This window comes from Sycon ciliatum, chromosome 8, assembly GCF_964019385.1.
Source record: "Sycon ciliatum chromosome 8, ocSycCili1.1, whole genome shotgun sequence".
Classification (NCBI taxonomy): domain Eukaryota; kingdom Metazoa; phylum Porifera; class Calcarea; order Leucosolenida; family Sycettidae; genus Sycon; species Sycon ciliatum.
The window spans coordinates 14011151-14083239 of NC_088650.1; the positions used below are offsets into that span (position 1 = coordinate 14011151).

At 47.7% G+C, this 72089-nt stretch overlaps 2 protein-coding genes across 4 annotated transcripts; one reads left to right on the forward strand and one right to left on the reverse strand.

Moving 5' to 3' along the window:
* The first annotated feature begins 547 nt into the window (after positions 1–547).
* LOC135823763 (splicing factor 3B subunit 6-like) lies at positions 548–2604 on the forward strand. Its single transcript, XM_065336605.1, has 4 exons — positions 548–723; positions 1237–1277; positions 1446–1523; positions 1976–2604. The coding sequence occupies exons 1-4, from the start codon at positions 694–696 to the stop codon at positions 2202–2204; spliced, it is 378 nt and encodes a 125-aa protein (XP_065192677.1). The 5' UTR covers positions 548–693; the 3' UTR covers positions 2205–2604.
* A 613-nt stretch (positions 2605–3217) lies between these two features.
* Positions 3218–42774, reverse strand: LOC135823764 (mucin-5AC-like). Of its 3 annotated transcripts, none has more exons than XM_065336607.1 (35): positions 42399–42774; positions 39917–40028; positions 37026–37076; positions 35827–36276; positions 35082–35185; positions 33990–34194; positions 32708–32831; positions 32073–32162; positions 31447–31540; positions 30432–30635; positions 28033–28161; positions 27187–27282; positions 26013–26148; positions 24582–24628; positions 24038–24190; positions 23103–23161; positions 22441–22569; positions 21748–21793; positions 21299–21320; positions 17537–17598; positions 16654–16794; positions 16336–16404; positions 15237–15287; positions 14561–14632; positions 12759–12828; positions 12364–12423; positions 11187–11293; positions 10762–10896; positions 10273–10298; positions 9673–9740; positions 7120–9113; positions 6145–6226; positions 5191–5448; positions 4559–4788; positions 3218–4011 (listed from the first exon to the last, which is right to left on the reverse strand). In XM_065336607.1, exons 1-35 carry the CDS (start codon positions 42492–42494, stop codon positions 3979–3981), a joined length of 5805 nt encoding a protein of 1934 aa, XP_065192679.1. In that variant the 5' UTR covers positions 42495–42774; the 3' UTR covers positions 3218–3978. The 3 variants fall into 3 exon arrangements, with proteins under 3 accessions (XP_065192679.1, XP_065192678.1, XP_065192680.1); XM_065336606.1 differs by having other exon boundaries at positions 21299–21323; XM_065336608.1 differs by lacking the exon at positions 30432–30635 and having other exon boundaries at positions 21299–21323.
* Between the last annotated feature and the right edge of the window lie 29315 nt (positions 42775–72089).

Consider the following 72089-nt stretch of genomic DNA (forward strand, 5'->3'; position numbering starts at 1 on the left):
TGCGTTTCTTTGCCATGTAATACGTCTCCCACTGGTGACAACAGACAATGCATTGATTTTGTTTTGTTCCAAACCGTGGAGGCCACCACGACCCTATCAAGAACCGGACACCGATGAACGCTTCTGGAAGTGTTTCCACATCGGTGGAGAGTCAAAGGAAAGCATCGATGTCTACATACTATCTTGCCCAAAAATTTGGCGAATTTTTCTTTGCCACTTGCCTGATTTTTACGAATATTCGACAGCTCCCACAAGAACACTCCCAGCGACGTCGAGACAATGAGTAACGACCACTACAACTGACATCCATAAGGTCAAAGGCCCGATCAAGGTGTCCGGAAAGCAAAACTTCCGCAAACGAGCACTGATGGAGAGAAAATTGCAAACGACTCGAGACATCTAACATTTTCTTGACAATTTTTCAACGAAGATTTGAATATATTCAGCTCGGAAAAGTGGCTAATCTGCATAAAAAAGTACAACTTTTAGACGACTTTTTCGGTCTTGGCGTATGGACTGACATGGTGTTGCCTCGCAGTTTTTTTGTTGTTGTGAGTCGGACATCATCAAGAGTTGGCGAAACTTTGTTTCTTTGGCTCATCTATATTTGAGGCTTGAGGTGTTTTGAGACGTGTGTCTTACTGAGTTTCGAAATCTCTTGGACTGGTGTTGCTGAGGGAATCCCTTGTCAACATGGCCATGCAAGCAGCGAGACGGACGAATGTAAGAAAACGATGATGCTCCTTGAATTTATTTTTATGTTGTAGCATTCGAATTTTCAGGGAACTGTTCCATCTCTTGCTAACCGAGTTACATGTCTTTGGTATCTTGGGTACACTAAGAAGTACATGTAATAGTTGACGAAGTCTACCGTGGTGCTTGATTCGGAGAAAGACTGCTTTGTCGACTGACAACGCTCTATCCAGGTGTTAGCGATTCTCACACTTATACCGGTGGTAAAAATTGCGCTGAACTTTTTTACATTTCTGGACACGATTCCCTTCCTCTGGATAATGCGAATAGCTTTGGATAACTACTTAGTTCAGAGCTCAGTCATGAATCCTTGCCCTAGCAGCCTGGTTGCTGTGTCTCCTCTAAGAATTTTGTCCCGTCTAACTGGCACTTTGTAGCAAAAAAACAACAGAAAAAACAACAGAAAAGTGAGAAAACTTCTGATTTTTGACGCATTTACTAATAGTATCCGATGTGTGTGTGTGTGTGTTATTTTATTTACAGGTGAGGCTACCGCCAGAAGTCAATCGGATCCTCTACGTCCGGTAAGTTTTTGCTCTGAAAATGTCTCTACACAGTACACACACACACACTCTCTCTCTCTCTCCCTCTCTCTCTCTTTCTCTTTCTAGTGTAGCCGTTCCAAAAACTATCCACCCGTATACTTACATTTATCTTCCTGCTCTTCCCTTGATCACTTTTTGTTTGCTCAGCAACCTGCCATATAAGATCACAACGGAAGAGTTGTACGACATCTTTGGCAAGTATGGTGCCATTCGTCAGATCCGCATGTAAGTTAACATGGTTGCAGTACATCTCTGTGCGTGTCAGTCTTGGTGTGCCTATGGTTGTGTGTGTGTAGGAGTTAGGATCAACCTTGTGTTCACGCAGCTGTGTTCAATAATTTCCTCTAGCAGTTGTCTCCAGAGGTGTACACGGGAAGTACATGTGCTGCAGAGTACGGGAATCGGTTGAGATTTTGTTCAGCTCGTACTGCGACGACTTGAATACTACAGTGCAAGCTCAATGAAATCCAGTCGCGTACGTGCCGGGCGTTGCGCAGCCCTAGACCTGCGAACACTGGGTTGCGAAATGGTGCAAGGCGCCAACTTGACTCTCGCAACTGGATTTCAATAAGCAGGACTGTAGTAACCTTTAGTACACACTCTGGATGTGGACAGTGCTATCTATGTACAGGGTCTCAACCGGGGGTTTCTCGCACGTGCTTCTTGTCTTTGTGCAGTGGCACCGGTGCGGAAACGAAGGGCACAGCGTTTGTCATCTACGAGGACATCTTCGACGCTAAGAACGCCTGCGAGCATCTGTCTGGCTTCAACGTTTGCAACCGCTACCTGGTAGTGCTGTACTACCAGCCAACCAAGATGAACAAGGCTCAGGACCGGGAGAAGAAGAAGCAACAGCTGGACGACGTCAAGAAGAAGTATGGCGTGGAGACGCCCGACCGCAAGTGAGCCGTAGCTCACTTGCTCCCCCCGGAGGTAGCTCTCCATTCTCCCCTGTACATAGCGCCATGTACATATATACCCCCCCCCCCCTCCCATGCACGCGCATGCACGCTTGCATACCACGCGCACACATTGCATGCACACAGAACATGTATATAATTTTGATCCTCTTTTGTACATACATGTACATTGATGGTATTGGACTTTCGGCATGATTGCTCCAGTAAGCTCATGTATTGCTACTGCTTTGCTCAGCATGGCTGAATAACCAGCAGACATATCTGCTCATGGAACGCTCATGATATAATTATATGCATTGATAGAACTTGCTGGTTTTGTGTTGTCTTGACCAACTTTTTGCATGCTTGATGCCTCATGTACATGTTAATAATATTTTGACGTATTACTCTCCTGCTTGAGTGTGTTTCTGGGTCGACGAGTGTGAGTGCTTGAGTGTGTTTCTGGGTCGACGGACGGTTGCCGGCCGCTCTTATCGAGCAAGAGCAACGGGTTATGCCAGAAGTACTGGTTAGGGGTTATGTTTAGGGTGTGTACAACTCTCTGGTGAACTCATATCTCTCTGATCTGGACCTCGAAGTTACAGGTACCCTGTGGGTGAGCTTTAGTGGAAATAGTAGATCTACTACTCCTTCGCCAATGTTTAGTGGAAGCAGTGATGTCGTATTCCAGATCTCTGACCCTTTCCTAAGCCCATCGCGCAACGACGTGATTTGTACTTGAAGTACCGTGAACACCCCACACAGCCACCCGGGCATGGCTGTCTGGGGTGTTGAACAGTGCATTGCTGATCCCAGTGTACTCACATAACACCCCACACAGCCACCTGGGCATGGCCGTCTGGAGTGTTGAACAGTGCATTGCTGATCCCAGTGTACTCACATGCATTACTCATGTTATCCATATTTGGCAATACGCAATGGGCCTATTGCATGTATGACTGCGATTCAGAGTCACATGCACGAACATTCCAATTTATGGGCAGTGCCCGGAGAGATATGTATCGGTACTGTACAGCAAGAGCACTATCTTCAAGTTACTTGTAAAATATCTTGTACACCTGTGGTAGAATACATGTTTGCAGCATCAAAACCGCATCAAAAGCATCAAAACGGAGTAAGAAACAAAATAGAAGAAGCTTGCGCACAGCGAAGCCCGGTGACATGGTGACATGGTGAGGAAGTATGGGGTTAGCACAGGAGGTTACTAGTAGTAAGCATTGTTCAAAACTAACGCCGCTTGAGCAGGCTAGCGCTGAATACAAGAAGAAAGGAGTTACGCGGCTGGTGCGGATGCGCGGCCAGTAACCTTGTCAAGAGTACCAGCACGCATGCGTCAGGCTGCATAACGTTACTATGATAGCCACAACAAATACGGCATAATGAAAATGATCAATGCCCAGCACCGAATCACATAAAAAGCTACACAAGAACAATGGATCCAACGGATTCCCACGAGAAAAAAAAAGAAACACACAGACCTCACATCATCCACTTGTTCAGTCGGACACCGCAGATTTGAGTTGCCGCGACACCTGGAAGCCTCAAGTCAAGATACGCGTCGCTCAGAGCCGACTCACAACTGACTACGCACGGTGTGCCGCGAGATCCGCTCTAAGTACAGTAGATCTACACAGCTCGAGTCAATACGCGATCGCAAGGCATCTGATGTGTTACGCTGCAGCAGAGCTCGCACGCACATCTGAAACTGCTAGCATAGAGTACTAGAAGCGATGGTGAGAACAGAGATTGGAGTTAGCCATTCATGAAGTGCAACACGATGAAAGCAGCCACAGCTGAAACAGAATTCAAAAAGTGCACAGAAGAAATATCAGCAATAGCCCAAATAAACTTAGCAGTGGAAGAGAAAAATGAACGCTACACAAAAAGACCGAGAGCAGGAGGAAGAAATACATACCGTACCAGTATACTGTAAGACATGTATATATAACGAGGAAGCTAATCTAACGTTTTAACGGATGACATTTCTTCGTTGTAATAAGATCCGTTGAAGCCGTACTGCTTCATATATGCTGTGTGTGGATATGGCAGAATACTGCAAGATCGTTAACATATCTTCTCGTTAACCTATGAATTTTGGACAATCGTTAAATTTGCGACTCGTTATAATAACATGTCTTACAGTATACCAACGCACCAACTTCACGCTACAACGCACAGAAGACTCCGTCTGCCAAGGTGACAAACTGAGTCGACACAAGTTAGTTGCCCTGAACAACTCTTCAGGGCCGAAACGGCACCCTGGCTTCAAAGACTACACAATGACATCCACTGTCATAGTGCACACAGCGAGCCTCTTCAATGCAAGAACAGAAGTCTTACCTCTTGTGTAGAGAGTGCCTTAGAGCTGCCACCCGTACTGCTACTACCCTGCAGAGGCAAACACCTGAAGCCCACCGCCAGTGGTGCCTGCTGCGTGCCAGCAGAGGATTTAGCAGCAGCCGCTGCTCGTCGAGTCCGGAGACTGGAGCTAGCAGTCGATTGTGCAGCAGCACATGCACTGCACATGAGCGGCTGAAGAGTGACCTGCATGTCTTTAGCCAGGATGCAGTCTGTAAACACAGCAGCAGCATGATGAGGATACACACGCGTGCACGCATCACACGCATCACCCACCCACACACACACACACACACACACACACACACACACACACACACACACACACACACACACACACCACACACACACACACACCACACACACACACACCACACACACACACACACACACACACACACACACACACACACACACACACACACACACACACACACACACACACACACACACACACACACAAATATAGGGAGTAAGCGTCTGTTTTCCAGACCAGTGGAGATGCAGTGGGGATCACAACGGACCTGCAATTACAGAGAAAGACTCCCCTCCATGCCAACTTTAACAGATCAAATAAACAGCTATGGTATTTGTAGTTCTAGTTATTTGCCTACCTGACGACTGATCAGCATGTGTCCAAGGACGCAGTGCACCGTTAACTCCACCACCGGCAGCAGCGGTGGATAATGGCCGTGCACGAATGGCATCAGAAGCCGAGCCGCACTTCCCACCGCCTGCTTTACTGCCACGCGTCCTTGTGCCACCAGGCTTGGTTGCACTGGGCGAACGGCTTGCTGGCGATTTCGACTGGAGCCAGTCATTGAACACGGGCGGAATCTGCTTCAGATTCTCCTTGTGCATTTGCTCCTCATCTGTACGGAATAGGGTAACAGTGTTAGAGAGAATAGGAATGTGCTGTCTACAGTCAACTTCGCTAATAACGACTGAGGATATAACGACAATTCGCGAATAACGACAGAATGTCCATGCCCAGAGCAAAGCCCCATCTAACTGTAACACATATAATGAGACTTCGGGTATAACGACACTTCACGAATATGGACACTTTTCTGATGCCCCGCCGAGTGTCGTTATACGCAAAGTTGACTGTACAACAGTGCTGGTATTGGTCAGAATAATCCCTGGTTGGTTGCTTATCATTGACAAGGGCCGGGTCATTGCCCCTCACAGAGTTGTACTAATCAATCCTCCTGCTGCTGCTGCTGCCTACACAAGCCATGGACTGCAGTGAGTGCAACTGCGGTGCAGCCCAGTGAAACACGATCTCACGAATGAGTGAGCACCCAGTACTCCGGTGGTACCCTAGACCAGAGTGCACCGCCCAGTGTTTGCAAATCTGGGGTTGCACATCACCCGGCATTGGATGCCTCATGGAATCGGATTTCACCGAGCAGCACTGTGTTACACTCTGTACATCATACACAAACACGACGAAAAAGGCACTAAAAGGGGGGGGGGAGGGGGAGGGAAGGTCATACACAAAAATTTTAATCATATGACTAGCTTACAACAGAAATGGGGATTAGCCTAGTCGAGCATTAACATACCTTGTCGCCAAGTCAGCGCAATGTGTGTGCTACACCTGCGGCACAACACAGGTACCATTGCCGATGGAACATCCATCATGGCCTGAGGCAGAAATCAGAAACAGCACATAACTAGATCACTTGTCACATGACCATGATGAGTCACATGATCAAACCCTCCCAGCCTAAGAGTAAGACTTGGCTCAAGTGAACACATTGAAAACCTATGGCAGAGAGCTGAAAAAGGAGGTGCAGCGTACACATGCACAGAAGTTGGATGCGACTAATTTCCACTTCAAGTAGTTTCTACTAAACATGTAGAAATCAAGGTTTGTACCGGCTGATGGCCAAGTACTGATATTGAACCACTGTTAGTGCTGCGCTGGTGAGTCCGCAAAGGACGAAACAGTTCTGTACGCGGATAGAACCACTGTTATAGAGGTTATTCATGGTAGTACAAAAAGGCCATGGGACCTGTTCACCATGCACTACATACATGTACAGTGCGTTTCAAAATATAGACGCATGATTTCAAAAAAACATTAGACTATTGCACATAAAATCTGTGATCACTTTGTGCATAAAAATTTCGAAATTGGGCGTTAGCTATCCGATTAATGAAAAAATTGTATGAGAATAATTGGGGGAAGGGCCTGAGCAATATTCCAAAAAATTCTCAAAATGCTCCAGCCAAAATTGAAATATTTCAAAGATACCATATTTTTGAAATGGACCTTAGTTTAGTTTTCTGTGATCTCTATGATCTAAAGGTACAATCACCTGTTCACCTGTAATCACTTCCTGTACCCATGAAAAACGTCTCCAGGTATCACGAAGCTGGCTAGGATTTGCAGTGTATTTCGAAGTGTGTGTGTGTGTGTGTGTGTGTGTGTGTGTGTGTGTGTGTGTGTGTGTGTGTGTGTGTGTGTGTGTGTGTGTGTCCAACTGACCTGTCTTCAGGCCATTTCAAACCAAGAAGTATGGAACCATTCTTACCTCATGTCTGCTAGAAGTAGCAGTGACACAGCTACCAATCTCAGTGGCAGTGCCACGTGTAGAGATCCCAGCGCTTGCTGCAGTCAGTGCCGCAGTCGGTGGCAGGGAGGCAGCACTCGAAGCGGCCAGGCCCTGCGTAGTGGTGGCAACGCCTTTGCTCGGGCAGATGCGCGTGTTGCGGCGCTTAGTGCACAGACCACCGTACACACTGCCGCCTGCAATGGCGGTGGGCTTCGGTGACGGTGGTAGCGACAGGATGGCACTGCTGTCGCTCATACTCAAGCTGGCTTCTGCTTCCTGGGTCAGCTGAACAAGAAGGTCATCTTCTTCTTGCTGCAGCCGCTCCTGTTCGGACATCGTCCTTTGCCGACTCCCAGGAGCAAGCACCCCACTTTCTGGAGGAAGGTCAGAATCGGAATCACTATTGTTTCCGAGAAGTGGCGGTGATTCGGGAATGACGGCGGTCCCGGGCGAAAGCTGCGCTTTCTGGCTGCTCTCGATGATGTCCGAGTCAGAGTCGGAATCGCTGATCTCGATCTCGTCGGTACGAGCAGGAGCGGGCAGAACGTTCCTGGATCCGAGGCGGTTGGCCCCAGGGGTTGATTGAGCCTGAAAGAGACCGGCATGAACGGTGTGGGTGTTGGATGAACAAGTAGCTGCACCACGGCTAGCCGGTGGACTGCAGCTGCTTGTCGCCAGTACAGCAGCAGAGTGCAATGATGCAAGTGATGGGTATATGCTAGAGGCACTAGTCGTGGTGCTCGATGTCTCAGCGACAGCCTGCTGTGCAACGGTGGAGGCATGCCCGCACATTCCACCGCTCACTGACGCAGCAGCATAGCTTGGCGTGGCAGTAGTGCGACCAGCCTGTTGCTGCTGCTGGTGGTCCTGACCCGTGAGTACCGGATAGATAGATTGCACGGCAGATGGCTCAGTTCGACGCGGAGACTGTGCAGAAGCCGCTTCAGCACGTAGAGGTGACTTGACCGGCGACTGGAAGTGTGCTGCAAGCTTCACGGCCCGGGTGCCCGTACCGAGTCTTCGCTTCACAGGGGACTGCCGCGGGGCATCCGGCGATCCACTGGCTTCTGCCACGCCGGTCGCTGTGGCCGGTGCGTCCGAAGAGGAGTGCGACGGAATGGCCGAAACCGTGCTGTCAGCGTCCGCCACTGGTGCCGTCGTGTGCTGATGGTTAACAGGACTACGGCAAGGCGAGGGCACATAGTCTGGCGTAAGCGTGTCATCATCCATCAACGTCGAGTCGGCTTCATTGGCGACAGCTGGCGCACAATCCATCTCGTTGCCGGCATTGCTCGTTAGCATACCACCAAACACGGTAGGGCCGGTCGAAGTCGACTGCGCAGCTCCCGGCCTACTGTGGGTGTCGACCACCTGAGGCAATGTGGAAAAGTAGGCGTGATCAGCTAGAAGCGGTGTACACTTGGCTGGGTCCAAGGGCTGCACGGGCTTGCAGGGTGCAGGCTCAGACGCGTACGCCTGCTTCAGGCGGATGTTCGCGTCGCGCACAAAACAGTACGGAGTCAACATCGTCGACGGGGTAGGAACTGCACCGGGCTCTGTCTTCACGGAAACACTGGCTGGCGGGTTAAAAGCTGCCATCGGTCCTTGCGGTGCTTGCACTGCATCGCACTCTTTCTTCACGGAAACACTGGCCGGTGGGTTAAACGCCGCCATGGGTCCCCGTGGAGTGCTGTGAGCGAACGCAGAGACATGCTTTAAAGTGGCCGCCGATGTTTCAGCAGCAGTAGCTGCGCCCGGAGTTAGAGTAGAGGCAAAGCTGGCACCGGTGTCACTGGCCATCGGTGTGGCTGGCGTGACAGCGAATAGACCCTCGCTTTTCTCAGCGGCAGCTGTCTCAGCCGCCTCCACGGCGGCGCACTGCAGCCGGTGCTGGACGAAGTCCTTCAACGAGCCGATGGCACTCTGACAGGACTCGGCATGGTGTACGGAGCCGCGGACCCACTTGGACAAACCTGCAGAGCAGTGTCACACACACACACACACACACACACACACACACACACACACACACACACACACACACACACACACACACACACACACACACACACACACACACACCAGTCAGCACGCGGGCATAGGCACACAGGAATAAGGACACAAGCATAGGCCCAAAGGCCAGCACATGCAAACAGGCAAGTGAGGCACACAAAAACACATACACAAAGGCATAATTACATGCATACACCATGCCAAGTTCGAAAGTCCAATAAGCAGAATTACTTGTGGCTGAGAAATACACGAATACTCCATTAGCTATCAGCCTAAAGTGATATCCACGCTGCACGTTTGCTCCACACAGTCGTCTCTCTTTCGTCCAGCACTTTATAAACCAGCACGCTCAATAAGCCAGCATAACTTTCAGTAACCAAAATGTCCTCTTCATATCCGTTGCACCAATAAATCAGATTTGGTAATCCAGCACCCTCCCTAAATCTGTAGCACAATAATATTGGTGCTGGATTTTGACGAGACCGCAGTAACGTGCTCTGTTAATGCCACGATATTTACCATTCACGTAGCGGCCCTGTCGCATTCGGAAGCGCTCATCGATCAGAAACAACGCACCCCAGTCACCTCTGTTGTCCAGCACATACACAGACACAGACACAAACACGGAGCATTGGTGAGGGCCTATGGCAGCGTTCGGAGGCACAGGGAGACAGCATTCGCGTGTACCCTATACGTTCACTGACAGTTACAGCAGTTCGTCAACCTCATCATCTTCTCGATGCACAGATATAGCAATGACGGTGACACGGTCTGTCGCCCAAGCTTGGCTGTTTCTGCTGTAACCTTTTCTAGTTTCAGGCACTAAATCACCCCATTGGGCCCTGATCGTGTAACACAAATGATAGCGTTGGCCAAAGGAGGGACACAGTGAGAACATGCACATGAAGAAAGCAAAGGATGGTGAATGCACTAAAGTATGAGCCAAACCCCATACAAGCGTTGCCTTCACATAGCCGCATGGGAATACACCAAACTTAAGAACAGCAAGCTAAAGTCAATAGATGCAAGTGGAAAACATATCGCCCTGTCTTTCGGCTGTATTCCGGTGCGAATATGCATGTGAACAATCGGCAGCCAACCAGTACAATAGGTGCTTACTTGTGTCGAATACATCTGCCAAGCGCCTGAAGACAGGGAGAAACAGTCAAACATTAAGAAAATCATGAAGTCATGGAATAAACAGCAAGGCAACGTTTGGGACATCAAATGCACACAATGAAAACCTTGGCAAATTCCGTTGTGACTCAGAGTTTCATGGCTGAACCAATCATCAGACAACGATAATGGAATAGGAGGCACCGCTGGTATAATAATTATCTAAGTGGAGAGAGGTGTGATAATAGATAAACCGGACTACAGTTGTGGTAAGAAATCTCCGACCTCAAGAATACAACAACGGCGAGATCACTGATGCAGAGCCTGGCCTTCTTGTGCTGGGACAGTCAGGCCCGGAGAGTCTCTCACGAGGTTAGATTTTGACGCAGCTGGTACGCTTGACGAGAGATAAGACTAGCTGCTGCAATTGGCTACAACATGGCTAATTCAGACAGCAACACACAGCATGAATCAAGGTGGGAAGATGCATACCTGATTCAACGCTCTGAACGCCTGAATCTCATACCACTCTGATCCATTCAGCAAACCGCGGTTGACCTGTTCGTTGTTGTACGCGCGCTTCAACTCCACCAGCTTGTCCTTGAAGTTGGGGAATGGAATGCCGATCTGTAACGGGGTCGCACGAGAGCAGAGTGAACACACACACACACACACACACACACACACACACACACACGTGCATGCTTAGCCGTTGGCATTCATTGCTGGAGGTACCAATAGCAAAAATGATAAGAGGTTTATTTACATGTGCTGGAGTCACCCGATTCAACGGCATACAACATGAACACACACACACACACACACAAACACACACACACACAAACACACACACACAAACACACGCACACACAAACACACACACACACACACACACGCCTGCTTGACGCCAGACCTACCGTGATCACAGCTCGTGCATTGTTATCGCTAAAGTCGAGACCTTCGCTGACTTTGCCACGGCACACGGCAAACAAGAGGGCCCCTGTTTGCAAGCCACCATGGTGCACTGCAACACACGATACACAAGATGGTATGTCATCTTTATTTTAGGCCATGCAAAATATATTGATTGTTTATCGTCCGATTTTCCTGAGAAATCGGGGCAGACGGGAGGTATTTTATTTTATTATTTATTTTACATGTATGGCTGTATGGTAGGTGTTCGCAACCTCTAGACATGCCTCTTTCTTCAATTATCTTTTTTTGGAGCCGTTTTGCACAGAGTGAGATAACTCCATGTGATGCAGATGAATTGTCAGCCACGAATAACATCTTGCAAGATACTTTTGAGGATGCAAATAGGGAAAAGTGAAGCAACCAACGTAGGACAACAAAGAGAATCAGGCAGCTGATAATATCTTTCCCTTTTCAAACCGATATCACCTACATGTATGATTCAATCTGCAGACTTCGCCTTCCAAGATCTACAGCCACGTTCATTAGAGGCCGTATAGGCATAGATCGCAGTACATACAGTACATTTACTGGAATAAAAAAATAAAATAATTCGGCCGGGAGGGCGAAAAATCGGGGCGGGCGCGGACGATAAACAATCAAATTGTTTTACTTGGCCTTACTTCACCCTAGGTACAGGCATTGCTGCCTTCTTGCATATGACGATGTCAAGATCATGCATTTGTTGCATCTAGGCTTCTAATGAAGCTGACGTGTTGTACAGAACCACCGATGGCTAGAGAGGCATGGCAATGCTAAGGTCATGCTTTTGTTCCATCTAGGCTTCTAGTGAAGCTGAAGTTTTGCGCAAAATCACCGATACCGGGTAGAGGCATGACAATACGTGTAGCCAAGGGTACTGTATATCCAAGGCCAACAAATGACGGGGGAAAAGAGGCTGGGTCCTGAAAACAGTGATTTATATCCGCTGCAAAGAGAAACATAATGATGCTATACCCAAAGTACTTTATACTTCGGTTTTACAGAGCACTCACAGCACACAGCCTGCATTCTCCGGAATTTCATTTCACTATAATTATGTTCATGCGTATAGTAGCGTTTTTACAGGAGTCATGCTTCTGTGTGAGTCGTGTTGTTATAAGCAACTTCACGGCAACTTACGCCCACGAGCAACAGCTGCATTCACAGAGTCGTAAAACTCCTGGAGCATCGCATCAAACTCTGCAGCAACAGGGAAAGCGAAGGAAGGGAGCTGGTTGATTAGCTTACTAGTAGCTTGAAGTACTCACCGCACTGGGTGGATAAATCATAATGCAGAGAACTAGCAATGAATGGGCTGAAACGATTCCGCTTACTATGCAAAGAGAGATTTGCACTTTCCAGCACAAAGAGCAACTGCAAAACGTTAATAAGAGCAGGATGGCACGGAATTCGGCCCAATGAAGACCGCACCCCCCCCCCCCCCCACACACACACACACACGCGCACACACACACATGTGTGCACGGCCCCGCACGTCAACTCAACCCACCCCTCCCCGTGTGCGGAATACTCACCATCTCTGCCATGACGGGGTTCCAGGAGGACATGCTTAGTGCGTCTGATATGATCCACCAAGCCAGTCATCTGCATAATGATGAAAGAACACCAGAAAACACGGACAAAAATTCACGGTTTGCGTTACACTCAGCTATACTGAGTTTTCCACATCCATAGGAACGCCACCACTCCCATAGGATTAAAGGCGCAGATACAACTCCTAAAACGGTGCGAGGCGAGTGGACCGAAAATCCCATGGAAAAATCCTAAGCATAATCGGACGTGTCCGATCAAAGATCCACCAATGGATGTGCGTTGACTTGCAGGAGAACAAAAGAGTGAGCAAATAAATCTGAGGTTCGCACAATGAATACAGGTGGAATCCTGATAATTCGAACCTCAAAATGCCAGGAAAAAACTTCTAATTATCCGGACATCCAAACATGGACCCACAACTAGGGATCTCAGGGCGTGAACTGCGCAGCCAGTCTGCGCAGGTGAGATTTTCGATCCCAAACGCGTCCAGTGCAGAAACCGTGGAAAAGAACATTTTTTCGAAATAAATCCAGTAGAAGAAGACAGTAGAAATGGCTGAATGTTGCGTCCAGGAAAGCACGTTCTACGGCCATCTCCAAGCTACCTATCTCCCAGACACTCTCTCAGAGGAACTATGAAGGGTCAAAGAGCACAATATTTCACTCTTGGACGCAGCGTGAACACCTCTTCTACTGAGCGCGATGTCTTCTCACTGAGTGATAATGGCGGCGATCTTCACGATGGCTGATGCACTGAAAATCGAAGTTAGGACAATCTAACCGGAGAAAAATTCTGAAGTTTTGGCTGAATCTTCTCTGAAGTGGGTTCTTGCCACATGGCAAATTATAGGAAAATCGACTGGGGCGATATCGCCTTGGCCACGCTGTCGTTCGGCGGGAATCACAAAGTATGTTCGAACGACGATGAAGATGACGATTCCGCTAGTGGCCACCGCGTCCGCTAGTGTCGAAAATCGACCGTCGCCATTTTCTGCTGTGTCCGCGAGCTGCACTCAAAACTCGATGACGCAATGTATGCGCAAACACCCTGCGCACTGCACGTGCTGAGATCCCTACCACAACACAACATGCATGTCAAAATGCTCTCATGATCACGCAGAGTTGCGCTATGGACCTTAGACACAGGTTTCACGGATACTGAACTGACTGGCACAGCCTGTTCATGCAAACTGAACTGACCAGTACAGTGTAGAGTGAGCTTCGAATTACACTTTGCTAACTTCGAATTATCAGCACAAATCCCACACATTTTCTGTGTAAGTGGAATTCGTGGGACTTCTAATTAACCGAACATATCCAGTTCGAGGTTCGAATTATCAGAAAATTTTGTGTGGGAATCGTATTTATAGAAATCGGTCCTGGAAAAACTTCTAATTAAGCGGCATGTTCGAATTAAGCCATATTCGAATCATCAGGATTCCACCTGTATAACTTTACCATCTGTACCAGTGGACACCCTTTCTCTTCTTTTTCTTGCTGTCGGGTAACACAATTTCGAGAAATTTGTATAAAGCGTACCCAACCTACGGACAGAACTGTTTCGTCCTTTGTGGACTCATCAGCGCAGCACAGAGAAAATGAGGACGAACCTGGTAGCAATGAAAAATAAAACTTCCAAAGCCAGATTTAAACCAGGGCCGAACGTACCTCGCCAAAGCGTACTCGTACTGCTCTGCTCATAGGCACTATTAATCAATTTGCGAAACCACTCATAGAATTTGAGCACTACCTGAATGTGCTGAGTGCACGAATTCAAGACTTACAGACCAGCGCCGCATCAACTTATCCATCATGCTGTACGATGGCAGAAAGCATAGCACTCCGAAAGGCACCGTCTGATGGGCATAGAACACAGCAATCAAGGATAGAAACGAGACTGTAATCGCATATGCACTGCTATGGATCCATAACTACTGTTGCTGCACGCCCAAGCAAGTACTTCAAGTCCAGGATATTGTGTGAAATGCAAACATGGCACAGGTGGTTGGGAATCATCAAACCATAGTTGATGCATTGGTCGTCAGCAGATAATACCCTAGTGCCTTGTATTAAAGTGCCTTGTATTAAAGCCTGTCTCATATACAAGCCTGTCTTAAATACAAGCCTGATTTTCAAGATAACTATACTGACAGTCTGCACAAAAGCCTGGTTATAGTGTTGACATACATAGAAATACCTGTCTCGTAAAGAAGCCTGCAAAATTTCCCCAAAATAGTCATATAAACCGCGGCTTTTATACACGACTTTACGGTATATGAGATAGAGAGAAACCCCACCCCACACGCCACACACATGTGGATGTGCCTACACGCAAGTGGACGTGCGCATACACGAACACACACACACACACACACACACACACACACACACACACACACACACACACACACACACACACACACACACACACACACACACACACACACACACTGACCATACCTGACAGATTTGCATGATGACCATACCAAGCTCATCCTGAAACTCGAGAGTCTGGAACATGCACAGAAAACAGGAAAACAAAACATAAAATGAACTGGATTCATCACAACATACCACATCAGATCCGGACTTAGGCCTGGAATGTTGAACAGGCAGGGATTGAGTGCCGGAACTGAGCTGTGTGGAGCTAGCTGGTTGCATGAATCAAGTTTGCGCCCTGCGCCAGGTCACATCTCAGTGTTCGCAGATCTAGGGCTGCCCGGTACCCGGTGTGACATTCATTCGCTTGATCGGATTTCATTGACCAGTACATGCGAGTAAGAGGCTGCTGTCTGATGATTGTCCCGTGCATGAAACTGTAAGTTGCAGCCGAACTCGTCTTCAGGTGGTTCCCGTTCTTGTATGAAAAGCTCTGCCACTACAGGCATTTTAAGCACTATGAGCAAGAAAACGAACTCTGAGATGTAGCGCAATGGAAGAGATACAGCGTACATGTACAGTGCTGGCAACTGAAATCCTACCCCTGAGCGGTGCGCTCACATCGCAAAGACCCAACACAGGATTGTAACACTACGGAATAGAGACCGCTAGAATGTGAACGCACCGCCCAGGGGTCGGATTTCAGTTGCCAGCACTGTAGTTGCGCTCACTGAAAACCAACCCAAAGTGCAAAGCTGGTGCCCTGGATCAGTTCCGATTACATCATTGTGCGTGTACATGTGTACGTCCAGCCGCATTCGTGCCACTTCCAGGGCGTCAAGAGCCGTGGAAGTTGAGGGCGCCAGCTTTACACACACTGGGTCGGATTTCAGTGAGCGCAACTGTATGTCCTCTGTATCTCTGTGTCCCGGATTTGGGATTCGGCTTGCATACACACGAGTGTACTGTAATTTCACAAATTTTCGGTGTACTTCTATTTTCAGTACTTTCGGTGCATCTGTTTCATACCTAAAACTTCAATAACCGAACAAACAATAACACGTATAATCCAATAGGGAACTGCTTCTCTGTACCGAAAATTTTTGTTCACCTAACCTGGCCTTTTGCTCCATGCCGACAATTTTTGAGCGCCTAAAATTTCTGAAATTAGAGTACCTACCTCCACAAACTTATAGGCGGCATTCAGCTTGACATGGTTAGGACCAGCTCCTAAGGTCTGCACCCACACCTGTACAGGGATAGAGCAAAGGGAAATGCATGTACATGTACGTTAGAATATGAACACAAGCAACCGCAACGTGCATAACGACTACAAAGGTGACATTCGAAAAGAAAAAGCAGGCAAAACAATTCATGGTTCGCGAGAGACTCGGCTGAAGGCTGAGTTTCCCGCATCCGTAGAAACACCACCATCCTCTATGGATCAAAACCAAGCAAGGCATGCCGGAAAAGAAACCGGCACAAGCATGAAACAAACCTGATCTTTGGGCACCACATGGTTGCCTTCCATGGCAATCTTGAACATGACGCCGAGTTCGGATGAGAATGAATCGATTGGAGCTAACGTTCCGGAAGTGAGAACGATGGTACGGGCTGCATTGTCGATCTCTTTGAAGCACTGCAGGGAAAGGAAAATAAAACAACAGAGCAAACAAACGCAAACGGGGCAGCACAGAGGTATAAGGATGGCGGAGACAACGCTGAACTTTAGGACCAAAGGAGCTGACACCGTGTCAGATATCTACGTGACAAGTGCGGAAAGACCTACCTAGGCACTTGATCCTACTTCTGCCGAAATAATTTGCAACAAAAAATTTAAAATGGGCCTTGCACATTCTTTTTTCATGTACGGGCTGGTTGGAGTTGCTAAAAGTGAGCCTAAAACACATTTCGATCGCATTACAATTTTCGGCCTATACTGCTGCTTCCCGTACACACTGTCACATTGAACCTTGCAAAACAAAAATTAGGCCGCAAAAAAATTAGACCCAAAATCCCCCGACCGAAAATAGCCGAAGATAAATATGCGCCGAATATTTGTTGACTGACAGTATAGACATTGCACACATCTAGACCTTCAATACCAGTACTGTAAAACACGTAATTTTCGGTGTAACTTTAATTTCAGTGATTTCGGTAGAGAAACCAGGCACCTAAATTTAAATTGCACCTAAAAGGCACTAGAGTATGCACTGTATGTGAAGGGAATGCTGGTCACCTAATTCTAAATTACACTTGAAACCTGGTAGGTCTGTGGCACCGACATTTTAATGCACCTAAAATTACATGTTTTACAGTATACGGAACTAACGAAACGAGCTGAGAAAGCACATGAACAGAATGCAAAGACAAACACTTACGACTGCTGGGTTTAGGCACCAGAAGTGTAGCGTCAGAGACCAAAACTCAGCATCATCTTCACCTGCATCGGACAGACCGAGCGGCACATCATAGTAGATACGCTCAACACACCACACCAGGAACCTCCAGCGTAATAGGGGATTCACACGACGAGCAAATGCACGTGTATCACGCTGTTTCCATAGGGATATACTTGTCTGACCAAAACGTGAGCAAAATCTTTTTGAACGTGAGCGTGGCCCTTGGCCCACGTTTGTGCTTTGCACACAAGCAAAACCAATGAAAGTGGCCGTGGTTTTCCTTCAACTGTTGTTTCAGGAACTGTCTTTGCTGAAGTGTTGATGTTCAGGAACTGTTTTTGCTTTGTGAAGTGTTGAGTGAGACGGATTCAGCGATCATGCCGAAGTGTGTATTTTCCAAGGATGCTGAAAAGAGGTTCCTTGAACTCTGGTCCGAAATGCTGATCACCAACGATAAGAAAATGCGGACCAAATCCTTGAAAGTTGCTGCAGTGACGAAGGAGCTCAACTCCTACCTCTCCGATATAGGGTCAACAGAACGATACAGCGAGGTGCAAATCCTCTACAAAGTGGACAGTACGAAAGCGAAAGGCGGAGAGTTGCATAAAAAACATTTTAAGAAAAAGACTGGTTCCAGCAACGATGCTGATGAGGACGAGAGCGTGGACCTTGAGGCTGCACACTACTAGTGGAGCAATTTCCGAACGTATCACAAATGCTTCAAGGGTCATCCCACCTGGGGCCCTAGAGCGTGCAAGGAGATAGCTGTGGGGGAGAACCACCCATCTCTTGTTGTTGTGGCAGATGGAGGCCCGTCGCCATCAGAACGTGTGTCACAGTCTTCACAACCGCCCTTGCCATTCTCAGCTCACCCTGCCAAACGGCCGATGTTGCCACAGGCCCGGCCACACTCGGGAGAACAGATGCCAGCCGATGGTCACCTGGATGACATTCTGTTTGGCGCCACCAGCGGCAACAGTGGTAGCATTTCTTCTGATGCCAATTCTGACATCAGCAATGTGCCACCGGTGACTCCGGGGCTTTCCCCAGATACGGATGCAAATGGTGACAGCCCACAGTGTGCTGCGGCTGTGGCGACATCGAGTGTTGCCACAGAGCAACTGGACACCCCTCAGCGCAGAGTAGCAGCAAAGTCACCGGCAGCAACAGGGACGACCCGCAAAGCGCAGAGCCAGGTCGCCTTTTTGCGCGAATTACGAGAAATTAATCTCGAGCTCCAAGCCCGGCAGTTTGAACATGACTCGAAGATGCAGACGCAGTGGGCTGAGTACCTCGACAAGCGGGATACGGAGAAGGATAGGGCTGAAGATGAACGCCGCTGCGAGGACGTGAAGGTCATGACTGCCTTGGAGCAGGGACAGCAACGGCACTCGCAGACATTGCAACAGACCAATGCTGCATTCATGGCAGCGTTAATGCAAAAAATATAGCTTGTACTGTTGCAGTTGTGTGTGTGTGTGTGTGTGTGTGTGTGTGTGTGTGTGTGTGTGTGTGTGTGTGTGTGTGTGTGTGTGTGTGTGTGGTGTGTGTGTGTGGTGTGTGTGTGCGTGTGTGTGGTGTGTGTGTGTGTGTGTGTGTGGTGTGTGTGTGTGTGTGTGTGGTGTGTGTGTGTGTGTGTGTGTGTGTGTGTGTGTGGTGTGTGTGTGTGTGGTGTGTGTGTGTGTGTGTGTGTGTGTGTGTGGTGTGTGTGTGTGTGTGTGTGTGTGTGTGTGTGTGTGTGTGTGTGTGTGGTGTGTGGTGTGTGTGTGTGTGTGTGTGTGTGGTGTGTGTGTGTGTGGTGTGTGTGTGTGGTGTGTGTGTGTGTGTGTGTGGTGTGTGTATGTGTGTTGTGTGTGTGTGTGTGTGTGGTGTGTGTGTGTGTGGTGTGTGTGTGTGTGTGTGTGTGTGTGTGTGTGTGTGTGTGTGTGTGTGTGTGTGTGTGTGTGTGTGGTGTGTGTGTGTGTGGTGTGTGTGTGTGTGTGAGTGTGTGTGTGTGTGTGTGTGTGTGGTGTGTGTGTGTGTGTGTGTGTGTGTGTGTGTGTGTGCTTTGAGCCGCCCAAAGGCGTTCTCCACCACTCTCCTTGTACGGATCAAGCAGTGGTTGAACCGGCGCTGCGCCTCACTTTGCTGCTGGGGAGGAGTAGCATAGCACTTCATGAGTTTTTTGGAAAAAGCAAATGCAGCATCTCCAACAATATATGGAGATACTTGCACTCCATGCACTGGTGTTGTCACACCCAACAACCACTCTCCACTCTTTATTTTCTCCTTCAGTGCACTGTTATTATAGGCCAGGAAGTCCAGTATTAATGTAGGTGATGAGACCAGCACTTTTGACGCATGTCAAAACAAGTAACAAGCAGGGTATTGCTTATAGCAGAAATACACATTGCCGAAGAAGATTGGCTTGGAGATATGCATGAATGTGCCGTCGATAGCCCCGGCACATCCAGGGAGACCAGATAGGTTTTCAAACCCTTTCATTGTAGTCCGCAATGACTCCGGAGAAGTGGGGAGCACGATCTCACCACATGCCATCCTGCAGATGCGAGGCAGAATTTCATGAACAATATTGTGAACTGTTGACGTTCCCACTCGATATTCCGTCGCCAACTGATGGAACTCATTGCCCTGTGCCATCCAGTGTAGGAAAATGGCAAGGCGTTTCCGTGCACAGATAGACTGACGCATGTTGGTATCCTGCTTCTCCAATACATCTCCCAGCTTCTTGACTATGTTGTTGAATGTGGGTTTGTTGACACGGTAGCGCTGAAAAAATCTACTCTCCTCCACGTCAGGACACAACATCCCCAGACGAGACCAGCTTCCATTCACCTCGATTTCCCAAGTGCCTTCATTTTCACCTTGAGGATGTGCAGTCCAAAATCGACTACCACGACGCGAAGCGTCAAACTCATTGTGCAGCAATAAAGACTCAGCCGGGGACACAACATAAGACTTCCTTGCGGGATGGGATGCCTTCGATCTGGGAGAATATCCTTTGAGTGCCCTCGTTTTCGTGTTGCAAGAAATTTGGCCGCAATAGATCCCCTACGACCATGGCTGTCACTTTGCGACTGCATTGCGAGCAGAGCCAACATACTTGAAGCTGCCATTCTCCAAACAAACCGAGAGATTATTAACCTACTTCCGGCGAATCAATCTAGCTGCTACGTCTATCTAGCTGCATTTCCTCAACATTCTGAGATCGAACATTTTTTCAATTCTTTCCCCGCACCACCCACCACGTGGCCACGAGGTCACCGCCCACGAGGTCACGTGGATCAGGGAGTCGTAAAATACCGCTACTTTACGACTCCCCGCTAGGGTCGGGTGACGCGTGCAAGATTGGCAAAGTCTTGTGCGAATCCGCTGGGTGGCTTGTCCACTTTTGAACAAACGTGTCAACGTGCATTTACACGTCGTGTGAATACCCTATAAAGTACCACAGACCCTACATACATTTTTTACTACTAAGTTGCTAGCATCAAACACTGAGAAAAATTCGAGAACCCTTCATGACTTTTCCTGGTCATTCCATATCAGATATAGAGAACTTCACCTAGCTACCTAAGCTACAAAGTCTTGGTCGTTACGGCACATGGTGGGCCATTAAACTGAGCTTTTACAGCACAGTGCAAGGAAATCCGACACAAGAGCAAGGTGCAACAGTAGTGCTTCATGTTATTCCAGATTCAGAGCAGAATTGTCACAATCAAAAAGCAACGGATGAAAACTCACGAGGTCGACGTATAAAACCCCTCTGCTGGAAATCCGGATGTCCAGGGCGGACATGAGACAGGAACACACGTGCACGCACACGCATGGACATACAATAAGTTATAATAACACAGACAAAACGAATACCCGTGTAAGCGTTCACCAGTCATGAATATCTAGTAGTATACTTCAGTTGAGGAGTGGGTACTGAGCAGTCTAGTATGAAATCAGGCAGCCACAAGACGTTTTCAAATTGCGTTGACCACTCCAAACAGTGGCGTGAAATTGATTTCCAGCTACTAATACAATAGTCATGTAAGTTAGCTCACTTCCCCTTGTCCTGTTCATACATGATACAGGGGTGTGACGTAATCCGGCCAGTCTGCATGATATTACACCATATCTTTGCTTGCTCATGGCACACAAACGCAGCAATCAGTACAGATAGAAGAGAGAAATCCTTCACTCACATTGACAACCGGCTTGGGTCTTCCCCTTACTTTCTCGATATTAATTCTGAAGACAGACAGACAGGCAGACAAGACAGACCTAAATTACAGGTAGAAGATGGTCACGCAAAACTAACTTGCTTTATTGCACAGCTTCACACCTCCGTCACAAGCACGCATTCCCGGTGCACGTAACTGCTATGACACGTTTCCGGACGATTAGCAAAATGAAACTGTAACTATCCAACCTTGCCTGTGTGCCATGCACGCATGGACATGGGTCCACTGGGATCAGTGTTTCGTGCATACCGAGATCCATACTAAAGTCTGCCCGTCGTGCAGTATCTACACTGTACGAGTACGGCGTGACCCGTCCAGGATTGCATTGAAGAGAACCGTGGAGTGATCTCCCATCCGCCCCAACCCACGGAGGGGCCCCAAGTGGTTGTCACTCTGGTGGGATTCTACGGTACTTGCAGCAGATACTTAGTAGCTGCCACATGTCGTTGCATACAGTATGCGGCGGATAATACAAATTATACAATAGCAATTTCCCATACAAACTATACAATAGCAATTTCCCTGCCTCTGGAGGTCGTACAACCTCATGACTCGACCTGCACTAGCCAACACAACGTATCCCAACCCCTTGCCCCCAGAGAATTCATCCAGGACACGATCTGCAGCGCGCACCTCACTATCAATATCACATACCGATAGTCGATGGCATGCCTGGCATTGTTGTCCAGTAGAAAGCTGAGAACCATGAAGAGAGTGTCAAACAGGGCTGCGGTGGGCCCAAGCATCATCTCATCGTCCAGATCATTCGCATCACGTGGATCTCTACACATGAAACAACAAATAGCAAACAAGGAGAGACAGAGAGAGAGAGGAGGGAGAATAAGGAACTGCGCCGCAAACTTTGGAGCATGAATGAAGAGGCTGCCGAGTTGCATTTCCAAAAACTACTCTGCACCTCCAAACACTACATCCACAGAAATATCACAGGGTTCGCGCACACACCCGTGCACACCCCTGCATGCGCACACATACCCAAAAACCTGTACAATGCCCAAGTCGGATTACTGTAGTACCTTCAGCTCTGTGACAACATACCACGCTAAAAATGTAGTACATTGTACAACTGCAGTGGGCTGTATTGGAAATATTGCAACACATTGCTTGCGTGTGGTCACGACCTGGGCAACAACACCACTCCACCCTGAACGCACTGCTTGCATGTGACCGTGGGCTGGGCAACAGTGCCACTACACACTGAACGAATTGCCTGCGTGTGATGACAGCCTGGGTAACAGCACCACTCCACACACTCAAAGTGTGATCACACAGACAATGACTGCTCCCTGGTCACTTACCCCTGCGTGGCCATGTTACGTTGCTCGGCAAGATGCTTCTGTGCTTCAGCGTAGTGAGTCTGAACAGTCCAAGCAGCAAGCGGGAGCAGCATCGAGGTAACACAGACGCAGATAGAAATGTCAACGTACAGCAAGTGACATGACCAAAAACAGCAAAAACCTGTGGTTGCTGGACCCTGTACCAAGCGGAATCCTGCATTGACCGGACAATGTTTCATGCACCGACATGCTATGAATCGAACATACATCCTGGATTAAGCGGAAACCCGTCATATCAGGACAGTTTCCGCTGCACAAAGGGCGTGCGGTTAGGGCAGGTTTTACCGTGGGTATGTCTATAGCCAATTACAAGCTAGGCATGGTAGACCAAGCGCCCGCAGCTGGGGTGTTCGGATAGCTGAGGTACGTGTGTACAATATCCCAGCAACGCACATTGCCAGCTTCCTGCTCACGAGTGAAAATAACGAAAATTGGAACCACTAACACCCTAGAGCAGATACAGCACCACATACAGTCAACTTCGCTAATAACGACTGCGGATATAACGACAATTCGCGAATAACGACATAATTTTCATGCCCAAAGCAAAGTCCCATCCAACTGTGACACATATAATGAGACTTTGGGTATAACGACACTTCGCGAATAAGGACACTTTTCTGAGGCCCCGCCGAGTGTCGTTATAAGCGAAGTTGACTGTACAGAGAATCTCAGCATAACATACTTCCAAGGGCTGTAAAATCTGTACTTTGTAGCCAAAACACTGTGCATATCCAAGGTCAAATGACTTGTATCATAGAATGCAAGGACCTCAAAAACGTTACCATTTCGCACAGTACATCATATCCAGTGTGCTTTATATTGGAGTTCCACCGTAATGGCAAGATATGTTCACACACAACCATTTCATAAAACATAATAATGAGCAAACTCACCCGATAAAGTGAAAGGGTTTGAGAGTTGATGGCACACTTCCTGTCCAGCTCCCGTACCATGTCGATACCAGTCCAGGTACGGGAATACTTCTCAAACTCATTGCTTATCAGATTGCCTTCCATCGACTTGATCCAGCCAGCCAAACTGGACAACTGACCAAAGGTAAAATACAGAGAGAGAGAGAGAGCGAGAGAGATAGAGAGAGAGAGAGAGAGAGAGAGAGAGAGAGAGAGAGAGAGAGAGAGAGCGAGAGAGAGAGCGAGAGAGAGCGAGAGAGAGAGCGAGAGAGAGCGAGAGAGAGAGCGAGAGAGAGAGAGAGAGAGAGAGAGAGAGAGAGAGAGAGAGAGAGAGAGAGAGAGAGGACGAGAATGAAAGAGCGAGACAAAGAAATATGGCACTGACTTCAAAAAGATTCGAACACAACCAATGCTTTGTTACCCTCATCGGTTACATAGCCAGCAGCAGACATCGCCAAGATCTCACTCACACTTCAGCAGTAGCACTTTCGAGTCATGGGCAGACACCATAAAGCCATAGACTTACCATCGATTCCAGGGGCCGGTGGTGCCTCGCCAAAATGCTTTTCTCAACTGTACGGGACATAGAAACAAGTAGCACACATGCACAATTTCATACAAACATTCCACCCAGCAATTGGACAGGGGTCCATCAGTAGCCAAAATCAGCGTGAACTCAAATCCAAGAGGATTTTGGTCTGGGTCGAGTGGAACATGTTAAGGTGTGCCGCCTTGCTTGAACACCCGTTGATGATTTCACTGGTGCAACACTTTGGATTGCTCCTTCAGCTGAGTTGTATGCCTGGATAGACGTATTGATCAGCAAGCTGTGGCTATTATGTGCCATTATCTAGTCATATTGCCAGAAATATGTGGTCTAGAGTGGTGGCCGTAATAGAGGGAACGTTGTACATACCGTATTTCCCCGATTGTAAGTCGTACCGTTTTACACTCAACTTCAAGGGCAAAGAAGGGGGTGCGGCTTGCAATCGAAAGTGACTTCTTACTTAGGGGTCATCGCAAAAGTTTTCTGTCGTCCCTGAAACGAACATCGTTCATTTCGTACTCGGACCCCCTCCCCTCCCTCTGAAACGAACACAGCTTGCTATGCTGGACGACGAAAATCGCATGCATGTACATGTCATATGTACAGTGTGTCGGTCGACTTGCGATTTTGGCTCGCACCCCCTCCCCCCCCCCCCCCAAATGAATCATGTTCGTTTCAGGGACGACAAAAAACTTTTGCGACGACCCCTTATGTGAATGCATTGAGACGATTCGGTTCGGACGTGAGAATGGGCTGCAACTTATAATCGGGGAAATACGGTAGGTCACAAGTCGAGCAGCAGGATATCACTGGCAAGAGAATACACAACTGTTAAGCGGCCTAACTACCGTATCTTACCGGGGTCTCAAGTCGACCACCCGTCCTTGGGGCCTCGATTGGCCCTGTTAAAATGGTGATTAAACCCCGGTGGTAAGTCGACTACCTCCTTTTCTATCCTCCAGAGTACAATAGCACATGACTACCAGAGTGTGCAGCTCGGATGGGTTGCTGTCACGGCGGAATTCCGTGATTACATCATTTTAGTGATGTAGTGCGTACAAGCAGGATTCAAGCAGGTCTCTTTCTGCACAACTGCAGCTCAGTTGTACGCACTACGCCATTTCCCGCCTCAGATCTGCGCCAAATATGATGCAATCACGGAATTTCGCCGTGACAGACACACATAGCAGAAAAGGCCCCAAGCTGCACACTCTGGTTTTCATGTACTCTTGCTATCATTCATTAGTTTGAGGGAAAGTTGCAAACGGGAAAAGCCCTTTTCTAGTTCGGTTTTTAGGTCATAACGGTCGACTAATAACCGGTACAGTACTGTATACGCCACATAGTTTTACAATAAGAGGCCATTGCCATTTGCCACACAAGGTATTACATCAGCTGCAGACAACGTACGCAGCTTTCGGAGATTGATCAGCGCCAGCTCGATGTCGTCAAATTTCACGTCGGCGCTCGCGGCGTCGCGGGCCGAGTCCTCGATGTTGTGTGCTTCGTCCAGCACCACCACATTGCCTCTGAGTTCAATGTCCATCTGAAGGAAAGGCACAGGAAGTGAACAGATCTCTCAACTGTCAGCAACAAGAAAACCCTCTCGACAACGCAAAAAACAAACACTAGCAACCCACTGTATTCTTCTTCCAGCTTTACGGAAAGAAAAACTCCGTGACTGTTTATTCATATCATCAAAGGAGATGCTGAGCACAAGGAATTAAGTTCAGTGGAACAAAAAAAAAAACTACCGGTACAAGACAATGAGTGGATATACACTCGGACGTCTCTTATCCAGGCACCTTGGGACCAGGCACTGCCCATATCTCAGATTAGAACGTATCTCGGGAGAATTCATCTACCATGTATCATTATCATTTTTGAAGAAGTTTATTTGGAACGTATTGCTCATGTTTGGAATACAAAAGGAACCCATTGATAAAAAAATGTGTGGATTACATAGGTTGGCAGTGAAAAATAATCACTTCCACATACGGAAATAATTCAAAACCCCCAAATTCGAAGCAATTTTGCTATAGGAACTCAAGCTGAAGGTGCCCGGTAGAGAGAGACGTGCCCGTATCTGAGGCGTCCGGATAAGAGGCGTTTGAGTGTATCTCTTTGAAGTATGTACACGAAAAATTGGCACCGTTGAGTTTCACTAGGAGTCACCATTGCTCAATATATCAGAGGTCAATTCACCAGAACTGACAGGTGATCAAAGTCACGAAGTTTTATTCGTCTCCGGAGGAAGAAGAACGCAGACAAAACGCGATTATCTTCAGTCAACTTTGCGTATAACGACACTCGGCGGGCATCAGAAAATTGTCCTTATTCGCGAAGTGACGTTATACCCGAAGTCTCATTATTATGCAATACAGTTAGATGGGACTTTGCTCTGGGCATGGAAATTCTGTCGTTATTCGGGAATTGTCGTTATATCCGCAGTCGTTATTAGCGAAGTTGACTGTACACGACACCGGTCAATCAGAGCAACACACCACCACAACACTGAGACATGATCCAACCAGTATTACTGTGTTGCCGCCACGATACAAACAACGCAGACGGTCAAACGTACCTGCTTGCGGATGAGCGGGTCGATCAGGTAGTTGTACGGGCAGAAAATGATCTGCGCACCCTTAGCCAGCTCTCGAGCACCAAAGTAAGGACACGCCTGCCAGAAAAGACATGCAAGAGCAGTGAAACAGGGTAGAAACAGGGATGGAAATAGGGACAAAACAGGGAGTAGCACCATACGTCAGTAGCCAAGAATGCAATCCCCAGGATTAAGATGAAACACAAGTACAATAATTATATCAGTCTATGCAAAGCCATCATCGTCAGTGTAGACGACTTTTTCGGATATAGAACTAGCGATATCATGGCGAATGTCGCACATGAAGAGACACCTTACTATGCACAGAGAGAAATGCATGTACTGCAGCTCCTGTTGCCAACAGTACAGCCTCAGTAAGGGTGTGTGTGACCTCACGACACGGCGATTCAATAAGATGCGAATGTCTCGGATGCGCTCCCTTGGCTTTCTATGTGTGCACATCAGCTGTCATTCCAGCAGTAGGAATCCTCAAGACACCAGACCCATAGCTAGTTCCATACTCCTATGAGAGTGTGCAAGCTTGCCACTAACGGTATACGTAACGGGCCACATGCCTGTGCATTATTTGCAAATGCAAAATACTGTGTGAGAACTTGTAATTCAGGTGAGCGCCAGTGCACACACGCACGCACGCGCGCACACACACACACACACACTCTCTCTCTCACTCTCTTTCTCTCTCGCACACAGACACACAGAAACACATACACACACAATCTCTCTCTTTCATACACAGAGACACAGACACAAACACACACGGGGGCGGCAGCGGAAGGCAAGTGCAACAACACATTCCAAACAACATACCCGTGTCTTCTTCTGTTTGGCCAACGTCACCAGCTCCTCAATATCCCAGGCATGGTCGAGTCCCAACAAAGCGATATTCTCGAAGGAGTTGATCTTATGGATGTTGCGGTAGAAACGGCAGTCGCCATCCTTAGGTCAAGCCAGGCACAGAACACAATACAGTCAAACCTGTCAAGTCCACCACTCGGATAAGGCGACCACCTGTCCCAGACGACCACTGCAGCCAGGACCAAGGGATGTCACAGTCGTCCCTCTCTAATCCGGCACTTGTTTATCCAGCACCCTTGCAAACCAGCACACTTTCTGGCAAAACGGATTTTTTCAGTTCATTTTCTACGTTTTAATCCGGCACTTGAATTCCGCCTCCAGCAGCGATTTTCTGCAACAAATCACTCAAACAGTACATAATTCGATTTTCTAATCCAGCAGTTGTACATCGCAGACTACCAGGGACCATTGTAACATACACAGCACATGTAACATACACTTGGTAATATCCTATGCCAGTACATAGGATATTCCCAAGTGTATGTTATAGACATGCATTCCACAAAGTACTTGGTTTGACACAGAAAATCCCTACGCTTTGACGTACGACACAAACATGTATGATAACACGTGGGCCGGGTTAGAGGGCAGGATTTGATAATCCAGCACCATTGTTTATCCAGCAGAAAATGCCGTTGCAAAAGGTGCCGGATTAGAGAGGGACGACTGTATTTCCAGTCATATGACCCTGGATAAGGAGACGACCTGGTAACAGAGACCACATTTTGAAGGTCCCTTGAGCGGTCGGTCGTCTTAGACAGGTTTCACTGTACATAGCACACACTTGGTATCCTGGGTACTGTAAGTCCACAAATTTTCGGCCCATTCCAATAAAAACCCATTCGGCCGCATCAAATGTTCGGCCTGTACTGCTGCCGCCTGTATACACTGTCACACTGAAACTGGCCAAACGTGAACAGGCCGAAAATAGCCGAAAATAAATATGCGTCGAATATTTGCTGACTTACAGTACTCTCCGTAATCTACACTGGTAGCATGGCCTACACACATGGCCTACACACATACTTCCAACATGCCACAGAAATACTGCAATACACGCAAGACGGTAAATGTCTCCCCGGCCGAGCGCTAGGCGAGAAACGTTTTCTCGCGCATCATTTTTACAGATGTATAAACACAGCGTCATTCGTTTTTCGGTTATTGCTGTTCCTTTTCCTGGATTCTTCAGCGAGTTCAGGGAGCGTCTCCAGTGTTCCTACTCTCCCACATTTCAGGTCTGTTCGTCTTTTTTGGTCTTTCACCCGTCGTACCTACATTTTCCCAGTCCCGCATAGGGCTCCCACAGAATAATCCTGTTGGACGCAGAAGAACAAGTAGGCTAGATTTTCACCAAGCATAGTATACCGTATGCATGAGGTGACTTCCACGACACGTACACCTGGACTGCAGTCCATGAAAAATTGGAACGGTCCAGGCTGCGACTGTGAGTGCCTCCGTTCTTCAACACCCAAAGTATTGTGCACGCACATACAGTAGATCATCTCAGAACAGGATTCACGTAGCACGGCACGGAAGACGGTCAGACCTCTGAGGCTACACCGCACATGAGTGCGTCGTAACTGCACATTCAAGGCACTCTACTCGAGGACGATCTTGTAACCTGTCGTCAGCACAGCATTGTATTTGAGTTGGAGCAAGTGGCATACCGATGGAATGGGGTTCGTCAGAGAGATGTGGAGCAGCAAACTCTCCTCCCCACGCGCAACCAAGAGCTGCAGGACAATACACCTTTGGCTAATGCGTCCAATAGTCTGGCCAGTCCATTTGCAACAGGTGAATTTCCAACAACGCTTTCCCGGGGAAATGATGGAGGCTTCGCCAACGAACTTCGCTATCAAAATCCGAAGCACACGAACGATGTTACAGTCAACACTATGGAAAAGAACATGATTGTTAAGCTAACTCTTTTCAGAAAATGAGATAGATCTATCCGAACTCGCTTGAGCTGCATGGATACAAATCTTGGTGGGAGCAAATAATCACCGCCGTTCATCGACAGTACCCATACATGAGGCCAGCACACGTTGCTGCTCACGTCTGAGCAATGAACAGCACAGCACCAACTGACCAACAGAGCAATGATATTATCATTGCTACGCCTCCTTCAAAATGATAACTCAACAATCCTTTGCTCCATATCTGCGCACTAAAAAAATTCCTCTTTCAGAATGTCCGTTAGTGATTTTCGTTCCCTTGCTGAGCTCTAAAAACCAACAGAATTCGTGAACGAAACGTCCTCTTTCAGAATGTTTGCTCGTGATTTTGAGCGTCCATCGATGGTAACCATGGTACCGTAGTCAACATCAAGCAACACACCAGCAAGGGCATACCTTTTGCGGTTCGCTCGTGTTTTCTTGTTCGTTGCCGACCGATTTGCTGCGACCTTCACCCGTGTCCAGCCTTTTGCTTTTCTTGTGTTTCGTTCTGAATAAGCGCCGCGGACGCTTCCTCCCAAAGCCGCTACTCGGCTCAAGTTCACCAAGAGAATCGTCAGACGAATCTCCGCTAAAATACTCTTTCTTCTTCTTGGTTCGCTGGCAATAGGAAAGAACCATGTTGCAGTGCGTCATAAATGCGTGGAAAGAGAGAGAGAGAGAGAGAGAGAGAGAGAGAGAGAGAGAGAGAGAGAGAGAGAGAGAAAGAGAGAGAGAGAGAAAGAGAGAGAGAGAGAGAGAGAGAGAGAGAGAGAAAGAGAGAGACAGAGACAGAGACAGAGAGAGACAGAGACAGAGACAGAGACAGAGACAGAGACAGAGACAGAGACAGAGACAGAGACAGAGAGAGAGAGAGAGAGAGAGAGAGAGAGAGAGAGAGAGAGAGAGAGAGAGAGAGAGAGAGAGAGAGAGAGAGAGAGAGAGAGAGAGAGAGAGAGAGAGAGAGAGAGAGAGAGAGAGAGAGAGAGAGAGAGAGAGAAGAGCTATACAGGTGGTATATACTTGTATCAGAAAGACACGACGGGAACAAGGAATAGGATGACACTGAGCATAGCCATGTACATGCAGTCTCAATTTCATTACTCACAGGAACTACTTCAAGGACGGGATGAATTCTTCAAAAAAAAAAATAAGAAGACAAAAGCAAGCGGGGGGCCAATAGCCGTTCAAGTTCACAATTTCAAAAGCCCAAGACGAGACCCGCCCCCTTCCAAAACAAAACAATTTTCATTCGTCCATTAGGCGAGGGAATGGAAAAGGGAAAAAGTCCGAAGAAAACACTGACGGTCACCACCAGGACTCAAACCAGGGACCTTCGCTTGAGGCCGGCGATGCTCTAACCACTGAGCATTTGGTAAGAGTTACACTTACAATGTAGTAGAAAATTCACTCACTGTGCTCTCTCTCTCACCTTGACATGTTCACGACACAGCTCGCTCTTGTTTGCCGACTTGGACACGACAGGATGCACGCAATAGTGCTCACGACTGGCTAATATAGTCATCCTATGCAGAGAAGCAAAAAAAGAGAGAAAAAAAGATACCGGTCACTCACCGCATGAGACCAAGAGTGCGTACATACGACTTAAAATCGAGTGCATCTTTTATTCGGGGAAACACGGCATGCTGTTCATCAGTTTGGGAACTGAAGCAAATATGAATTTACACCGTCAGTCACCAGTAGAAAAAAGAAAATTCTAAGTCCAAACTGAAGGACTTTATCATACGTTCATAGTGGTTACAGTCACTGGAGGAGCCGTTGATTGTTACAACATTAAAGGCTTTGGAATGATTTTCTTACACATCTGCCTGGCCATGGGCCGATCACTTTGCTCAGATCTGATAGCGCAGCTTATGCATGTACTGCCCGTGTCGCTGGGTCAGCCAGTTGCGCCGAGCGCAATTTGACCATTAACAGCAAGTCTTGTGAACGAAAGAGCTGGCCACTGGTTGCTTTAATACATAGTAACATTAGATACAGCAGGTGAATACAGTCGTGTGCTGCCTGGGCAGTGGAATGCATTCCTTGCTCACCCACCTGACATTGTTGAATACCGTCTTGCGGAGCTCGCCGATAATCTGCGCAACCTGCTTGTGTGTACGCGTCCCGTAGAATATAGTCGGCACTCTGCGCAAGTCCAACAGCCGAGCGGAGAAGCACACGCACATGCACCCAAGCACACACACACACACATGCGCGCACACATGCACAAACACAAACACACACACACACCATGTCACCACGAGCTGCACACGACACAACTCGGCCACGGCGACTGCACTGCACTTTCGCAAGCACGCGTGACTAAACATAAGCCTCAGGCAGCAGTGGATGTTCGACAGTGAAAAACCAGCCATGCACAATATTTGCCAACGTGAGCCACCTGCAACAGAAGTACTGTCGGCAAAGAAATCCGGCAGAAATCCGGGTATTTGTTTTCATAGAAACATGCACTATAAAATGCAGAACTCAAGACATTAAATTTTGACCGAGTACATGTAGTTGTAAAGATGATGACAGTCACTCAGAGCTTCAGGCATAACTAGACCATCACACAGCAAAAGCAGAAAATTAAAATACAAAATTGAGTCCTGGTGGTGACAGTCAATTTTTTTCTTCACACTTTTTCCCTTTATCCATCAGTGGATGCATCAGAACAGCCTTTGCCTTACCTTTCTCGGACTTGCTTCTCCAGTGCCTTTCTGGTAGTGTAATCGTGCACGGTACACTTGCAGGCAAAGCAGACCTGCGCCGCACCAGAAGAAGATGCCGAAGACGGAACCTGCTCCGGAGTGCCTGGGAAAGCGGGAAACGAAAAAAAGCCACACGAGCGTGTCAATGAAACATGCACGGGCGAGACCTGGTTTCAACACCCGCCCAGAGCAGGGGGCCTGTCGCAGTGTTCGGACGAAGGTGATCTCTATCGCGGTGGCCCCGCCGGCGCGTAGCTCGTATATAGTCAGTCTAGTCCGATCACCACACCAGGGAACGGTCGTCGTAGCAACTACATAGGCAAAATGGCGGCTACGAGGTTGCCTGTGGTATACAATCACTACACCACAGACGTGTGAGCTACGCCTCTGCCCTTTGCGCATAAAAAAATTACAGTTTGCTCCAGCCAGTCAGAATAATTTTCCACATCCGTCGGAACACCACCACCCTCAAGGATCAAGGTGCGGACGCAGCTCCTAAAGCGGTGGGAGGGGAATAGATCAGACCCGACAAAAAATGGTCAGACACCGGAAGTCCCATTCGCTGCGTCCAGTGCACGCTTGGTACACATTGGGTGGCAAGGAAAAGTGGTCGCTTGAGCAGGCTTCAACAGTACTACAAATGCAATTTATTGATACGTGCGATAGTCGAAACAACACTGAAACTACAGCGGACGCAAACACGCAAAAGACGGAGACTAGGCCAACAGAATAGAAACGTCCGATCTGCATGTGCCTGGCAATGACTAAATGATTCTGTAGCTCCAACACCACACAAACCATTTTTGCTGTAGGGCACTCGAGTGAACGCAAAATGAATACCGTATTTTTCGGAGTATAGTGCGCACCTTTGTATAACGCGCACCCCCAATCTTCATTGGGGGTGCGCACTTCAATCTTCATTGAAGTACATGCATTTCATATTCGGAGCATAGTGCGCACCTGCGATTTAGGGCCTAAAATAGCACATCTAAAGTGCGCACTATACTCCGGAAAATGCGGTAGATGCCACAGCAGCCACCCTCAGCAGCTTCAACGATGACGGGAGGGGGGGGGGGGGGGGGGGGGGAGAGAGGGTGATAGGGCACATGCTGTATCGGCAGCAGCGTCTAAAGAAGTTTGCTAAAAACCTCAAACCTGGAGAAGCCATTGACGACATTTACAACGCCATCAAACTGGAAACTGCAGCCCACACAAGAACAGGCCGCAGTTGAACAGTACACACCTGGCAATAGAGACTTACTTGGCGCATAGGAGGCAGTGACATCTCCCCCGGCCACGCCTGGCATGGATGTAACCGGGGTGGCAACACCAGACTTCAGCTGACAGGACCACGACGGTGTATTGCCACTGCCCCCAATGGACATGGTACTGCCGTCCACGTGCGACGAAGATGAATCCCCGGTGGGGTCATCGTCTTCATACTTGATACCTCTGTGTTGACGAGGCTAGCATTAGCAGGGTGTGTGCCCAACCGACACAAAAAACGGCACATTAGCATGCACATGCATGCAGACACACACACTCACACACACACACACACACACACACACACACACACACACACACACACACACACACACACGTGCACACATAAACACACAAACACACATTCCACGATGCTTTATCAACTATGCAGTCAAGAAAGGGAGGAAGGCGAAAGCACGTGCATAATAATTTATACCACAAGTTGCTAATACAGAGAGAGAGAGAGAGAGAGAGAGAGAGAGAGAGAGAGAGAGAGAGAGAGAGAGAGAGAGAGAGAGAGAGAGAGAGAGTGTGTGTGTGTGTGTTTGTTTGTGTGAAAAAAAATGGAAAATTAGGATTCACTGGCCAGAAAAAAGCCGCTTTAATCAGCTGTGTGGTGTTACCGTGTAGAACAGGCTAAACTTAGTGGTGGTCAATTTATCAGCCTTGCAAGCCGTTGAATGGTGTAATCCCAGCACAAGTTGCTACGTCTAACATAGCTTGTTCGCTATCATCGCTTCAGCGATGGGCATGCGTAAGTGTAAGTGTGAGGGTGCGTGTGTGTGCGTGTGTGTGTATGTGTGTGTGTGTGCGTGTGTGTGTGTGTGTGTGTGTGTGTGTGTGTGTGTGTGTGTGTGTGTGTGTGTGTGTGTGTGTGTGTGTGTGTGTGTGTGTGTGTGTGTGTGTGTGCAGTGACAAGCATAGAAGTATGCAGCGATGGGCATGCGTAAGTGTAAGGGTGTGTGTGTGTGTGTGTGTGTGTGTGTGTGTGTGTGTGTGTGTGTGTGTGTGTGTGTGTGTGTGTGTGTGTGTGTGTGTGTGTACAGTGACAAGCATAGAAGTATGCTGGTGACGCAAAAAGTCTTACCCTGGGGTATGTGTTGATGGAGCCTCTCAGCTTCTTATTCACTGGCTTGAAATCAGGATCTGAGTCATCACTGTCCACACCTGCACATGCCCGTTTTCCATTCCCTATCAAGAACGCAGCAACAGAACAGAACAACCTCATAGAAACAACTCATGCACCGAAATGCAGCAGAGGTGGTAGCCTGAAACTGGTCGCCCGCTTGAAATATTTTAAAAGCAATCTGATACAAATCCATTCCCAAACACAAGCAATGCAATCACACCATGGTTATTGACAAGTATAAGATAAAGCAGCCACAAACGTACCGCAGTGACGCAGATAAAGGCCCATGCGCTTATGAGTGAGTTTTTGCGTTACTTGCCATTTTTGCGGGTCGTTTAGTCTCACACATAGGCGCATGCGCTTGAGTTGCTAGTGTACCGGTGCCTTGTATAATTATGCACATAGTGCGATACCGCACTGCACATTAAACTATGTGAACATGATATTTTTGTGGTGTCCGTGTGTCGCCGATAGAATTGCATTAGGTTCATGTATAAGCCCATGCGCTTATTTGTGAGGGTGTGCTTATGCCCGGGTATAGGCACATGCGCATAAATGCTCGTCACTACGGTATGTGTCATCGAAGCCCCCACCACACTCGCACGCGCAAATGCACGAGGAGGCACACACACACGCACACGCACACACACACACACACACACACACACACAGACACACACACACACACACACACACACCATACCTGTACTGTCGCCACTGCCACTGGAGGTTGGTACGGGCACGGACATGCATGGCAGGCCACCCAGCACAATTGGAGTCGAACCTGCTGCAAACCCACCGCCAGAACGTGCTGCCATTGCCGTCGACACGGCAGCTGGCGTGGGATGACCGAATGTCTGGACTGGTCCAGCCCGCGACGAAGCACCCGTCAAGTCGATGGCCGAACTCCCGACCGGAAGAGGCCCGATTGGAGCACCAAGGCCAGACTGGGGTGTAGCGCCCGGCACAACCGTCGGCGTCGGCAACAGAGCGGCGTCATGGCCACCGAGGCTGGGAGCTAGAGACGGTGTCGGCAACAGAGCGGCGTCATGGCCGCCGGGGCCGAGAGCTAGAGACGGTGTTGGCGGCAGCGATGTCCTTGTCGGTGGTTGCACAGGTACCCCGGTGCGGTGGCACGTACAATAGCAATCACCTATCGGCAAACACAGGAAGGCAATGTGAAGGGCAACGCACTGCAGTCATGTCAACACCGTCATTCACACAAACTGGTGATCAGCGGAAATTTTGTTCTGCTGTCGGCGCTTCGTGTGTTTGTTTGTTTTCTCTGCTCTGTGCCTTCTTGCTCGTCTGGCGGCCTCGTACAGCACCGAGTAATGTCAAAAATGTCTTGTTGGACATTGTCCAGCATGTCACTAGGGCTTGAACGTGCTATACCACTGCCATAATAACACCGAGACTTGGATCCAGTTGCGTATGGACCTTTGTACGTGTTACGTGTGAAGTGATCTCCCTCGCAGTAGGGTGACACATCCGCTGCTAGTGACTGCACTAGTCCCTGGGGGTTGCGTGCATTGCTGGTCAAGAAGATTACCCCAGTATGCGATATGAGGGGCTGGTCAGCATTAGATTCGCGGGGATGGTCAGGATGCGAAATGAGGGGCTAGTCAGCATGCGATTTGACGGGCTAGTCATACACCCTAATATACAAAGGCTACTAAAGAGTTGATCCAATAGTGTCATTCTTATGTGAAACTATTACCATCCAGTCTTACTTGAGGTCATCATTTCCAATCCCTACAGCTATTGGTGACACAGCGAACCAAATTTCCTAGCCCATCAATCAACAAGATGCACAAATCGAGTAACAGAGCAAACTACACGAAGGACTAGAAGTCACCTACAGAAAAGTGACGGACGGAGCATGTAAAGAGAATAACTCACCGGCCTGCTCCATCTCTTGTCTGGCTTCCATGACCCTCTGCGCCACCGTCTCTGAAAGCAGCAAGACCAGAGAAAGAGAGATTAATTTACAGCGACAAAAAGGACCATGGAACTACAAGTTACGCTATAATGCCTATTAAAGGGGAAGTTAACCCTTTATGTACTGATTTCCAGCACAGAATGAAGCAGAATTTGAATTTTCAGCACAATTTTCACCTTCAACAGGGGTATAGCTTTGGCCTCCTTCGCTCCATTTCCACCATCTTGGGCTCTTTGGAAAGCTCCTGGCGAAAGCAACGCCAGGATACCAGGCTCCATCAACTAGCTGCCACAAATCAGGCGCAGAAACACAGCAAAGTCGTCTCCAAGCCCAATATGCGAGCAAATTTCCCCATCAACGCCATTCCACTCTCCTCTATCGCAGAATGCTCAAATCTTTTCGAGGCGATTCAAACTTCAGCCAACTACGTCACTATTCATGTGCTGGGTTGGTCAAAGAGCACACGAAAAGGGATTTCCCCCTAAAATGGCAAAGAGATCGATGAAAATGTTGAATTTGCCGAGACAAGAATACGGCGCGCGATATCTCTGGGTTCGTACATCGTAGCTCTTCGGCGATTGTTGCATTGGGAAGATTGGAGTTTCCGCTACCAAATAGACCCTTCGATTGCTGAATTCGGACAAGAAATGATGGAGTTACGAAGGTTTTACGGATCGATCATGAATCGATCATATGGGATCGATTCACGTACACACCGTACATAAAGGGTTAAGGCAAAAATTAAAATTTCACCAGTTGTAGTCTTCGGGGTGCTGAGTCGAATGGTCTTGGTCCGAGGAAGCTGAGACGCTCCCTTCCTACTTGAATCCCAATCGAACTCGCGCACTTCCACCGAAACTGGGTGACTGCGCCCTACGAGATGGGGATTTGTATGCAAAATGTCACTAAAAGCGCCATTTTGTTCTTATAAAAGCACGGATGACCGCGATTGGCCCATATGTTGTAGTCTTTTGGACGCTGAGTCGACTGGTTTTGGTCCGAAAAGGCTGCGATGCAGCGTTCCTCCTTTATTCCCAATCGAACATGGTTGAACAAGTGGTCACGTGCTCCTGGGTGCCCAAATCACCTGGTCACCACGCCAGCAGGTGACAACTTTCACACCAAGGTTCAACTCGAGTTCAACTCGAGTGACAGGACTGCACCCAAAAAAGGTCAAACAGGCTAGTAAGTTGTACCCTGCAGGCACGGTGACCAGGTGACTGGCGTACGCAGGAGCACGTGACCGTTTGTTCAACCATGTTCGATTGGGAATAAAGGCGGAACGCTGCATCGCAGCCTTTTCGGACCAACACCAGTCGACTCAGCGTCCAAAAGACTACAACATATGGGCCAATCGCGGTCATCCGTGCTTTTATAAGAACGAAATGGCGCTTTTAGTGACATTTTGCATACAAATCCCCATCTCGTAGGGCGCAGTCACCCAGTTTCGGTGGAAGTGCGCGAGTTCGATTGGGATTCAAGTAGGAAGGGAGCGTCTCAGCTTCCTCGGACCAAGACCATTCGACTCAGCACCCCGAAGACTACAACTGGTGAAATTTTAATTTTTGCCTTAACTTCCCCTTTAACACCACCAGTTACTTGACAATCAGCTCACGCGATAACATTGCACGACACTGACAGACGGTACTGGCGTTCTACAACTAACTGCCAATCAGCGCCAGCAATCTCAAAGAGAGATTAACTTTCCATTTACAGCAAAACTCAAGAAGAGAACAAGCTTCAGGCTCATAACAACCAACACCCTGGAAGCTGTTCCACTACTACTTCCATTGCCTTCTCATCAGGTGGAATACAGGCAAAAAGAAACTGACCAAGCACTACACAATGAGTTTTAAACAGTAAAGATGTGATGACAACAGCGCAAAGAAGAGTAGCCCAAAACAGCACGGTATTAAAGCACAACCTCATGCACACATAGAGGAATGACAAACAGGTGCAAGTGCGAAGACGCCACACAAGAGTGCGATACACGGTGACAACGATAGACAACTAAGGGACAAACAAACAGGGGAAAAAAAAACTAAACTACTTCTGCATGCGGTTAAAATGCATCCTACTGTGTTGTTCATGGCTAATTTTCCTTGCGCTATTGATATCACATCACTGCTGCTTACAACTCATAGTGCTTGGTTAGTTTCTTTCTGCCTGTACTCCACCTGAGGAGAAGTACAGTGAAACCTGTCTAACACGACCGCTCAAGGGACCTTCAAAATGTGGTCTCTGTCGCCAGGTGGTCGCCTTGTCCAGGGTCAATTGACTGGAAATAGCATGGGTTGGTCCTGGTTGCAGTGGTCTTCTAGGACAGGTGGGCGCCTTATCCGAGTGGTCGCCTTGACAGGTTTTACTGTACTAGCGAAAGAGCGTTGAGGATGTTGGTTCTGAAGAGCCTGATGCTTGTTTTTCCCTTAATTTTATTTCATGATCGCCGGCTCGCCGAGAAAACCATTTACAACAGTGGTTCTTATAATATGCACAGTCAACACTATCGTCTCAGGGTCTGAAGCAGTTCGTGAAATATACGTTGATGACTTGATTGGGTTACAGTCAGACCTCGCTTATCCGGTCCTCTTTTATCCGGATCCCTCGCCATCCGGAAGAAAACCGTTGGTTACAGATTTACAGCATAGGCCATGCATACATACAGTACATGTACGTATGTTCGAATATGGGTTCCCTCGCCTATCCGGATATATTTTTTGTGGAAAACGGATGTGTGCGGTTAAGCGAGGTCTGACTGTATCACTGCATTACGAATGTATATGCTGTTGCCATGGGATCGTCATTGCACATGTCCGACATGGCAACAGTGCTCGGACGGTGTGTGACTCACCGCGTGCCTTGCGTTGCCATGACAGCGTGGAGCAGAGCAGAGCAAGACTCTTGCCGCTGCCCGTCGGGCTCTCAAGCAAGGCATTCTCTTCGCGATCAATGGCCTTCAAGATCTGCAGCACGGCCATCCAAACAAAACAAAAAAACAAAAAAAGTAAATTATCGTGTCCGTTCCCGAAGGGAACTCACGACGGCCGCTAACACCCGATAAACCCTAGCGGCAGATGCAGCGCCTAACGGTGGGGGTGAGTGGATAAGTTTCACAACCACTGGCACAAGTGCCGAAAAGGACCCCATTAGCTGCATCCATATACCCCTTGTGCCTGGCCACAAGTTCCCAGTTGACTGTGGGTAGCAGCACGGCTGGAAAAACCGCTCCCAGGCAGGACTTGAACCAGGTACCTCTCGTATCTCAATCATGGTCTTTGACCAACCCACCGTGCCTGCCTGATCCAAACAAAAGAGCATAGTAAAGTCTGGATTCGAAACAGCACTGTACAAAGTGCAATGTTAGGCGTAGTCAAATTTCGGTGTAAGGGACCTGGCAGGTTCCACGTGTAATGTAAAACTAGGTGACCAGCATTCCCTTCACACACAGTGCATAATCTACTTTATAGTGCCGTTGACTACTTTTACAGTGCCGTTGACTACTTTTATAGTGCCGTCTAAATTTAGGTGCCTGGTTTCTCTACCGAAATTAAAGTAAGTTTCACCGAAAATAGCATGTTGTAGTACACCCTATCTTCCCTCGTTCGTACAGGCACAGTACTGGAACTGCACTCTCATCTACTGCATTTTTCTCACGAAGGGAACTGCAGCATTTCACTTCGTCTCTGTACTGTACAAGTACAAATTTTCGTTTACGAAATCTTTCGTTAGATGATCACTCCACCAGCCGGTTCGTTAATACGTACCGTATTTTACCGGTTGTAAGTCGACCCCGGTTATAAGTCGACCCCCCTATCTGGAGGTCTCATTTCTATGTTTTAAAGTTTTCACCCAAAGAAGCACTACTAACCACCTCCTGGTACTAACACATCAACAAATCATGTCAACATTCCTTATTGGAGGATATAACGTCCCGATCCTTGAAAAAGGCCAATAAACTGGCAAAAATGTGCAAACATGGTGCATCCGTGAATGCAGTGCAGGTCATTTTTTGTAAGATACTGATAGCTCCCGGTTATAAGTCGAATCCCGGTTGTAAGTCGACCCCCACCCTTTCTGCTTCTATTTTAAGTCGTGAAAGGTCGACTTACAACCGGAAAAATACGGTACTAAATTTCGTTCTTGGTCGAGGTCTGTCGCCCCGAATGTAAAAAAATAGTTTGGTACAAACTTTAGTCATTTCGTGCCCCTAAGGGGCCGTCCAAGGTCACCAATAGTATTTTCAAAACGAAAAGTTTTCGTTTGGGGGTGGGTGGGTTTGAAGGAGTTTCGTTTTGAAAATAATTATTGAATGCAGATGCAGAATGACCAGTTACTTCTGGGTGTCGAAAATTGACATCAACATTTTATTGGAATTCGCTTTACCTGCAGAAAAGGTAGGTGGGTGGGTGCTGAAAAATACTAAAACTTTTTGTTTTGCAAAACTATTGGTAACCCCGGACGGCCCCTAACGAATATAGCGAAAGTTAATTCCAAACGAAACTTTGTACTTGTACAGTAAAGCAGCTGGTGTTTATACAACAACGTGCACTGTTATAAAACCCTAAGGCTGTTCGTAACCTGCGACTTGACCCGTGAGGGTGGTGGAGTTCCTGCGGATGAGGAAAACTCGGGTCTAACCGAGTGTCACACGAACCGTGATTTTTGGTGTACTCCGTTTGTTTATTTCTCAGATGTATTTGTGTGTATCACTGCTTTCAGTTTCATAGTATGATCCATTACACTTTACAGGGGCGTAGCAGCCGGTCCGGCTTTGGCCGGACCAATTTTTTTTAACACAATGCCAAGTGCCCAGAATGCAGGATTTTGCACCCTAATTTCAATTTTTCCCGCGGGAGACTCCCGCCCCCCCCCCCCCCCTCCGGTCGGACCACCTCCAACGGCGGTGCTATGCGCCTGCATTATCACGATTACCTTCAAATAGAGGTTCCGAAAAAAGGAAAAAAAACTGCGAAACTTCTAATGGCATGTAACCTTTGCTAACAGTTCCGGATACGGACTAGCCTGGGGTGCAAACTGAACTTTTCTCGTGCCTTCTCGCATACTAGTATTCATTTCCAGGCTGAGGAAATGGTCATTGACTGCAGCGTATTTTCGCGGATATCTGCAGCAGGGGAACTTTTCGTGAGAAGCTACCCTCGTGGTGGCTGATATCATGACGCAAACATCTCCGAGATTGTTTTGCTCGCTCTCTATTAGTAATACCACGTGCATGTGTGGAGAAGCTGGATCATGGGACCTTATCTCAGACGATCACAATTGTTCATCGTCCAATTCTCAGTGTAGGTGTACATGTATGGTGAGTAAGTAAGTACCTTGTCCATCATGGCCACCTGAGTGGGATACGGTTTGCAGGGGAAATCCACCTGGAATCCATTGATAGAGCACTTCACTGGCTGGCGTTTAGCCATGCTGATGATCTCAACAGACCGACCTTGCGCAGGCTCTGCGTCAACAATGACCAGGAACTCCCTCAACGAAATCTCTACAAACAGCACACAAGGTGCAAGCCTGGCGTGCAAATAAGTCAGAGAAAACAGAAATTCTCGACGGTGCGGTGTTGGATGGAGCGGGTTGAGAACTCCATGGCACGTAGAATAAACTGGAAATAGGAATTGGTTGTTGTTTGCCAGTTTTCGAGACCCTATCGAAAGAGTTTCACAACACAATCCTTGTCTTTCTTTCTTTCAAGTGCGGATTCTTGGAAGCGAGACTGCCTTCATACATTCGCGCCAAATATTTTCTTTTCGTCTTTTTCGGGCAAAATAGAAGTCACGCTTCCACACGAAAAGACGGCGCCGGCGCGGCGGCGCGCGCGCCGCTCTAGCGCATATTATAGTACGATCGTAGCATTATGTTTTATAGACACAACTACTTCACGAATTCACAAGTCTGTGAGTGTGACCATGGTGACATGGCTGTCTGTGGTCGAATGTGGGTTCGAGTCCCATCGATTCGTGGTCGCTTGAACTCACTGAACTGTTGAAGTAAACTTTCCATAGCTGTGGAAGACATGGGCCCCTGTCGCCCTGATGCAGTGATCATGATGGGCATCCTTTCCTTTCCTGTTTCAGCCTGCATACTAAGCATGACGTAATTGTTTCCGCAACAGAACCTGATATTATCCACTCAGGGCAGTCAGATGATCGAAACCGTGCCAACCGTGACTTTCGATTTTGTCCAGGTCTTGCTGTAATCACGTCCGTCAAAGCTGGCCGAGCCACGAACACATCACAAACATGCTCCCGGCTTGCACTTCAGTCTAGCGTACGTATGGGATATACATGTACATGCATATGACGTACACTCAGTGTACATGACCACACTATGCTCGTTCAAACCAAAACCCCGCCTCCCTGGTGTCCGTCACTCTATGCCAGACACGAGAAGGAGAAGCGTCGCAGCTACGAAGCACGAGTTTTGCAAATCGAGCATGCGTCATTTGTCCCAATCGTCCTCAGTTGCACTGGCGGGCAAGGCAAAGCAGCGAAGGCTCTCTACCGCAGGCCCATCCATGGTATCGGAGAAGACAGGAGAGTCGTTCTCGTCGGTGACTGCCTTTCTTCGAGTGAGGTTGGGCTTTGCCCTCGTCCGAGCAGCTGCCGCTGCCATTCGTGGTCATCGACGTCCAGCCTCTTCCTCTGCCGTTGATCAGAATTCAACGAAAACCCAGTTCACAGACTGACTTTTTCACAGACAGCCCATTTCGCCGAGAGTGGACAAAAGTGGGAAAATGCGACTCGATCCTCGGCAGGACGGATAAGTTCCAGCGTGACCAACAATAATATCCACGCCAGAGGTGACAACGCACACGCGCCAGTTCATACATAAGCCCTTGATTTACGACTATTCGATCATTCAAAGTCAATTTTGGAGAATACGGATACGAATACGACAATGGAGCCTGACTACATTGGACTGACGTCGAGGGGAAAGCAGAAGATCATTCAGGATGGCTACGGGTACGTGAAAGAAAAATGCGGCGCCGGTGGCGTAGTGTACTGGAGGTGCGATCGCGAGCGTAAAGATGAATTGGGATGCGAAGGCAGGTTGAAGACCAGTGGCACAATGACGGGCATGCACAGCTACGCTCCTGAAGCAACTAGAGTCGCAACCGCTACTGTGAGCAAAGCAATAGCGACATGATCGGCGACAACACAAGAATCGACGCACACGATTGTCCAAGCTGCAGTAGCAGCGACTGCCACCCTGTCGCCGAGCGTCCGAAGCTTGAAGCGGAAGGCTCAGAGAGAGCGTGTGAAAAGCAGAAATGTTCCTCCAAATCCCGGATCCCTCCAAGAGCTGATGATTTCAGACGATTATCGCCACACCCTTTCCGGAGATGCATTCCTGCTACATGCAGTGGTGCTCACTCCGGAAATGCTCGATTCTTGGTGTTTTCCACGCAGGACAACTTGGATCATAGTTTGCTGGCCACGCACGATTCCTGGTAAGCGGATGGAACCTTTAAGACGGTTCCCCTGCAGTTCTATCAGCTCTACTCTCTGTGCGTTCGTGTGGATGGATGCATATTGCCTGTCGTCTACGCGATTCTACCGAACAAGACGGAGGCAATGTACGAGCAACTACTACAAGTTCTCCTCGACAGAACGGATGCTTTGCAGCCGTCCACTCTAGTTACAGATTTTGAGCTAGGTGCCATCAACGCCGCGATGATTTAGACTGAAATTCCCCGGAATTAAGTGCACAGGCTGCTTCTTTCATCTCACCCAGAACATTTATCGTCGTGTCCAGTCAACCGGACTCCAAGAGCGCTACGCACAGGATTCACAATTTGCAGTGGCCCTGCGAATGCTGCCAGCATTGGTTTTCGTACCCACTGGGGACGTGACCACTTACTTCGAAGCGGTGGAGGATAATTTCCCCAACGACGCCGAGGCGATCCTCACCTACTTCGAGCATTCGTACATTGGAACGCTCCGCCCAAATGGGCAACGGCGGACACCACTGTTCCCAATTGCGCTAGCTGTGGAACGTACAATACCGCACTCTGATGGGAGAGGACCGCACAAACAACGCCCTAGAAGGATGGCATCGTTGGTTTGCATCGATAGTCACCTGCCACCATCCGACTATTTGGAAGGTTATCGAGTGTTTGAAAATGGAGTAGTCTACAGTACCACGGAACGAGAGCGGCTTGAGCGGCTTGAGGCAGGAAACTCTGGTCCTAAGCGGAAGTAGAGATAATCAGCAATGTGATGAACGGCTGAGGGCTCTGCTACAGTCCGTCGAGCAGCCACTGCCAAGAGAGTTCCTCCGTGAAGTAGCACATAATCTGGCGTTCAATGTTGTCGAATAGGCGGAACGACTGAGGGCTCTGCTACAGTCCGTCGAGCAGCGACCACCAAGAGAGTTCCTCCGTGGAGTAGCGCATAATTTGGCATTCAATGTTGTGTATAGTAAATGACCATGTCACACGTGCATACTCTCATATTCATAATATTTTGCTTTCTTTCGAAACAATGCATTTTTGAGTGCATGCCTGATCAAATTCGGTGAAATGGGCTGTCGAAGAAAGCAGTGCTCTGTGAACTGTCTTTTGGTAAATTGGGTATCCTGTGAAATGGGCTGTCTGTCAAAAAGGTAGTCTGTGAAAAGTCATTCAGTGAACTGTCGTTCTGTGAATTGGGTTTCTGTGAACTGCCGTTCTGTGAATTGGGTTTCTGTGAACTGTCGGGACACCTACTACAGTACTACACATTGTACATGTACATGTACCGGTACATGTATACATGTATGGAATCAGCTGATTGTTCGAAAATCGGCTGCAAAATTGGACTATTGGAATTGGCTAAAATAATTGTCGACACATTGGCTTAAAACTTGGTAAGATATTGGAAGATTTGGTAGATTTTGGGCGATTCTCAAAGAAACCCTCCAAAATCGGCGAAAAGCTTAACGATTTTTTGATAAGTCCCGTTCTCGGCGAATTTTTCGGCCGGCCGATTTGCAAATTTTACTAGTAACGATCTTCCTATTTCATGGCTATGCATAATGTTTGTTTGAGAGGAGGTCAAACTCAAAGGCCACGAGTCACAGGACCTCAACGCACTAGTACCGGTAGTACTACAAGTACTGAAGTAGAGAGTTCGAGCGGTAATGCTTGCAGCAACATCATTCGGTCGGTAAACGCACTTTGCAACAATATTTTGGTAGATACTCTTGGTGGTGTATATAACCAGTATTTATTTTTTCTAGAAAATCATGACATTGTGACAGTGGATATACACCGGCAGTAGAAGTCCTGAGTGAATGTCGTACAGAGTACCAGTGGGCAAGGCGCACGCAATGTGCAAGCAATGACTATGTGCGAGTGCCTGAGAAGAATGGCCACATAGTGTGCTTATATAGCAAGCAGTAAGGCGATAATGTTATCAGCAAGCTGACAAGTGAAACAAGCACCATATGCAAGAATCTAGAAGAAGGTTCAAGAACAAGGACCAGCGCCTAGAAGATGCTATAGGCAGTGCCATGCAATAGCATAATGTCGCACCTTACAGATGTGTGAACAAAGAAGTGTGCCTGCATGGCAATATTTATTATAGTGTGCATAGAACGTTTACACATGTGATAAGTACACTGATGACTATGTACCCTTGTGATAAATGCAAGATAGGTCACATGACAAATTATGCTACTGGGATACAATCTGTTCCCACAGAATAACGTGGACAAAATCATAAAATTATGCGGGCGAAAACTGGCCATTGCGCGGCAAATATGCTGGAGTATACGGCAAAAAATGCGCTATGTGGTCATTCTGCAAGAGTTGTCTATCGTTGGTACAAATTTTAGCATACAGTTTCATGCACGTGTATAACTTTGCCGTACAAACTCATGGGCGTATACAACATTGTAGTACATTTTCAACATCATGTACTGTTTTTTGGTACATTCCCATGGATAACGCGAATGAAAAACCCTATCAAAAATTTAATAATAATAAAGCCAATAGCGCGGAATCCTGGCCGGACAGTACGATCACGTACGAGGTGATTAGGCTTTTTTAACATGGTTGTAAAATCACGTTTTTTCAGCCACTTCTAGGCAAGCTACGTCCAAATGAATTGTTGCAAGTGGAAGTGCTATCCTTCATGCCCGTTGTCTCAAAAAATGGGAATGATCCCACTTTGGAAAGTGTCTTGAATCATGTCCTACTTTCATAGTATTCTCAGGGTTCAAATAATTGGTGTGTCATTTTTTAACAAATTTGTAAAATGGCATCACAAACTTGGATATTCGGTCATCAATGTTCTGAAGCTGATAGATTTCACTTCGAGGAATGCTTGTGGATGAAAATTAATCTGTCAACTGCATTGTATGCTGCCGCAAAGCCGTGTTTTTGTATTTGTAACTAGTGGCTGTGTAATACGGTAGAATTGGATAGGTAGCATAGCATCGCAGCCATGTTTTCGTTCTCACAGAGTGTATTCCGTGACCTACTGTTCTTCATTGTTGTCTTTAGTAATGGCAAGACGGCCTGACGTCGTCCAAAAGCCCTGCGGAAGCAATTCACTGCCCTCCTCGTCCATTCAAGGGCTTATTTTACACATTGTACACAAAATGGCAAAGCACCCACCACTAGTTATACCGACGTGGCAGGGAGAATTAAATTATATGCACCAAATTTTCTGGTCAATGTTGATCTACGATAAACTGGCTCTCATTTGTCACCACCCATGTTTCGATACAGCCATCCGGAGCAGAGAAACAGCCAGAAGAAAAGCAAATTTTACACATTTGTTAAAAAATGCCAAATGTTAAAAAAAGCCAAATCACTTCGTACAATAGTCAACTGGGATGTGTGATACACTACTTTGACACAAAAGGGAGTGAGAAAGAGAGGCTTTTCTTTTGATTTTCGTAGATGGGGTACAGACCAGCTGCAACCCCTTTTCAAAAAATTGCCGCATATCCCAAAGAGGGTCTGCAGCATGCATAAGCAAGTGTAGCAAGAAAAAGAGCCACATTTCTCTAAAGAACTCCGGTTACTGAAACTTGAAAGCTGGAAATTAACCTATCTCAAAGTTTGGCCAAACCAGTTGCCCACTTCGAGATAGGTTGATTTCAGCTTTACAAACAATTATAGAATAAAATATCTGTGGTGGATCTGTGCCACACACTGTACTAGTACTAGTAGACATGACATTGCTGTTGGAAACGAAACAGCACCTCTTTACCTACATGTACTTTCTATGTTCAGTGGAACCATTTACAAATCTCCTTCTTGCCATGATGTCACTTGTACTGCAGCTTTTTTTTCTCCATCAATGCCGTTCAGTATTCTTCCAGCACACACCACTCAACTATTACTTCCGGCCAAATGCGCCGCACCGCTTCGTTGCCATAGTGACTTGTTCGCCCCAAGAAGAGGTGCAACCCCACACAATGTGTTCAGATCCACTTCTTTATGCTATGACCTACCTTCACATTGATCTGCTTGTGCAGACAATCACCTTTCAAATCAGATACATTGTACATGTATCTGTTGCTAGTGGTTACCATGGTTACTCTAAGCTTTCCTGTCTGTGAGCAGGTGAGATCATGCACTGTTTCAAGTACGCCATGTACTTCACCTCAGACATAAATGTATCATACCCAAGCCTAGGCATCTGGTCCTATGCATGACAAGGAGAAATAACTCCAGTCTTAGAAACCTGTAAGTAAGGGCTATCAAATTAGTAGCAATGACAATAATCATACACACTTCATTGGTCTATCCATCTATTCTACACCATGTACACAGAGCTAATACTAGTATTCATGATGATGGCATTACTACTACTACAGTACTATTAGTCTGGGGCTGGAGGGCAAGAATCAGTGCAATGACTATGTGCGCATATGCAGGCGGACAAGACTAATAGTAATACAGTAATAATTGCACTCACCATGCACGCTCATGTTGCGCTGGCCTGGTACAATCATGTACATTTGTAAGTGACGTCAGCTGCTTGGCGTGGCGAGCGGCCATTACTAATAACCATGTCACACGAGAACAGTTGGTAACTGTTACTGTTTACGTTCACTCGTACAGCCATTGCGCGAATTGCCGCCGTCCCACTGGTGAGATTTGCGGATTGGTATTTCAAGTCGAGGCTCAGCTCTCCGCTATTTGAAACTCAGCGATCATCAACTACATGTAACTCACCCGGGTAGATCTCCTGTACTGTTACGATGGAGCGTTGCACCGAAGCCTTAGCGCCACTATTAGGAAGCCAAACGGTCGTTTCAACACGCTGACCGGCAAAGGAAAAAATAATATTACTGAATACTGGTATTGCTCTTCGCTGGTATTCACACATGGTGGATCGCTACAGCACTTCTACGATACTTCGCTTGTGCTAATACTAGACCAATCCCGAAAAGATTGTCTGGGTTCGAAAGGGGGCATGTCACCTGAGAGTGAGAGTACACTGATGTCACTGTACAACACATACATGGCACTACCTGATCAGCATGCGGCATGCACAAGACGTGTTTGATAGTTCGCGTGTGAATGCGAGGGTAAGTACACGGTTTTCTCGTTAGTTGCATGCAAAAGAGACGAGGCGACAGAAAGCAAAGCCCTTTGTAGTTTTCTCTCTCGCACTGGTAATGGTCTGCTGTTGGAGTTGAAATGCTAAGACATAATCCTTGTTTCGCTCTTCTGGGTAGTGTGAAGAGGTCAACGAACATGTAGAGCTCACTTTGATGAAGTAGGCAAGGCTGTGAGCGCTGTGGCTCAAAGCGATAGGCCCTAAATCTTACGAGATATTTCGAGTGCTATTGTTTGTTGCGAGCGCTTCGTTTTCGATGAGTCCTGCCTCTTTCCTGGCCGCTGCCCTCCTATAGGATCAACCACGAAGTGACTGTACTCATCTGCAGCCGATCAATGTTATATTACACAAGAAGATATCGTTTTCGCCAAGCCAGTGCCCCACCAAAGACCATCGCCGTGTCACACCGTCGGAACGAGTTCATGATGAGAAACATCATTCGCGCGTGATGAAGAACTATTTCGAAAGACAACAATCATAGTCTTTAACCCCGGGACGACAACTATGCGCACGTCCTGCAAGGGGAGAATGTCACCAGCGACATCAACGAAGACGACGGCGGTATTTCGGAAACCTGGAGTCAGCGGAGGTCGTCAAGCTCCTCCGCGACCCGGTACATGTACAGTATAGGTGACATGTCGACACGAGCGTGCGGAAACACTGCATACATTGTAGTAATGTTGCGGGAGTTTGCGGAAGGAGTCCAAGTCGGGATATCCATCAGCTCCAAAAGCTACCTGTAGGTGGGCGATGAGACTCCAGCTTCAGACTACAACAGTCAGGACTTGTAAATAGTTGAACTTTGTGAAGCAGCAGATCGAGAAGTTAGCTGAAATCGTAGCTGTTGCAGTATGTCGGCACAATGTAGCTTGCATTTTTTACGGAGAGTCGATCGCCACGCGAATGTTTCTCTCCTCACCGAGAGCTAGCTGGCCTCCAAACTCCGTCAGGGTCTGCCTAAGGTACCGAAGGTCCTTTGACTAGCTGCTGGCAGGACTCCATCAAATCCTTTCGCTTCAGCTCGGCGAGCAAAAGTCTCTCTCTCCTCCGCCATGAGCTGACACACACAAACTGAATACAAAACGATGCACTTCACACAGTCTGGCTTGCACGCATTCTTTCACGAACCCAGACAATCTTTTCGGGATTGGTCTATTATGTAGCTGAGTAGTGATAAAGTCGATCACTGAATCCGTCGTTTACTGTTTTTAGTTTGGTCCACGGGCAATGCTGGATCTACAAAAATACTAGTACATACATGTATACATGTATGAGGCAACATGGCGAGATAATAAAAAAAATTACGGACCGATAGTGCATAAATCACACCTACCATACATGTACAGTAGCGGTATTATGTTTCTGTGAGTCGAGCGCAATTATTTCCAGATTTTCGTAGAAGTGACGCCCACTCCCAACTATTACTTATTAGAATAATGGATATCATTCGTCAACCATTCCATCTCGAAAGCCCGCAGTATCTGCCTGTCCATGACAAGAACCGAATGCGCGGGTAATAGTAGCCGAGAAGGGCAGCGAAAATTCGACACTGGCCTTCCTCTGTGCTGTACTCAGGTCAGTGTAGATTCTAGTCAGGAATGATGGACGTTGGCCAATCTTCTTCAATCAGTCGTCTTATGTCAAGTGCTACATCATGATTGTACTATACTGTAGTACCCATAGTTTGCTACTAGTCACGTGATATGGCGGCAAAAAAACTGAGATTATAGTTTATACTTGTAGCGGACATGCGGGAACGTTGGAACGTGGATACTAGGGTATTGGCAATGATGAGGGTGATTTGTTTTCATCAAGCTAAGTCCTTGTTCTGCAAAACAAAACACTCAGTGCATATTGTAGTTGTAGTGGTAACTAGTACATGGAATGAGGAATCTTGCTCAACGCTAGAGTACGTCGAGTCGACATTTGCTCACTGGATGAAGCCACCGGCATGCAACATCGTAAGAACTAAATCCTTTACCCCTCTCTTAAAAATATTTACTCCCATTATTATTGCTATTCCTAAGCAGGTTTTTTTATAAATACTTCTGCACTAGTCCTGTAGAATCAAATTTTCACCAGTTGTAGTCTTCGGGGTGCTGAGTCGAATGGTCTTGATCCGAGGAAGCTGAGGCGATCCCTTCTTCCTTTATTCCCAATCGAAATCGCCACTTCCACCGAACTACATGTACTTCGAAGTAACTGGGTGACTTCGCCCTACTAGATGGGGATTTGTATGCAAAATGTCACTAAAAGTGCCATTTCTTTCTTATAAAATTACAGATGACCGCGATTGGCCCATATGTTGTAGTCTTTTGGACGCTGAATCGACTGCTTTTGGTCCGCCGAGAAGGCTGTGATGCAGCGTTCGGCCCTTATTCCCAATCGAACGTGGTTGCATAAGCGGTCACGTGCTCATGCGTACACCAGTCACCTGGTAAATGTGCCTGCACCCAGCTGCAGGGTACAGCTTAGAGTACAGCCTATTTGGTCGCGTTCCTGTCACTCGAGTTGAACCTTTGAACCTGTGAGTTGAACCTTGGTGTGAAAGTAAGTTGAAGCTTTCATACACTACAGTCCATTCAGAAAAAAATGAACTTCTAGCTTTTGGCCATAAATGGGTCAAACGTTGAGTTTTTTTAGAATTTTTTTCTGCAATCCCATATGGAATCCTCTTCCAATTATGTTTCTGAAGTTTTTTTGTCCAAAAAGCAAGCCATAGCAAGAATAGGATTTCGGCCAGGTTTTGCCCCAAAAGCACTGAATTGGGAAAAACCATCAAAATCCAGGCCGTTTGACCCCGCCTGCAACAGTGCATTCTGCGGTTCGAACCCCAGTTCAGGCACCCTTTTTGGACCCTTTTTCAAATTTCAAAGTTCGCAGCACTGCAGCTGTGTACGATGAAATCACGAAAAATCGCCAAATACGGGAGCTCGCCAGAGCCAGGACCCATCTTTTTATGAATGGACTGTAGGGAGGTTTAGTCCCACGTAACGGATACGGGAACGTGGGTGATACACGAAAAGTTCATGCAATGGACCCACGTTCCCAATGTTGTTTTAGTCACACGGTACAAACAAAAACATGAAGCGAACGGCCCAAACTTGGTCAAAGACGCAGCTTAGAAGCTCATCGAATATTTTGATTTCGTGCTTCGGAAACTTCTTCAGCTGAGCAGCCTCACGGCTTGCACAATGCGCTCCATTCTGATTTTCACCCACGTTCTGGCGGAATGTGGGTGAGCCTCCATACACGGTATGTCGTGAATCAAAAAACGTCTGTACGTGGGTCACTGATTATCATGTGGTACACACACGCCAGTAAAGTACACACGGGTTAGTGCATGTCACGTGAGGGTTGCCTGTACTACAGCCAATGAGCGCTCTTGCTCAGCGGGCTGTATTTCTCGGTATTGCCCCGCAAAAAAGTTATTGCCCGCTCAGTTACAAGTACGCGCATGCGGACTGTCATTCTTGTACTTTGTGGTTCGTGATCAGATCAAGTTTCTACTGTTTGGAGTTTCAAATTTGAAACACAAAACAGCAACTAACTGTTACTTGATCTGACTACAAACTACAAAGCACGAGAATGAAAGAATGAAAGACCACACACGCGGGCATGTAACTGAACGGACAATAACTTACTTCTTCCAGCCACCTGAACCAGCCGCCTCAGCAGGTGAATGCAACCTTGACATTGATATCCGGATGCGTTGATGTGCAGCCGACGAACTACTTGACGAACTGAATGCGTTTGAGACGAAGTCGTGGAGCCCATCCCAGTTTCAGTTCCTTTTCCTACACGCAGTGCTCAATCACGAACAACAACACCATCGATATCGTGAAGAAATAGAGAATTTCAAAACCACAAACGACGTTTACCACTGAACAAGTGTGTCGGGAGACTGAGAAAGTCGGAAAGGTTTCCCTCAATTTTCTGGAATGTTTGAGTCAAGCATGCAAAAAATGGTTTACTGCGCCTCGTACTCACTCGTACGCGGGCTTGATACATGACCTCGCGGCTGACGCCGGTCGGTCGTGTATGAGCCAGTGTTGCCCTTGTATTCGCTTGTACTCGTGCAGTAAATCATACTTACATGGGACAGTCATGTTCATGCAGTCAGTCAGTACAGTTATGTACAGTCATGTAGTGGATCTACACGTGGAATGCCGGAAAACTACACCGAAGTCCCAGTGAAGTGCTTGTGGAAGAAAGAAACCTTCTCTTGGCTCTGTTTCAGAACAAGCAAGTGCTTGGTTCTCAGAACGTTTCGCCGTGCGTTTCGGCCAGCAGAAATCGAAAAAACTCATGTAGCAATATGTAATTATTTCTATTCATTCATTCAGACTGTGTTTGGAGGAGTCTCCTAGAGTAAATTGATACTTATCTTCAGCATCTACACTCGACTTGTCCCCACTCTGCCATTGCGTTCACAATGCCTTCTTTATGCAGACGACACCACCCTGTATGCCTCTGGAAAGTGTCCACGAACTCTCATGTCTTTCTTAGAACAAGATTTTTCAGTGGTGAAGCAGCACCTCACAGATCGCGGCCTGCTCCTGAACTCCAGCAAGAGCCAATTACTACTGATCCACAGCAGACACTCACATCCTCCACCTAACCTGAGCATTGTCTGTGGTTCGACTGTTATTGCCCCGTCTGACGAAGTTAAGTATCTAGGACTGACTCTCGATTCAACTGTAAGTTTCAGTGCCCACGTTAACTCCCTCAGGGAAGACATCGGAAAGAAACTAGGTGCTTTTCGACGTGGAAGGAGGAACCTTGCTGTCCAGGCCAGAAGGCAGTTCTACTTGTCAGTAGTCCAGAGCAAGCTCGAGTACGCCAGCACTGCCTACATCCACTGCCTCGCTGACAAAGTGAGAGATCAGCTGCTGCGCATAAGTAAGAGAGCACTTAGATGCATATTTGAGCATGACACATTCACGCGGACATCATACTTGCTTGAGCGATACCACATAATTAGCTCAGACAAAAGATATCATACTAAGTCCATGTTCTTCGTGTTCCGTTGCATCCACAATATCTGCAGTTCACTCCTCTCTGACATGTTCTCCCTTCGCCGTGACTGCGCTCACACAGATAGAATAACCCGCAGCCAAGTCAATTATTCCCTTTCCTTACCCATTGTGCAAGCTCAAGCTGGACACAGATCTATTTCATTCCTTGGTGCTGACCGCTTTAATGCGCTTCCCGAATCCCTTCGCACAAATCATATCCCCAATTCATTTCGCCAGGAACTTAACAATTAATTTTTATTCATCTTGGGCACCCTGTAAGAAGACCTTAGGGTCTTTTGGGAATGCCCAAGTAAAATAAAAAATAAAAAAATAAAAAATACAATCAGGGGAGTTTCCCAGTGGAAGGGTGGATGGGATGAAAGGGAAGTGAAGACGCTATAGTAACTACAGTAAAACCTGTGACTAAAGACCACCGTGACCAGCCTGGTACTAAAGACCACTTCACCAGGCACGGACGGTCTCACGTTCACATGTGGTTGTGCTGTGCAAACCTCTAACTAAGGACCACCTGCCACTAAAGACCGCTTTCTCTGGCCCCAAGGAAGGGGTGGTCGTTGGTCACAGGTTTTACTGTACTGAGTATGGCTGTTGTAGTTTGTTTGTTAGTGACTGCGGCCCAGTGCGGCCCTGTGTGCGAAAAGGTAAACGACCAACGCCGGCCGTAGGGTCCGGCGGATTCTGCTGGCAGAACAATTGGCAGAATTCGGTACTTTTTCTGGCACGTTTCATGCATGTTTGGTATGTGGATAAAAAAATGGAGCAGAATTCGAGGAATTGCCCACCATAAGGTTTGTATGGTTCTGCCCTGCTTTTCGAGCAGAATCTGCCACCTTTTCGAGCAGAATCCGCCGGTCCCTAACGCCCGGTGGATCGGTAGAGCCACTGGAGCCACTAGCAGTCGTCACAACGGCACCACTCTGCGTGGAAAGCAGCTGCGCAGGTACATGTACTAGGTGGGGACCGACGGTTCCCCCTTCTTTTTTAATTTTAGTGACAGTTGCGTACTGACCACCCGTCACCGAGTCTGTGCGTGCCTGGGACGTGATCAGCAGAGTGTTCCCGCGATCCCGACTCCCAGTCCCCAAGGTCCCTGGATACCACCCATGCATGCACGACTGACCATTGTTACGGTAGCTGCGCTACTTCTGCTGCCCTTCATGGCTTCATCGGAGTACCAGTACTCAGTAGTCTAGTCTGTCGGTACCGCGGTCACGATGAAGTCTCGCAGGTCACGATGACGTCTCGCAGGTCACGATGAAGTCTCGCAGGTCACGATGAAGTCTCGCAGGAAACGATGAAGTCTTGCAGCCTATGCAGGTCACAGGTCACTGGTCACGATGAAGTCTTGCCCGGCCGCGTAGCTAGTCGTAGGTCTACCACCATGTACCAGGTCTACGTCTGCGCCAGGCGAGTAGATAGGGTAGAAGATCTACAACGACTACATATTCCCTGTATTCCCTGTATTCCCTGTACTGACTGTGTGTGTACTGTGTCTGTGTAGTGACTTGTTTACACCGTTGGCAATTTACAGTTGCAGTTGAATGTCGGACAAACTGTGAAGAGCTCTGTTGAAGAAAGACTGAACAGTTGTGTTGCCTGGTTGAAAATAAGCAAGGAGTTAGTCAGTGTTTTGTTTTCAGAACGTTTCCACCTCAGGGCGGCCCGTGCGTTTCGGTCAGCACAAACCCAACACGCCAGTTCAGTGTCATTGCTAGTTTGTTAGCGACTGCCGGACAAAGTGGTAGCGGTTGAGCCGGTAGCAGTCGTTAGAACGGCCCCACTCTGCGTGGAAAGCAGGTGGGGCCCGTTTCGCTTGTAGGTGTACGTGCTTGCCACGCCACGCAACCGTTGGTGGTGACGCATCCCTCACTGCATCGTCGAGCGCAGCAGCAGCAGCAGCAAGGTAAAAAAGAATACCGGTAACCGAATTCGTAGAGTAGAAGAGAGTAAGACCATTATTATTGTGAGATACTCAGATGGATTTAGGTTATAAATACAGTGGTCCCTCTATAATCCGGCACCATTTGTGCCACGAAAATCTGCTGGATTAGGGAGGGTGCTGGATTAACAAATCTGATTTACTGCTGCAATGTGCATGAAGAGGACATTTGGCTACTGAAAATTGTGCTGGTTTATCGAGGGTGCTGGATTATAAAGTGCCGGATTAGAGAGGGACGACTGTATTATACTGTATGCACTGAACTGGTGTATGTGTGTATGTACAGGTAGACTCCCGAACGCGATACTACTTACTAGTAATTCGAATATTCCGTGAGGCGCTCGAAGTACGAAAAGTGCGCCCGCTGGAAAGTAACATAAGTTCGAACTCTGTATTCGTACAGCAGAGCAGTTTGGAGTACAGTGACTAAGTCCCTCGACCGCTTTTTTCGAAGGGAAATGGAGTTGCTCTACTCGTATGTTGAAGTTCATTTTTTTCCTTTCTAGCCAAGAGTAACTCAAAAACCTATCCCTGGTCTGCTCCAGGATCGACAATAGCGTTGAAGAGACCCACCTTCTCTCAAACTTTGATTCAAACCTGTGCAAGGCAAAGTGTAAAGATGTGATTGAAGACGACTTCTTCCAGGTGGCTGGCTCCCTTTGCGGATCTCAGTGGCTTTTCATGTCGCGCCAGCTCATGCGCAGAGACGTTTGCGACTGAACTGTGAACAACAACACTATTGACTGGAATTCGTAAAAAAAACCTGTCTATGATCCACTTCCGTTCTTCAGAAGGATGTGCTGCTCTCCGACGAGCTTACCGTATTTTTCGAAGTATAGTGCGCACCTTTGTTAGGGATCTCAGCGCGTGCACTGCGCATGCAGTTCGCGCATGCAGCCAAACCCGCATCAGAAGTGGCATGCAGAATTTTTGCCAAACACTGGCTATTTTTTGCAGAAAATTGAGACCTTGAACGAAGGAGAAATGGCTGAAATTTCCTTGCAAGGAGATGGTGGTTACAGGCTACCTGCTTACCAGAATGGGATCTTGTTCGGTATGTTGGCCGCCCATGTGTTCTGGAATCGATTTGTAGCTTTCGTTGGAAGGCGCGAAGCCGTTTTCGTTCCAAACGACGGGGTTCTTTCAGAGCGGAAAATGGCGACCATGCCGATCGTTGCCACGATCTCCGAGTTGAAAATCTCTGGATTTAACCGGGGAAAAGCTCTGGATTCAATGGTAAACCCGGCAGAAATACTTGATGTTGGATGTTGAGAGTTTGCAGGAAATTTGACCGAAGCGTTCATGCTCCACGTGACGGTGTTCGTTCTTGTGAATTTCTGCATTTCTGACATATCGCCGTGCATATGGGCCGTTGTTCCAGAGACATCGATTGTCAGGTGTGGACAGGGTTTTGTTCGAGTAGTCGTGTGGAGACATGGTTTGGTTCTCACAGGCAACAGGAGCGGCTCCTCGGGATGGCGAAAGCCAAATCTACCCAAAGCCGACTTCACGATCGCCGATCTTCTGACGGCGCATTTTCACTTATGCTTTGCAACAAGCGGCACAAGCTGTGGAAATCGTCAGATGATATTAGCCTATCAGTGTGCCCAGAACTTCTAGTGACTCTACTGAAGCATTAGCTTGAGTAATCTTTCTTTCTAGCCCTCTCTTTCTCTCTCTCTCCCTCTCTTTTTCTCTAAAAATGTTCCAAACTTACTTCGAAATCTAGGTCGGGCTGCTTCGGGGAGTCGTCAAATACCGACTCACTGAGCCGGTTTTTGGCGATTGCCATTTTCTTTCAGTCTGCCATCGCCGCGTTGAAAAATCGATTACATCATTGAATGCGCAAAGCCCTGCGCAGTGTCCGCGCTGACATCCCTACCTTTGTATAACACGCACCCCCAATCTTCATTGGGGGTGCGCACTTCAATCTTCATTGAAGTACATGCATTTCATATTCGGAGCATAGTGCGCATCTGCGATTTAGGGCCTAAAGTAGCACATCTAAAGTGCGCACTATACTCCGTAAAATACGGTACATGTCGCAGAGAAGGTAGCGCTGTTCTTTTCCGCTTTCCAGTGGTCACAGGTATGGCTGCACAGCCCCCCCCCCTCCCTGGGGTACTAGTAATTGACTGGCTGGATTTGGACTTGATTGTGCAGCACTGTGATTTCTGTCTGTTCACACATACACGCGCACAAGCACACATACACACACACACACACACACACACATGCACACCATGTACCATGTATTCGCCCGTCGCAAGAGAAGCGCGCAAATCTGCAAATGCACTGGATGTGCACACACAGATTTTCTCTTATAGCAACGATAGCGGACAAGATCTGAATGAGACAGATCAAGACTAGCACCAGATAACTGTCCAATCCACACAACCCGCGAAGCCATGTGAATCGACCAGCAATGCACACCTGGTCTACACCACACGGAGTACATCGGCATAGAATGGCCAAGACAGTTACCTACTATACTATAACTACACATTTTCATTCACGAAATCTTTCGCTAGATCACTCCATCAGCAGCACCCTTGTTACTAAATTTCGTTTTTGGTCGAGGTCTGTCACCTAGGCTCCGGCGGATTATGCTCGTGAAATCATGGAATTATGCTTTCATGGATTCTCGCATTATGCTCGCAAAATCCTCATTAATTTTTATGCTTTGGGATGCCGGGATACTTATACACTTTGTTGTACTTATGACGCCTCAAAGTTCGGGAAATTGTGCCTTTTCCGTACTTGCAAGTGGCCATAAGTACAACAAAATGTTACATGAGTATTCCCATACCAAGGTGTCCATGCATGCTAGAGATCAACATGGAAAAGAGAAAACATTACTTCTTCTATTCATTAGTTGACTTCTTCTGTGAAAAGATTTTTTTATTGCCAAAATAAGTTTGAGTTACCTTTGTGATGTTCATGTTCATCTGTCTTCGTAATGAAGTCGTTAAACTCGTCCAACCAATGTCACCCTCAGTGGCCTCACCCTGCGAATGATCAGCTCATCTCTCCAGTAGCTCCACCTCTCCTTCCATCATGACCGTACACCAACTAGACCGTCTCAATTTTTCATGAGAATTATTAGAGCAATATCCATATAATGGCAGCCAAAATCCAGAGGTCATGACTTCGTAACATGCATAATGTACCGGTACATGTACGCGGAGTTTTGCGGACTACCCGTCACCACTAGTATCCCGTCCGCCCCGGGATACCTGATAAAGACGGATTCACTCGCATATTCTGCTACAGTACTGTACAGTACAGTGAGAAAGAGCTTTGAAGAAGACGAGCCTGAACGTACTACAATACTGTATTGCCAAGATGTCTACCCTGTTTTTCATTGAAAACACAATCTGCTTGACCTCCGAACCCTTTACCATGCAGACCACCAGCACGGATCAGGTCACTGTACACAATTGTGTAGCCTACATACTAGAACGGTGGTACAATCATGTAGTTATTCTCCTACATCCGAAAGGATGCCAACTTATGCTCCAAATTTTCAACCACCAAAATTAATTATGCCAATAATTATGCCGGCATAATCCGCCGGTGCCTACAGTGTCACCCCGAACGTTCAGAAAAAAAACTTTTGTTTGATACAAACTTTAGTTATTTCGTGCCACCTAACGAATATCGCGAAAGTTAATTGCAAACGAAAATTTGTACTTCTACAGTATGCACACACTACAATTGCTGGGTAACCATCGTAACCAGTATAGACAGCACACTACACTTGCTGGGTAACCAGTATAGACAACACACTACACTTGCTGGGTAACCATGGTAACCAGTATAGACAACACACTACACTTGCTGGGTAACCAGTATAGACAGCACACTGCTTTAACCCTTTAAGAGCCGCCCCATACTTGAATGCGTCGTAAACGACGCATTCAAATGCAAAACTTCAAAAGATCGTAACTCAGTCCAATCTCGCTCAAATCCAGTGATCGAAATATCCACGGCGAAGAGAAAACTCTCACCTGTCGGGAGAAACAATCCGCGAAGCGCTGCGAGCAACGGTTCCTGAGATAAATCACTCGTAAGTTGAGCCGCGATCGCGGCAATTTCAAAAGCGCGCAGTGCGACTTTAGTATTGAGAATTTTGAGACTTTTCGTCACGCTGGTTTACTCGAATTTGCACGGGTTTCACTGTTGATATTGTCAAGAGTACACAGCGAAAAAAATTGGAACTCCACGATCGAGCAAAATGAAATATCTGGAGCGGGACGCAATTGGACGCAATTGGGGCATTTTTCGTACAGTCGCTGCGATCTAGCGCTGGATAGACGGTGTGCTGGCTATCATGATCGACCTCATTCTCTTCCTCTCGCGGAGACCTTTCCAGGAAGCCCTAGATTGTGAGGATTGAGTGAGTAGAACTGAAGCTATGATCCAAGGAACACGAAAAAATGCAGAATTTTGAAATTTTCCTGTGGCTCTTAAAGGGTTAATAGAAGCAGACACTAGATGCACTGCCGGTACCTGGAAGTAAAATTGGAGTTACTTTACCAACCAGCCTCGGCTACCGAGTACTGGGAACCCAGAGCCAACAGACATACCGACAACCTCCAACACACACACGCATGCACGCACACACACACACACACACACGCCATTCACATTGCAGTGGTGTATTTGGGTGTCTCCATCATCACCACAGTACGAAATGGTGGTGTATTGGGATTTCTCCAGCATCACAGCAGTACAAAGCGGAGGTGCATTGGGCCCGTCCAGTCTGTCATTGTGAAGTGTTTTCCACTGTACAGCACTGATGTTTGGGTCAGGAAATTTGGATACACAAAATTGTGTCTGGGTTTTCAAGTATAAGAGGAAGGACCAAAATGTTAGGAGAAATTGACTATCAGTTCACCAAGGTAAGGATAGATTTATATACCGTAAAGTCGTCTTTAGTAGCCATTGCTTCTATGACTTTCTTGGGGAAAGTGTGCAGGCTTCTATACAACTTACAAGACAGGTATTTCTATGTATGTCAACACTAAAACCAGGCTTATACACCGACAGTGTATGTTGAAAATCCTGCTTGTATTCAAAACAGGCTTCCGGCTATATGAGACAGACTTTAATACAGGATACTAGGGTGGTCTGATAGTTGGGCAATAAGGCACAAAGCTGACTGACTGTATAATTATTATCTCATACCCTTGGTGGACTGTTAGTCATAACTGGTTACATATTGGTCCTTCCTCTTCATCATGAATACTGCTGGCTCGCCATCCGAGTACATGCATATCTGGGTCTCTGTATGGTTTTCTAATGTGGGCTGTGGTTGCTTTTCCAGGTCGTCAATTAGCAGCTAGACGAGTGTATGTGTATGATATTTGGTGCAGAGCACGTGAAAAGGGTGCTTATGGTCAAAAGTTGAGGTTTTGACTTTTGCGTATCATGCACATGTGGTATTTATTCTTTGGCTTGGCCTAAGGGGCCGTCCGTAAATATCGAACTTTTTTCACCAAACGAATTATTTTAGTTTAGACCCAACCCCTCCCTCCCTCCCCCTCAGAACGTAAAAAATGTTGACATACATGCATAGACAATGGCCATGTACATGAATCAATGTTTTCTGAAACGAAATTGGTCAACCCCTTCCCACCCCATAACGAAATTATTTCGTTTTGTGAAAAAAGTTCGATATTTATGGACGACCCCTAACATGGCATTCGAACCCGCACCATTGCCAGTTAGCCTCTCCAGGTTTCATATAAAAAAAAGAAAAAAAACCCGGTGGAAACCCGGTGGAAACCCATCAATTAATAATGCTGTGGTGGTGTTTTTGTGCGCGGTCGCGTGCCACACATGTGGGCAAGTCCGTTCAATTTCAAATCCGCATTCTCCGTTACAGTCAAATGCAGCTAAGCACCCTTTTGACGCACAAAAATCGCCATTTCGCCCAATGTGTTTAGAGTCTTTAGCCCTCCATTATCCTACAGTACTCAATGACAAGAGTACAGATATCCCATAGTATGAAGTTTCTGATTTTTCTGCATGCATGTCTGTCAGGGCAAAATGTCGGCACTGCATCATATATGTACAGTAAAGTCTGGTGTAATCGACCTCTGGGTTTAGCGACCACCTGCTCTTAATGACCGTTTCTTCATGCACCAAAAGTTCTACTGTACAGACACTGTGGGACCTGGTTCTAAAGACCACCTGGCTTTAACGACCGCTTTTGCTTGCACCGTGGTACAGTGGGGTGGTCGCTTGAACCAGGTTTTACTGTATTTGTTGCAGAAAAGCGTTGGGAAATGGTGTAGTGTGTGGTACATACAACTGAGCTCAAGTTGTGCAGAGGGAGAGAGAGAGAGAGAGAGAGAGAGAGAGAGAGAGAGAGAGAGAGAGAGAGAGAGAGAGAGAGAGAGAGAGAGAGAGATAGATAGAGAGAGATAGAGAGAGATAGAGAGAGAGAGAGAGAGAGAGAGAGAGAGAGAGAGAGAGAGAGAGAGAGAGAGAGAGAGATAGAGGGCGAGAGAGAGAGAGAGAGAGAGAGAGAGAGAGAGAGAGAGAGAGAGAGAGAGAGAGAGAGAGAGAGAGAGAGAGAGAGAGAGAGAGAGAGAGAGAGAGAGAGAGAGAGAGAGAGAGAGAGAGAGGGGGAGAGAGAGAGAGAGAGAGAGAGAGAGAGAGAGAGAGAGAGAGAGAGAGAGAGAGAGAGGGAGAGAGAGAGAGAGAGAGAGAGAGAGAGAGAGAAAGAGAGAGAGAGAGAGAGAGAGAGAGAGAGAGAGAGAGAGAGAGAGAGAGAGAGAGAGAGAGAGAGAGAGAGAGAGAGAGAGAGAGAGAGAGAGAGAGAGAGAGAGAGAGAGAGAGAGAGAGAGAGAGAGAGAGAGAGAGAGAGAGAGAGAGAGAGAGAGAGAGAGAGAGAGGGAGAGAAAGAGAGAGTGAGACCTGCTTGAATTCTGCTTGTAGGCACTACACCACTGTAATGCTGCATGTTGAAAATCAGGAATTTCACTGTGACAGCAAACACATCTGACCTGCACACTCTGGCCTTAAATGTACATGTGCTCCTTGTTATTCAAGGGGAAGTATACCCTAAAATCAAATTTTCACCAGTTGTAGTCTTCGGGGTGCTGAGTCGAATGGTCTTGGTCTGAGGAAGTTGAGACGCTCCCTTCCTCCTTTATTCCCAATCGAACTCGCGCACTTCCACCGAAACTGGGTGATTGCGCCCTACTAGATGGGGATTTGTATGCAAAATGTCACTAAAAGCGCCATTTCGTTCTAAAAAAAACACGGATGACCGCGATTGGCCCATATGTTGTAGTCTTTTGGACGCTGAGTCGACTGGTTTTGGTCCGAAAAGGCTGCGATGCAGCGTTCCTCCTTTATTCCCAATCGAACATGGTTGAACAAGCGGTCACGTGCTCCTGCGTACACCAGTCACCTGGTCACCGTGCCTGCAGGGTACAACTTACTAGCCTGTTTGACCTTTTTTGGGTGCAGTCCTGTCACTCGAGTTGAACTCGAGTTGAACCTTGGTGTGAAAGTTGTCGCCTGCTGGCGCGGTGACCAGGTGATTTGGGCACCCAGGAGCACGTGACCACTTGTTCGACCATGTTCGATTGGGAATAAAGGAGGAACGCTGCATCGCAGCCTTTTCGGACCAAAACCAGTCGACTCAGCGTCCAAAAGACTACAACATATGGGCCAATCGCGGTCATCCGTGTTTTTATAAGAACGAAATGGCGCTTTTAGTGACATTTTGCATACAAATCCCCATCTAGTAGGGCGCAGTCACCCAGTTTCGGTGGAAGTGCGCGGGTTCGATTGGGAAAAAGGAAGGAAGGGAGCATCGCAGCTTCCTCGGACCACGACCATTCGACTCAGCACCCAGAAGACTACAACTGGTGAAAATTTGATTTTAGGGTATACTTCCCCTTTAATAGAATGGTAAAGCTTCAGTGGAGACTTCAACTCCGTTCCCGTAGCTATGCAAAAGACGTTACTTCAGTAACGTCTGGCGCTAGCCAGGGTCCACACAGCTCTAATTCCGTATTTGTTCGTTTGCTTGTGCCATCGGCGTGCCTGGCGCTATCCCGTACCTGTTCCGTACCGTACCATCAAGGTGTGCGTTTGTTTGTTTGTGCCGTCAGCATGCCTGGCGCTATCCCGTATCTGTCCCGCACCGTACCATCAAAGACAGGTGGCCATGGCCACAATTTTCAAATATGGCTTTCAAATGCAAGATCATAACGTGAAGCAACTTAGAAGAATGAGTATGTATTCGAAGTGTATCGGGGGATGTATTCGATATTTCTGAAGACTGTATTATTGTACCACAATGAGCGTAACGATTCCACAAAAGGCGATCGTTCAAACCAGGTAACAACAAAGAGCAAACTAAACTCAAAACCAAAACCAAAACAACAACTGCACCAGCAAGCTCTTTCCTTGCACTAACTACAAATACATCAAAACCAAGCAGCAAAATGCAAATCCGCACGCAAGTAACAGTTTGCCGGAACTGAACCTCCGTAGCGCAGCTGATCATTGCGGCTGCACGGAACAACCTTTCCGCCACAGTAGGGCAAAGAACTATGCATGGAACTAGCAATGAATGCATGCAGCACACCAGCAAGCTGTCCCTACGCAGACGTCTAGTCTAGCGTGAGCAAGGATGAATAGCATGAGAAACATGATAAAATGACACATTGACTCCTATGATGCATGCAATGTATACAACATACCCCCCACCTTGAACGAACCAGGGGAGAGTGAAACTACACCAAAGGAAGATACTAGTATGTAGCACACAGCACATAGAGGAATAAGTGCCTAATGCTCTAGAAAGCAGCGAGAAAATGAGGTGACGAAAGTGTACTGTGTTACTAACTAACGTCTGTTCCATTAGTGTCTTACTGCAACTCATCCAAGTCAAGGGCTGACGATTGAGATACCGCAGTGGCTGCTTCAGCTGTCGGGATATCGAGAGGCACTAGGTATCGAACACCACGCCGATACTTCTTGCCGTTGACCTGGATGTCCACGACACGAACAATGCCGTCCTTGCCAGGGAACGTGGCCTTCACGCGTCCTAGCGGCCATCTGTAGCGTGGCAACGCATCGTCCATGACGAGGAAGACGTCTCCAATCTCGACCGTGCCCGATTGGCGGCGCCACTTAGTCATGATGTTCATAGCAGAGACCATTTCTCTTAGCCACCGCTTCCAAACATCTCTGAGGAGCTGCTGGATAACTTTCCAGCGATGGTATGGGTGAACTGGCGTCGACTCTGAGTCTGCCGCCATCTCCAGAGCTGTTGCGATGTTGACATGACCCACGACGAAGTTTGCAGCTCCTCGTCGGTCAGGCTAGCCTTGTACAGGACTGACTGGAGTGCCCTTTTCAAGGCCCCGACCACCCTCTCAAATGCTCCGCCGAAGTGCGGCCGAGCTCTTCCCCGCGGTGGTACAGGAGGTAGCGGCCATGGAGGTTTCCGTGGCGGCGGCAGAGGTGGCGGTGATCGCGGTGGATTAAACTGCCATCTGATGCCTTGAATCGCCAACCCAGCTGTGATGTTGGCTTGATCCAAATCCCTCAGCGCTTCCCGCAGTTCACGATCGGTAGCAACGAAGTTACTGCCGTTGTCGGAGAGGATCAGTGTTGGTCGACCTCGGCGATGGCACAACCTTGCCAAAGCCATCTCCATGCCCTCGGCATCCAGAGAACGCACTACCTCCAGGTGGCACGCACGGGTCTGCAGACATGAGAACGCGGCTATATAGCGCTTCTCTTTCGATCGTCCGCGTCCCATCTTGACCAGGAAAGGCCCAGCGTAGTCTACTCCAGTGTGAGCGAACGCCTGTAACGGTCCGCTTGTCCGAATGTTTGGCACGTTCCCCATCTTGGGCTCAGCGGCACGTCTCCACAGCTTCTGGCAACGGACACAGCTGTGACGGTAGGATTTAACGACCTGGCGACCCTTGATGATCCAATACCGATCGGCCAGGTTAGAGAGCAGATGGTTTGTGCCTGCTCCGTGTTGACAGCGTTCATCCTCATGCCCAACAATTAGCTGAGTGACGCGATGATTGGCGGGCAGTATCACAGGGGACCGGAACTGGTCAGACAGGTGGTGTGAAGTCCGGAGCCGTCCACCAACTCGGAGCAGCGGTGGACCGTCAGTGTCCAGGAACGGCTGTAGCTTCGTTAGTGGTGCACTGGGTGGAAGAGGCTTCTTGTCCTTCAGCGTTGACACTACCTCTCCGTAGCACTGCCTCTGCGCATAGCTTAACCAGAGCCGCTCGGCGCCTTGGAGTTCTGTGACCGTCAATTCGGGAACCGAAACAGCCTTCGCACTCTTGAGAGATACTTGCACGGTAGCACCTGCGTTGCTGTCACACTGCTGAGGTCGGCCTCTGGTGTTATCAAGGAACCGTTTACACCAGGCTGTGACCCGCAGAAGATTGCTCCAGGACGAGACGTTGTCTGGGTGCAGGCGGCATGTCGTCTGCTCTGCCTGGATCTGGCTAGTGAGAGTCATCGGGTGCGGCCGCTGAAGCAGTGCCGGAAGAACCTGGGGCACTATGATGTCTTTGTTCGGCCATCGCTCCGGACGCTCTTGCAAGAACTCTGGGCCACTCCACCATTTGCCGTCATCCTGCAAGTGCGAGGCCGCAACTCCACGACGTGGTAGATCAGCCGGGTTCATTCGGCCGCTGACGTGCTCTTGCCTTCTGCTGTCGCTGCTGCTGTGCTCTTGCCTTCTGCTGCCGCTGCTGCTGCGCTCTTGCCTTCTGCTGCCGCTGCTGCTGCGCTCTTGCCTTCTGCTGCCGCTGCTGCTGCGCTCTTGCTTATGACTCATGTCTTTGTGCTGTCGCACTGATGGCACCTGGCCATGATTCTGAGTCACTGACTCTCTGTCGCTGTTGCCTAGCATGCCTGCGCTGCTGGACCCACTAACGCTGGCTAGTCTGGGTTCCACGCGAGTTCGAGGAGCAGGTGAAGGTGCAAGAGGCGCATATGACACACGTTGAAGTTGAACTCCTGCCGTTCCAGGCGCTCCTACTCCATCAAGTGCAGGCTGATCAAAACTACAACTAGTTTGTTCTGCTGCCGAGATCGACATTCGGCTGTCCAATCTTCTGACAACACCTCCTGGACTACCACAAGTAGCACTCGTCTTCCGCGATCGCGGTGCAGGCGTTGGTCGTCTCGGCATTGCCACTGGTACTGGCACGGGACTCGGCTCTGCCGTAAATGTACGTCCATGACGCTCACTCAATCCACGCGCGATCCAGGCTGCATGCAGCGCTTCCATAGAAGCGGTCTCCTTTGCGATCAGGAGTTTTAGTTCCTCCGCTCGCCTATTCAATTTCGCTAAACTCAATTCGAGCTCCTCTTTTTCTGACTCCTCAAACCCATATCGAGCCGAGTGCCAGCCTTTAGTCTTTCTTCCACTACGCCTCGGTCCGATCGCCCGCGACTCACTCATCCTTGTGAGGTTATAAAATGAACCGCGACTAGATCCGGCTCAAAGGACCACTATGTATTCGATATTTCTGAAGACTGTATTATTGTACCACAATGAGCGTAACGATTCCACAAAAGGCGATCGTTCAAACCAGGTAACAACAAAGAGCAAACTAAACTCAAAACCAAAACCAAAACAACAACTGCACCAGCAAGCTCTTTCCTTGCACTAACTACAAATACATCAAAACCAAGCAGCAAAATGCAAATCCGCACGCAAGTAACAGTTTGCCGGAACTGAACCTCCGTAGCGCAGCTGATCATTGCGGCTGCACGGAACAACCTTTCCGCCACAGTAGGGCAAAGAACTATGCATGGAACTAGCAATGAATGCATGCAGCACACCAGCAAGCTGTCCCTACGCAGACGTCTAGTCTAGCGTGAGCAAGGATGAATAGCATGAGAAACATGATAAAATGACACATTGACTCCTATGATGCATGCAATGTATACAACAGGGGAATGCATGCAGGGCGATAGTGCGGGCTCGAATCCTAGGTTATGTCTTAAAAATAAAATAGGAGAAATGAAACATTTATAACATTCCTATCCTCCTTTTGCCTAGGTCATCAAGGTGGCAGACGGTGTCTTAATACCCTCGAATGACAAGAGAAAGTTTATTTATTTCGCTCAGGGCCCTACGCTATGTTTTTTTGCCTAGCTCATCATGCATGTTATTCAAACGGATGGAAACATTTTGCAATACAATGATGTAGCCGATCAGTTCATTTTGGTATGGTTGGGCATTGTAGCCGTCATGGTCGATGTAAAACACTATAGCCAATCAATGGAAAACACATTTCCATCAGTTCTAATAACATGCATGATGAGCTAGGCTAAAAAGCATAGCGTAGGGCCCTGAGCTTCCAAGCTCTCTCGTTCCAGTGTCGTCTTTTTCAAATGTATTCTTCAAGTATCTTTAAGTATCTTGACGTGTGTGAAAACTTTGCTTCTGTTTTGAATCCTAAAGATAGTCGGTGACGCCAGTTCCTGCCTTATGTGGTTTCTTTCTATCCTCCAGGGACATACAGGAAGGCAAAATCATGGCTGAACAAATGTCCTTGCTTGAGAGTGAGTTTATGTCAAAACCTATTGCAGCTCAATTCTAGTTGTCTCCCCCCCCCCCCCCCACTACAAGCACTATCACCAGCACCACCACACCAGCACCAGCACCACAATCACCACCACCACCACCACCACCACCACCACCACAATCACCACCACCACCACCACCACCACCACCACCACCACCACCACCACCACCACCACCACCACCACCACCACCACCACCACCACCACCACCACCACCACCACCACCACCACCACCACCACCAACACCACCACCACAATCACCACCACCACCACCACCCGGGCCACCGCCACCACCACCACCACCACCACTATCACCACCACCTCCACCACCGCCACCACCACCACCACCACCACCACCACCAACACCAGCAACACCACCACCGACACCGAATCCTGTATTGAATTGTTTTTTTGTGGTATGGCTGCTGAGTCAAACTCCTTACAGTTGGTTCCAAGTTTGAATCGTGTAAAGGGAATGTTGTACCAATGATCACCTTACACGGTGCAAACATTGTACTGTCAGACCTCGCATAACCGCACACATCCGTTTTCCACAAAAATATCCGGATAGGCGAGGGAACCGGATAATCGAACACACATACTGTATGTAAGCATGGCATATGCTGTACATTTGTAACCAACTATTTTCTTCCGGATCGCGAGGGATCCGGATAAACGAGGTCCGGATAAGCGAGGTCTGACTGTACATGTAGTTACTGACCAGTGTACTCACTACAACATAATTCATATCTGGTTGCCAAGGTTTCTTCTTTGGTCCCTAGACAACATCTCTTTGGATGTTGTTTCAGGCATTGCGGATGTTGCGTGCGGTAGAAATAGCAGTTATTACTAGGGCTGAAACGATCATCCATTTAGCCCAATCGATTACTCTTCATCATAACGATCGATTATTCGATTATAATCTTTAAGAGGCCGCACCTGGAATATGTACGTGGAATGGCCAAAAGTGGAAATATGTACAAAATTTGGCACAAAAAATTGTAGACCGGACGCAACCTTGACCTTCGAACTTCATGCTCCAGCTTCGTTGTACTACACTAGGACTGTACTCGATGTTTGAACTCGCGCTGCATGCACTGCGCCCATTAGAAATTAAAATTTTTAGAAACGCAAAATAATCGTAATCGGTAATCTAAACGATTGCTCGATCGTTAGAGTTATCAAATGAGTACTCTATTATTCGGTATAATCGTTTCAGCCCTAGTTATTACCTCTTTGTACTCCACCCGTTTAGTGCACCAGAGGACAATACAGTAACATAGCCAGTGGCTGCCAATGGCAAAGTAATCAGAAAATAGGCCACTGCAAAGTGTGGGATATATTTGACCTGCGCCTGCTTTGTGCGTTCTCACTCTGGACCACCATGATTGTCATGGCTACGCACAAAGACACATGCCTTCCGTTCTTTTCGAAACACAGTGGAGATTGGATATACGACCTTGGATATAATGACATCGAGTTTAGCGACAGAATTTCGTTACCCAAGTCGTTTTGCAAGTCCTTTCTGTACATTATAGATCGGGTTACCGGTATAACGACCTCGAAAATAACGACAGATCGAATTTACTGACACTTTTTAGTGCCCGAAGACCTGAAAATGCATCGAATATAACAGCTTTCCTCTTGTATCAGGCGGAGTGGCATGCATGGGACATGTCTGTGTCACATACCGGGACCTCTGGGTCACTCCACATGTGCTGATCATTGCACATTGTCGCCGTAGTGCAGCGGTGTAGTTGCTATGCCTGACCTTTGGCTTGAATTATGCATGCAAGACACATGCACATGCACATCTGAAATCCATTATGCATTATTTTATGCACATGCATATCTGCAATACATTTCTGTCATTTTGATGTACATATTGGACACTAAATGTGAAGATCGGGTTTGGTGACAGATCGAATATAGGGACATTTAATTTTCTCCGGAAGGAGTGTCGTTATATCCAATCTCCACTGTACTACATTCACTCCCGACGATAGAACTCTTCAGCTGCTCCCCAACCCCACACACGGAGAAACAGTTCTTGAAACTGCAAGGAAGGAGAGTTCACGAAGAAGACGTTGCAAGAATGACAATACATGTAGTATAAATGTCCACGCGCAATGCACGAGAAGTGGCGCACGCCAAGGCAAAGCCTGCGAGCATAACAAGGACAAAAAGGGGGCTCCAATGACACAGAGGTCAAAACGACAGCAGGTTTGCTTTAGACAATGATGGCAACTGCAGGGAGTAAGTTTATAATCATCAAAAAGTCTTTAGCACAAACCAATATTGATCCCTTCTCGGTTCTGTCTTATAGAGTCAATGGTGGCTACGGTGTCCGTGGTGTGTTTTTTCAGCGTTTTTTGCAAACACAGTCTTTCCTGTCTGTTCTATCTAGTGATGGGTGGTTTATTGTGTACATTAACTGGGAAGCTCCGTTACTCAGTGGGCGGCCGGCAAAATAATCTTTATGAATGCGGTTTCAGGCATTGGGATGTTGCGTTCGGCAGAAGTAGCTGATACTGCATCTTTGTAGGGGTGTCATCGAGTAGTCCGGTACCCGTGCTACCCGTTATTAGAGCGGGTATTCGGGTAGCAGTTTGCTTCTTAGAACCCAATAGCGTAGTTGGAGTACGGTATTTTTGCAACGGTGCATGTAAAAAGCACGGCAATGTGCTTACAGTGCTGCCAACCTGCTCGGTCTGATTTGCGTACTCGGACTGCTGAATTTCCGTATTTTCCAGAGGTTTTCCGTACTACCATTTGTTTTTAAATCCCATGATTTATAATGTATTTTTTGCGACATTTGTAGTCTTCGGGGTACTGTACCCCCTATATTCCGGGTGCTCAGTA

What these genes read in the sequence shown, in the direction of transcription:
- LOC135823763 (XM_065336605.1), top strand. Translation starts at nt 694, where the DNA reads ATGGCCATGCAAGCAGCGAGACGGACGAAT. An exon ending in AAGCAGCGAGACGGACGAAT is followed by an intron (nt 724 to 1,236) that starts GTAAGAAAACGA and finishes TTTTATTTACAG; the next exon opens with GTGAGGCTACCGCCAGAAGT. An exon ending in AATCGGATCCTCTACGTCCG is followed by an intron (nt 1,278 to 1,445) that starts GTAAGTTTTTGC and finishes TTGTTTGCTCAG; the next exon opens with CAACCTGCCATATAAGATCA.
- LOC135823764 (XM_065336606.1), bottom strand. Translation starts at nt 42,494, where the DNA reads ATGGCTAAACGCCAGCCAGTGAAGTGCTCTATCAATGGATTCCAGGTG. An exon ending in GATCAATCTCCGAAAGCTGC is followed by an intron (nt 24,629 to 26,012) that starts GTACGTTGTCTG and finishes TGTCCCGTACAG; the next exon opens with TTGAGAAAAGCATTTTGGCG. An exon ending in GGCAGATGTATTCGACACAA is followed by an intron (nt 9,741 to 10,272) that starts GTAAGCACCTAT and finishes GCTGGACAACAG; the next exon opens with AGGTGACTGGGGTGCGTTGT.